The 70,282-nt window shown below is 38.5% G+C and overlaps 2 protein-coding genes across 9 annotated transcripts; one reads left to right on the top strand and one right to left on the bottom strand.

Annotated features, from left to right (window-relative positions):
• Nucleotides 1–9,985: 9,985 nt before the first annotated feature.
• LOC143882342 (transcription factor EMB1444-like) lies at nucleotides 9,986–39,433 on the top strand. Of its 7 annotated transcripts, none has more exons than XM_077385887.1 (11): nucleotides 9,987–10,989; nucleotides 12,547–12,729; nucleotides 16,960–17,044; nucleotides 17,206–17,229; nucleotides 17,319–17,378; nucleotides 32,497–32,616; nucleotides 32,701–33,711; nucleotides 33,797–33,898; nucleotides 36,873–37,013; nucleotides 37,116–37,241; nucleotides 39,045–39,433. In XM_077385887.1, exons 1-11 carry the CDS (start codon nucleotides 10,883–10,885, stop codon nucleotides 39,123–39,125), a joined length of 2,040 nt encoding a protein of 679 aa, XP_077242002.1. In that variant the 5' UTR covers nucleotides 9,987–10,882; the 3' UTR covers nucleotides 39,126–39,433. The 7 variants fall into 7 exon arrangements, 6 of the variants coding, with proteins under 6 accessions (XP_077242002.1, XP_077242001.1, XP_077242000.1 ...); XM_077385886.1 differs by having other exon boundaries at nucleotides 17,188–17,229; XM_077385885.1 differs by having other exon boundaries at nucleotides 17,155–17,229.
• Nucleotides 39,434–40,791: 1,358 nt separating this feature from the next.
• LOC143882341 (1-aminocyclopropane-1-carboxylate oxidase homolog 1-like) lies at nucleotides 40,792–45,634 on the bottom strand. 2 transcript variants are annotated; one of them, XM_077385884.1, is made up of 4 exons: nucleotides 45,012–45,634; nucleotides 42,391–42,712; nucleotides 41,207–41,488; nucleotides 40,792–41,062 (listed from the first exon to the last, which is right to left on the bottom strand). In XM_077385884.1, the coding sequence occupies exons 1-3, from the start codon at nucleotides 45,542–45,544 to the stop codon at nucleotides 41,243–41,245; spliced, it is 1,101 nt and encodes a 366-aa protein (XP_077241999.1). In that variant the 5' UTR covers nucleotides 45,545–45,634; the 3' UTR covers nucleotides 40,792–41,062; nucleotides 41,207–41,242. The 2 variants fall into 2 exon arrangements, with proteins under 2 accessions (XP_077241999.1, XP_077241998.1); XM_077385883.1 differs by having other exon boundaries at nucleotides 40,792–41,488.
• Between the last annotated feature and the right edge of the window lie 24,648 nt (nucleotides 45,635–70,282).

Raw genomic sequence — 70,282 nt, 5'->3', positions numbered from 1 at the left:
ATAGTACAACCATTATTTGAAAATATTGATATCTACAAGAGGATCACGTCCATTTGCATATAGTATTGTATGCGAATAATTTTTACAAGCGTCCAAAGAAGAAGCCTTTAGTCTTCTTTCTTTGGAAACGAAAAAAGGAAGGTGCAACCGTTGCTCTGTTTAGGTTGAGAAAAAGAGAGAAAATTCCACCAAAAATTTTCAGATAGTATAGTGAGGCCCATTTCTTATGATGATCCAAACCGTTCATTTGATGGAGCATAACTAAAATAGGTTGTAGTACCAGGTAATTCGTCTCCATAGGATGATCCTAACCCTCCAATATGTACAGGTTTCTAGATGCAGTCCGTCTACAGATTAGAGGGTATCATCCTGTGGAGGTGATTTTGGGGTGCACCCTATTTAAGTTGAGGCCCATCAAATGAACAGTTTGGATCATCCTAAGAAGTAGGCCCCACTATAATTTTTGAAAAATACTGGACTTTAAACATGCATTCCTGCCTGTAGGCCTCCATGTAAGCACACATGTATGGAAGCTGTTGCGACTGAAATTTGGACCGGCTCTCCGAAGAGGTCCCACGCTGAGGTCAACTCCTGCAGACAACTTGTGTGCACAGAAAACACGTTGGAAATGACCAGAGCCAAACTTCAGCAGAGACCCTCTGATGATTAAGTCAGAAGATGCAACAAATACAAGTTGTGCTCTCTGAGGGCTTAGTGGATTGAAACTGTGAATGTGAAGTTTGTTCCTTGGAGTTTGGTCCCTCTTTTATAGAATAAAATTCTTAGCCCCTTTAGGAAGGTTGCCTTTCTAGTACTCTCCTAATTGGGCCAGTTTCTTGGAATTCCAATTTCCATGTTTATCCTTGCAGAGGAGGCTAGGGTTTTAGGGTTTCTAAAAGTGTGATGAAATTACCCTTTACCGTCGGCACCTTTAGGTATATGCATCTTACGTGTCAGCTCCCCATTGGATGGCCGATTTTACCCCAACATACCCCCCCCCAAAACAAAACACTCTTGGGTCGGTCCGTGCAAAGGAAGTAATCTTCTACCTGGTTCCTCCAAGTTCGCCTACTGGGATGTGAGCAGCTGATGAGGCAAACGCTGAGGCTGGCTAAAGTAGGTTGGAAATGATGACTTGTGTCTGGGCCATCTTGGTTGACATCGGTCCTTGTAGCCTAGACTAGTGAACCGGGGCTGTATTGTCACCTCGACTCGTCTAACTCGATCTCCAGGGTACTTTCCTTGGCAGGCTGACACACATTGGCATTGGGACCGTTCACATCGGTCCTTGAATGAACACCTTGGTTTTTTAATTCAATTCTTGATTCAAATGGTACCTTGGCCTTGTGAGGTTGATTTTGGATTTATGTCATGCCCCAAACCCCACCCTAGGTGTAGGACATGACATCGTCGTATACCTGCAAAGCAAGCTCTACAAGTATACAAGGCTAACAAAATAATATCAGATCCAAGCATAAAATAAGCTAAACTTAAAGAAATTTTAGCAAAGTCTTTTACAGGGTTCACATAATACTCACTGTCTAACTGATCAAATCAAACTAAAAGATCTCCAAGGTTAAGCCTCGACTTCCTCGTTCGCCTCACGATGATCTAAATATGAAAATGTTATAAATCACAGTCAGCTGAAAAGCTCAGTACATAATAAAGCACTACTCTAACTGTAGGTCTAAGCATGCCAAGGCTCAATAAGGGTCAAATAGATAGGTCAGAACTGAATACTGAAGTCTCAAACAAAAGAGTGGGTATAATGATAATCCAAAGAGCATATCCAACCAGTATACTGAACGGAGGTGCAGTTGAAACTAAATAGTATCAAACAGTAATCAAAGCTAGTATCAAAATAGAAGTCAAAGTCAAAATCAAAACAAACCAAAGCCAAAAAGGGTGTCCAGAATATCAGAACCATAGTCAATGCCAAAGGGTGTTCGGAACTCAAAGTACAGAATGCAAACTCCACTTCAAGATCATCGGCGTAGTCCAAAAAGCAAGTTATTTTCACCCCGACTGCCCACGGGTCCAAAAAGCGTGTTATTGCTTACACCGACCGCCCACGGTGTCGGAACTAGTTCCTCAAAGTTCAGATATAAGTAGACAGGGCTAGCGTTATATCCCACTGACGGGCCAGAAGTTCCAGTGTACTACCCCCACGGTGGCTCTAGAAATTGCCAATTGTATTACCCCCATATGGTAGGGTCCAAAAATAACCCAAGCCTCCACCAAAGTGTCCAAAAACAGAAGGTGAATCCAAAGTTTATAACAAATAGTTCCAAAGGTCCAGATTTATCGAAATTCCAGAGTCCAGAATAGATATTTTGTTCAGGTGTCATATCAAAGGTTCGTAACTAACTGGAATAACCAAAGCGATGGTAGTGACAAATGCAATATGAGTCCAAAAGGATGGTATCAAAGAGTTCATAAGGATGAGTGTCAAAGCTCAGCAAAAGGGTTCCATAAGGGTTTCAAAAGTTCACTTTATAGTTAATCTCAACAATATCGTGGCAAAGGCAAAAATCAAAGTAATCCATACGGTACAAAGCCAAAGAGTCCATATCGAAACAATATCATAATGAAACTGAAATCAAATGGTATATAGGATAATAAGAATAGCATGCTAGACCCAAGTGATAACTGAAATCGTATAGGTACAAATCGGAGGTTCACTAACAATAACATATGTAATCAAAGAGAATGGGTTAACAGTTCATCCAAAGTAGTACGTTATTACGTACCTCGTTGAAGCGTGTCTTCCTCTAATTCGCCATAAGAATTTATTTCCTTGAACCGATGACTCTGACGCCCAATATGGATGCCGATGATCGGATCGCCTTCTGATTTCACTCTTTGTTTTTATCTTTACTCTTTTCTCTCTTTGTTTCTTCTGTCACCCGCTTGGGTAATCACAATCGGCTTTGAGTTATTGACAATGAAAATAAAGGGCGGGTGACAGCCCGATTATAACGCGATCACTTTGGACTTTTATGAAAACTTCCAGATCTTGTAAGGTTTCTTGTGTGATGTCTTTGTCTGGTAACAATGGATAAAATAACAACGCAAGTACTAATGATCCACATATCCAAGCTTGATCTAAGAGGTAATTCTCAATGTCAACCAAGCACTCACGGCACAACACGGGAACCATTTTCTTTTAGCAAAACCCTTGTTCACAGACCCCTCGTATCAACATGCCTTATTGGAGATGGAGGATACCTCCTCATTTCTTCTTTGTCTAATATATTTACTGACCAAGTATGATGTTACGAACCCAAATTAGTTCGTAACGGAATTGATCTTCTTAGAGGGAAGATCGGCCTCTTGATCAACTTCAAGGGAAGGATCAATCCTCCTTTGTGCACAAAGACACGATTTCTCAAATAAGTTTCTTCATTGATTTTTCATTAATAATATGTGCTTATATAAAGTACTCAAAGATAAACATAGAAATATCTTATTATAAGAATAGAAATAACTAATTAAAGGCTATCTAATCTTATTCTCGAAAATAGCCTACTAATTTATTCCACTGCAAGTGGGTCCCCGTTTAGGCACGTTACATTCCACCCGCCTTGAAATCAACCTTGTCCTCAAGGTTGGAGATTGTGGACCAAGTGAAAAATCAAATCTTATGTATTTTTCGAAAGTCTTTTTCCGCCTTCCTCCTTTTCTTCTTCTCTTTGCCTTGTGGTATGTCATCATGAATGGTTGAGACAACTCCATTTTCAAATCGATCTCGTTGCGGCAATCGTCAAAGCTCCTTCGTTGTGTTTTTTCGGAATGATTTTGATGTTAACGCAGTGATGGCTGTGGACAAGAATTTTTTCGATGGCGTTTGACAGTTTGAGATGAACGAGAGAGTCTTCGGTGGCAAATTTTCTTTTGTGGCTTTTTCGCCTTTTCTTTTAGCTGATTTTTTCCGCTCTTCTTCTTTTCTCCTCTTTTTTTGTTTCGCCGTTTCTTTTTCATCGTGCAGGACTTCCCGAACGCCACACTGATTTTGTTCAAGCCTTCTGCAAACCGTTGATGTACCTCCATCAATTCCAAAACAAGAGCTTTGATCTTCTGAAAATCTTCGCGCATCGAATATGAAAACGTAGTCATGATGCAAGATCGATCGCTCTGATACCACTTGTTACGAACCCAAATCGGTTCATGATGGAATTGATCTTCTTAGAGGGAAGATCGGCCTCTTGATCCACTTCGAGGGAAGGATCAATCCTCCTTTGTGCACAAAGACACGATTTCTCAAATAAGTTTCTTCATTGATTTTTCATTAATAATATGTGCTTATATAAAGTACTCAAAGATAAACATAGAAATATCTTATTATAAGAATAGAAATAACTAATTAAAGGCTATCTAATCTTATTCTCGAAAATAGCCTACTAATTTATTCCACTGCAAGTGGGTCCCCGTTTAGGCACGTTACATTCCACCCGCCTTGAAATCAACCTTGTCCTCAAGGTTGGAGATTGTGGACCAAGTGAAAAATCAAATCTTATGTATTTTTCGAAAGTCTTTTTCCGCCTTCCTCCTTTTCTTCTTCTCTTTGCCTTGTGGTATGTCATCATGAATGGTTGAGACAACTCCATTTTCAAATCGATCTCGTTGCGGCAATCGTCAAAGCTCCTTCGTTGTGTTTTTTCGGAATGATTTTGATGTTAACGCAGTGATGGCTGTGGACAAGAATTTTTTCGATGGCGTTTGACAGTTTGAGATGAACGAGAGAGTCTTCGGTGGCAAATTTTCTTTTGTGGCTTTTTCGCCTTTTCTTTTAGCTGATTTTTTCCGCTCTTCTTCTTTTCTCCTCTTTTTTTGTTTCGCCGTTTCTTTTTCATCGTGCAGGACTTCCCGAACGCCACACTGATTTTGTTCAAGCCTTCTGCAAACCGTTGATGTACCTCCATCAATTCCAAAACAAGAGCTTTGATCTTCTGAAAATCTTCGCGCATCGAATATGAAAACGTAGTCATGATGCAAGATCGATCGCTCTGATACCACTTGTTACGAACCCAAATCGGTTCATGATGGAATTGATCTTCTTAGAGGGAAGATCGGCCTCTTGATCCACTTCGAGGGAAGGATCAATCCTCCTTTGTGCACAAAGACACGATTTCTCAAATAAGTTTCTTCATTGATTTTCCATTAATAATAACATGTGCTTATATAAAGTACTCAAAGATAAACATAGAAAGATCTTATTATAAGAATAGAAATAACTAATTAAAGACTATCATAATCTAACCTAAATACTAAATATATCAGATCTGGTAGGATCTGTAGGATCCGATCTTATTCTCTCAAATAGCCTACTAATTTATTCCACTACAAGTGGGTCCCGTTTAGGCACGTAAAATATGAAATAATTCAATGAGAAAGCCAGCTTATGGGGATCGATTCCCAGTCCTTCATTCCCGACTTCACAAGCTTCTAGGGGTCCTGGAACCAAGACCTTGGTACCATGACCAAACCCCACAAGTTCTAAAAATCTCCTTCACCATTTTTCCACAAATGCCTTCAAATATCATGCAACAGCAACACAAGGATACCATGTTTTTAACAGGTCTTCTTCAGCCCCTTCCGCATTGCATAGATTCATGGAATAGAGATGACTGATTCTTCTCGAATCCATGCTATGCCTTCAACTTGTTTGGCTGATCCCAACCAAAGAAAGAGATCCGAAACATGATTCGGCCTCTTTGCTTAAAGTTAGGCGCAAAGGCCAATATATGCCAATCCGGTAAAGTATTCACGCCCAAGATTAGTATCTTCCAATGACTCTTAAAGGATATATTCCATTTACTAAAAGATCTCATAAGTCTCTATCCTTCCACAAAAAAAGACATAGCTCCTTTATTCTCAATCTTTTATTTATAAGCCAAATCCCACACGCCTATAATGGAACTAAGAAAAAGAGACGCAAGCCTTGGACGTTCCAAAGTCTGAAGTGCTAGAACAAGTTCGAGAACTTGCTATACAAAGAGTCCTACCACAATTGGACTCCATCCTAAGCTTTTATCCAATGAGTAGATAGCACCCTATTGGGCTTCAAGGGTGTAGATTTAATACACCTAGGATCCTAAGGTAATAGAATTCCTTTGCTAGCCGAACTACCATGCCTCCCTTTTGTTTGGAAACTCATCTTAGCCATTTGGAATCTTATTATTTTTAGTTCCCAATTATATCTACTTGCCCAGTCAAAATGAGTTTCTAAGATTTCTTTCTATTTCCATTGGTCGGACTTCAAACACAAGGATACCCACAATAGGCTAGTAAATTGTTTGGTACTTATCTTCAAGCGTCAATATTCGTTTGTTACTACTTTTGGTAACACCATCCCTACGCGTTTTCTTAAAGCATAAGCTTAAATTTTGGTAATGGCACTCCCTACAAACTCTTTTAAAAGAGAATAAAAATTTATCCCTGTCGAAGTATATGAAAACAAAAATAAAAATAAAAACTCAAAATAAAAATAATTAAGCTCCGTTTTAGTAATAGCACCCATTATAAGCTTCAAAATTTTTATTCCCAATTTTGATCAAGACACCCATTTAAGAATAGGCGGGTTTCTTACATTAGGGGTGCGTATTACAATTTCCTTTCACCTTGGTCCTGCAGACACCTCCTTTTTTTTCAAGTTCGGACTAACAATAGGTTGCCACGATGATGGTTCCAATGATAAGTCCGAAAAGTTTCAACACTCCTAGAATAAGTTGATTGTTTTTATTTTGTAGATGTAAAAGTGGAAGAATACCCAATACTTTGTGGCGTAGATATACATTCAAACCTACGCCAGGGCTTGTCAAAACCAGAACCCTGAGATCAAACCCATACAAGCAAAAAGCCCAGAGCTTGACCAGTTTCAAAGGCTTTGCCTAAGTTTACAATTTTACATATTCAATTTCTCTTACTAGCCATTTGGAGAAAATCAATACAAATGCTCAATAACACAGTCTATTCAACAATAAATCAATTTTTCAGTCGATCACTTGAAGAATTGGTCAATCCCTTAAATGCAATTACACTTCAATATATGTCCAACCACACGCCATCTACCCGGTGCCCCCAAACATTCCAATACAATTGGTGGGCAATGCCCCTCTCTTCAATCCAGCTAACCAAAAAATCTATCTCCAAACACTCCAAGCTAAAAGGGAGGAATGCTTGCCCATTGAAGATACATTGACTGATTCAGAAATTCAGTATCATTATTACCTAACTGTAGGTGTAAGATACATTGACTGATTAAAAAATACAGCTTAATTCCACTTTTATACCTTGACATACAAAATTTAGAACAGAACAAGTCGTTACCCATGCTTCACCATTTTCATCATAACTTTCAAAATGCTATGAATTTATGATCGAGGCTTATTTTGTTAGAAAGTAGACTTATGAAGCTTCAATTTGGATACACATTTAACTATATTTAGTTCAGAAATGACTTAGATATGACTGGTATAACCCAGAAATCTGCCATGATTTGGCATCTTAAACAGAGAAGTTTCACCATTTTTGTCATAACTTTAAAAAAACTGTAAATTTCTGATTGAGGATTATTTTCTTAGAAATTAAACTTCTAGGAGCTTCGATCTGGATACAAATTTAGCTAGAGTTGGTTCAGAATTGACCCAGATATGGCCATTCAAAGACAACCCAAAAATCAGCTCTAATTTAAAATCTTGAACAGAGAGGTTTCACCATTTTCATTCTAATTTCTGATTGGGGATTATTTCTTAGAAATAAGACTTGTAGCCCGACTCAAGAAAGCCTGAGTTTCCGGTGCATGCTGTGTGGACGCATGTATGCAATTTTCTCTATGTACGCATTTTTTTGAATGGCATTTCTCTATATATACCCATTGATCCTCATTTTCTTTCCTTCTTGATTAATGTGTTTCTACATTGCGAAATCATATCCGCACTCCATCTTTTAATAAAGACACCCTTAATTAAGCACTTCTCTGATTGGCAATTCATAGCTTTTGGAAAATTTTATCATCCTTTAATTTCTAATTAAAACGGTATAAAAATAAAGCAATGAGTGCCATTACTAAAACAAGGGAGCGTGAATATCATTCCTCTTTCACATTATGCACATATGCACGTATGCATGTACACATGTGCATAAGCAGGAAAATGGGGTTTCAACTAATCCCCGTTCATGCAACCAAACAACAAATATGCAGATCCCCGAATCTCTGCTGTTCCCGAATATCTTATTCCCAAACCAAACAGCCCTTAATTATAACTGGCTTATCTGTACATGTGTTCCAGTGTGAATGCAAACACACACTTTTTAGTAGATTATCCATTCAATTAATGGCCACTAGAGACTCTCAATTCCATCTAGACATCCCATTTTGCTGCTAAATTTCAAATGGTTATGTCTTCTTCCACAGCCATCTATTTTGACTTTTGTAGTAAGAGAGATGCTTCAAATCCATCCTACACTCATTACCAAGGAGACTAAGGAGGCACTAATTAGATTATATGTAGTGAAAAGCAGAGCTACAAAATCTACCTTTGATGATTTTGGTCACACTTTTTCAAGCCTTTTGCTAGTGAGGGCTTGAGAGCTTCACATGGCTTACCAGCCCTGAGAGAGAGAGAGAGAGAGAGAGAGAGAGAGAGAGAGAGAGAGAGAGAGAGAGAGAGAGAGAGAGAGAGAGAGAGATTAACCCATTAAGGAAAAAAGGGGAAACATGGCCACACATTCACTTTCTTGTGCTTAGCAGCCTTTGCAAAATCCTTACCTCATATGCATTGATACATTGGATTTATTAACAGTACATGGGAAAGAGAAGGAAACATTACAATCATAGTCCTTTGTCTCTTTGTACTCATGATTCTCTTCATTTGGTTGGTTCATAGAGCAAAATACCTATCATTTGTATCATTAGATAAGATTTAGTTAACATATAATCAAGTTGGTTGTATTGATCAATTAACATCATGATTAGCGTCTTTGTTATTAAATTAGCACATGTCTTCTCATTAATTAGACCTATTAGGGTTTCAAAATCGATTACTTTGGGCCATCGATCATGGGATCATTGATATTGTTTTTTTTTTCTTTTTACACATTTATTTTGTCCTCTTCTTAATTATGATAAATGAATTCAACTGTGATCTACCTCAATTCCTCTTGCCAGAAAAAAACCTAAGAAAATGATTAGTAGTCAATGACGCACAATCTATTAAGATCGCACCATTAACACAAATCATGGGTTACAAAGGCAAATGTTCTGCGGGTGACGAACATGTCATCAGAGCACGTGTCCGGACCCACGTCACGAAGTTACATCTCTGACTCTATCCGATGCCAATTGGAACTATAGATATGAATTGAGGGCTCAACCGAGCTGACTAATCAATCATCAAATCGTTTAAAATGCCATCCCAAGGGCATCGATTGGTCGTTAGGGTTCAACAAATTGAAAATGGTGGGGCATAGGGCTAGAGACACCCTAGAGGCAATGGTGATTGAGGTGTGGGGACTTTGGGGACCTTGGGGACCAAGATCATTACTAAATAGCCATCATAGGGGTGGATTTCTAGGTTGAAAATGGGATGTAAGATATGATGAGAGGAAAGAGGCAATGCCTTTCATAAACATGATGATGTTGGCCATGATCTTCATGCCAACAAACTTAGGTTGGTAGAGATAACCTCTCTTATCAGCATTCATATGCTCCTAATTCATAAAAAATAAGAAACCCAAGTCTTTTCTAGTATTACTATTTATACATAAGAAACCATGCTTCCCTCTCTCATATGAAGTAAAATCCTACTCTTTTCTAAGCCTACTACTATGCATAAGAACTAAGAAGCCATGCCTCTGTCATAAGTCTTGAGTCAATATATTAGGGGTATTTTAGTCATTTTATTAACAGTTTATGTACGATCAAGGGCAATGTAGTAATTATAGATATGCATATGTGCGAATATAGTATAAAGAGAAGGATTCAGTTGTTTTTTGAATGGGGGCGGTAAAAACCAGGAAAAAACAAAAGGGGAAAGATATCGGTATAGAAGCTCCATTTCTACTTAGGGTTTTGAGCTTTCTGAGCAAAAAAATGGCTTTCAGAGCAGTTCAAAGCCCTGAATTTCTTGAAGATTCAGTGCTTTTCCTTCGTCAAGAAAGGGATCCAAGGCAGCAAAAATGGTGCCGCTCGAAAAGAGCTTGAAAGCAACTTCTTTTTGAGCTAAGAAACCCTAGATCTCGTCAAAAAGTTCTAGAATTATTAATCTTTCTCTATACTTATTCGATTCTTCTTTAAAATAGAGCTGATTCTGATTCTGAAGTTTAATCTAGAAGCTGCAGAGTCTCTTTCATTTTTAATATGCGATTTTTTCTAAGTTTAGTTGGATTAATCCACTTAATTTGGAATAGCATTAGTCTTATTTGAAGGTCGTGATCTGAGAACTTGTAAAGATCCTCCAATTTTCGCGGAATTAAGTTTCTTCATCGTTTTCTTTGATTTCTAGTACAAGCTCGTTGATTTTTGCATTCCTTTAATCTGTTTCGAGCAATTTGAAGTGAGAGACTGAAGGATTTTTATGGATTTTTGTTACATGGTTGAATATTTTGGAAATTTAAGGCTAATTGTTCATGTGAAGTAAGGAGATATTCTGACCAGTGTAGCTAAAGATAGTAGAATTTATTGAAATTAGGGTTTGTAATAGTAAGAGGGAGAGGGAGATGGATCGTTTGGTGCTTCCTACTGTTGGACCGCCAATAAAACCACGAGCTGGTTTGCGAAGGAAGCAGGCAGGAAGAGGGTCTTATAGAGGAAGCTAGGGAAAGGAATTTGGTAGTAGGGGTGGTTTACCTTGGGGGAGATTTATAGAGTGCTGGGGTTTTGATGGGTGAGGAGATGGCTGATCGCTTGCAACGGATTCTCCAGAGCCTCTGTTATAAGACAGAATGGAAATACGCCGTCTTTTGGAAACTTAAACACAGGGCTCGCATGTAAATTTCTTTTCGTTTCTTTATTTTTTTCCATACTACTCTTGGTTAACTTGTTTTAGCTTCCTTTTGTACTCTTCTGTGTGCAATTTAAAAACCTTGATTAACATGTTTTGTTTCATGTATTTATTTAGTAGACATGCTTATGTTTCCAATGAGAAACAACCAATTACTCCAAAAGCTTAAGCTGTTACTCCCCCTCATGTGTGGATCCTCTCTTTTGGGTTGGCCGTACACACATGGATTTTTAATATCAAGGATTTGTTAGGTTTTGAACCCAGGACCTGACATGAGGCAATTGCTCTGATACCATGTGAAAACAACCAACTACTCCAAAAGCTTAAGCTGTTAAAGCTGGTGTTATTTAATCATTTATGCTTTTAACATCCAGGATCCATTCCACTGTTAGTCATGTACCTGAGACAACTTGTCAGTCCTGTTAGATTCATGCCTGGTTTATGTTTTGGTAGCCAACTTTGCAATTTTGAATGGTTGAATTAATGCTGGTGACTCTTTTCAATCTTAGAATTAATTGTCTATGCCTACTAGTAAATGCCAAGGTGGCCTTATATTTGGTTTTAGACGTGTTAATTTTGGATTACTGCTATAGTTGCGAAGTGAAACTGTTCTGATTTTCCCTCACAAGTTTTTCTGCATTTATTGGACATGCTTATGTTTCCAAAACCCATTCCACTTTGTCAGTCATGTACCAGAGACAACTTGTCAGTCTTGTTAGATTCAAGCCTGGTCATGTTTTGGTAGAAATATTAGCAATTTTGGGTGGTTGAATTAATGCTAGTGAATCTTTTCCATCTTAGCTTAATTGTCTATGCAGTCTAGTACCTGGCAAGGTGGCCTTATATTTCATTTTAGGCGTTCTAATTTTGGATTACTGCTATAATTGGGAACTGGGAAGTGAAGATATTCTGATTTCCCCTCACAAGATTTTCTACAAATCTTGATCTTTTCCTATGAGGTGTTTTAGCCATATGGTCCTCTTCATCATCTTCATTTTGTCATGCTTATTTCTGCTGGGGCTTCTATTCACCTCTTGTAGCTTTCTTTTCTGCTTCTTGACTTTGTACTGTATTATGTTTATGTTTTACTTCTTTCCAAATCAATATACTCAGAGTTATAAAAAAAAAAAAAAGGAAGAAAAATTCTTAATTTTTATTAAGAATAGTTTATTGATTTTATCTGACTACGTGCATGCTATGTTGAAGTATAAATGATTAAATAACACCAACTCTATCAGATTAAGCTTTTGGAGTAATTGGTTGTTTCACATGCTAGAAATTTAGAACCATCCCGAGGCCATTTCTTTTAAGATATAATTGAATGATCCTGCATCAATTTCTCTTGAGTTGTTAATGAACTATCAACGTGTCAGATCTTCTTTCTTGATAAGGAAACATATTTAAACAAACCCTCCATTCAAATGTCTACTAATTCCATTTTGGGTATATTTTTATGCTACTGCTTAGTGCAGCTTTGTTTATTTGTTTCCTTTGTTTCTTTTGAATGATAATTTGTTTCCTTTGTTTTGTGGCCTCATTTCAGGATATTGACATGGGAGGATGCCTATTATGTTGGCCATGGAGCATATGATCCTTCTAAGAATACTGGGGAAATCATCGTCTCTAATGATGCCCTCAAGAGATTGCAAGATGGTTGTTGTATGGGGGACCCACTCGGATTGGCCGTGGCAAAGATGTCATATCTTGTGTATTCTCTTGGTGAAGGGTATGTCTACTATTAAATGACTTTTATAGTTCTCCAGTAACTATAATGCGATATTCAATTTATTCTTTGTGGGTGATGAGCCTGATCATGGATTATTAGCTATTCCATGATGCAGATAGTAGGCCAATAAGTGGCATATTTGCCCATTAGGATTTATTTCCATGTTATTTAATTTCTAGGATTCTTATTTACATGTTATTTAGTTTCTACGATTTTATTTTCATGTTATTTAGATTTAGGGCTTTTATTTACTTTCCATGGAATTTTATTTTAGTTACCTATAAATAGGCCTCATGTATTAGATATTTTAACTTGGGATGAATAAAGATTGATTGGCTTCTTCCCTCTACAGGTTTCTTCTCCTTCCTCTATTCCTCTTCTCTTCTCCCCTAATTTCTTCTTTTTCTTCCCCTATCTTCTTCTATTCTCTTCTTCCCCTATTCTTCTTCTATTCTTTTCTCTCTTCTCTTCTTCTTCTCTTCTTCTCCCCTTTCTTCTATTTCTCTTCCCTGCTCCTACATCAAATTTGGTATCAGAGCATAGATCCAAGTTGTCCTAGTTGTTCCATCCGTCCAACGCTTCCCCAACAATAATACAATTGTGTTGCAGATTTCCGGGCATCTTCCAACCGATTTTACATCACCTTCACCCGTGACCCAAAACATCAGTCCTAAACCAGCCCTACTTTGCAGGTTTCTAGGTGAAACCCAATTCCAAAGCCCAATCCTCTTTTATGGCTGAACGACCCCAAATCAGTCCCTTGAAAATCAGCACTACTACCAAGAATTTGTGGGCTGTTTTCTGACCAAACCCATCCCCTTTTATAACAGCCCCTTAGAACCTTGAAACCCTCTCCATCTTTTACCTTGAAAACTAGTCGTGCCGCTGCCATCATCCCGGATAGATCCTCGCCGCTGCCTGATCCGCCATCTTTTCTGGCGAGTTGGTTGTGAGCAGGAAGAAAGTCACGATAGTTTCCATTTAAAGAGTTCATTCCCAAAAAGGCAACTTGCCTATTCTAAACAAGTAGTTTTCTACTCAAAGGCAACTTGCCTTGGTTTCTTTTGATAGCTTTCCAAGTTTATATGGTTACTTACTGTGTAAGTCAAGTGACTTACACAATAAGCTTCTTATACCAACCCCTTTCTTTCTCCCTTGGGCACCCGTTCTATTACTAAACTTAAATATAAAGAGAAGCCCCACCTCTTTTACCCTTGGGCACCCCCCATTTTAATTCAGTCATGTGCCAGTTCTCTTGTCACAAGAACTTTCACGATCCTGATGTACAGGGTGAGTGGGAAAAAAGAAAAAAAAAAGAGAAAAAGAAGGAAAAAAAGACAAAAAAAGTATATATTTTTTTCTTTTCTCTTTCCCTATTCTCTTTATCTCTCTACACTTTCTCTCTCCATTTTGTCCCTACCCCATCTCTATTTTCTCTCTCTTCAGCCGGGTAATTTTCGCTCGAAATTTGCCTTTGCCGTTAACACGAAAGTTGTTCGTGACAACTTTCAGAGTCTATCTAGTCTATTAGTAGCAGCCCACAGTTAGCGCAACCACTACTTCGAGTAACTTTTGGCATCATCCGTCCGTTTTGGTCCGATCGCAGATTCGAGCCATCCAAGAGTCCGATCTGACATCCGTGAAAAGCACTGTGTTACATTTGACATGACAGATAGATCAGACGGTTAATTTCATTTTTCGACACCGATCCCAATGGCTCCACCTGTTCCATATTTTGATGGATACGAGGATCGATATTTTTCTGAACCACGGTTCCATATTTCTATGGTGATGATGACTACGACTATCCCTATGGAGATTTCGAGGATGCGTTTCTAGAATGTGTCAAGGCACTTAATGCATATCATAAGTACTATGGTTATGATCATCAAATAACCATTCGTTGTGTCAAGGATATAGTATGTAGAGACGCCAGGTCGAAATGACGATTCTTCGTGCTAGAGCGCAGTGATTTAGGCAAGCCACCATTCTGCCTATGGGAAGAAGTTCGTTATGAATTTATTAAAACTTATGGATATCATTATCAACAATGATTGAAACATGAGCGAGCAACGTATAAACAAAGATTGATGCGTGAAGAAGCCGCTCGACGTACACAAGAAGCCGAAATTAAAGCAGCCACTATATACCAAGAGCGTCGCACGCCTGAGTCGGATTTGTAGAGCCGCTTCACTACTTCCCCTGTACTACTTGTTGATGATATTATTGAGGAACAAGATGCTAGTGTTGATGAGTTCATTATAGTTGAGTCCTTAGTTATGTCAGATACTGAGTCCATGATGACAGATACTAAGTCAGAGATGTCTGATATAGAGCAAGAGAGTCCAGTGATTGATGAGGCCGACGTCGACGAGCATGACGATTCAGAGATTTCCCCAGCACCAGTTGTCGAGCATCTAGAGAGACAGCTTGACACTTCCACAGTTGAGACAGTTATTTTGGTAGAGCCATGTGATGCTGATTCTTTGACAGAGTCGACCGAGGACCGTCATGTGTAAGAGCTTGATCAGGAGGTCTTAGCATTTGCAGAGATGGGTTCAACTGGGCCAGATGAGACTACAAAAGAGCGTATTATTGACAAGTTTTGTCGAGGCTTGCTAGAGATTGACCTTATAGAGCATGGATTGATGCTTCCCTTGACCATCACTCCAGCCCAGGAGGAGTACATTGCTATCTTTCCAGCTAGCTTATTTCTTCAGAGCAGTTTGTGTTCTTCTGATTTTACACGGTTGATTTCTTCCCTCTTGTTCTGCCGGCATTTCAGATGTTTCTCACGGTTATCACGTGCATTATACATGAGAGAGTTTGATGTGTTACTACTTTTATTGCTCGAGTTGTTCATCTGCATATTTGATCCAAGTGGACTAGAACTCGAGGTTGAGTTCTTTTCATGCGGGGGAGAATGATGCAGATAGTAGGCCAATAAGTGGCATATTTGCTCATTAGGATTTATTTCTATCTTTTTTAATTTCTAGGATTCTTATTTAGATGTTATTTAATTTCTAGGATTTTATTTTCCATGTTATTTAGATTTAGGGCTTTTATTTACTTTCCATGGAATTTTATTTCAATTGCCTATAAATATGCCTCATGAATTAGAGATTTTAACTTTGGATGAATAAAGATTGATTGGCGTCTCCCCTCTACAGGTTTCTTTTCCTTCCTTTATTCCTCTTCTCTTCTCTCCTAATTTCTTCTTCTTCTTCCCCTATTCTTCTTCTACTCTTCTCTCTCTTCTGCCGATTTCACAGATCCAGGAGGGGTATGTTGCTATATTCCCAGTCAGTCTTCTTCTCCGGAGGAGTTCGTGTTCTTATGATTCTACGTTGGCGATTTCTTCCCTAACACTTCACCAGCATTTCAGAAGCTTCGCACGGTTATCACGAGCCTTAGACATCAGGGCTGCCTTCGACCGATTACTCCTACTGCTTCAGTTGATCGGTTACATATTTGATCCACGTGGACTAGAACTCAAGGGCGAATTCTTTTCAAGTGGGGAGAATGATGCAGATAGTAGGTTAATAAGTAGCATATTTGCCCATTAGAGATTTATTTTCCATGTTATTTAGTTTCTAGGATTTTATTTTCGTGTTTTTAGTTTTTAGGGCTTTTATTTATTTTCCGTGGAGTTTTATTTCAATTGCTTATATATAGGCCTCATGTATTAGGAATCATAACTTTTGGATGAATAAAGTTAATTTGCTTCTCCCCTCTACAAGTTTCTTCTCCTTCCTCTATTTCTCTTCTCTTCTCCCCTAATTTCTTCTTCTTCTTCCCCTATTCTTCTTCTATTCTCTTCTTCCCCTACTCTTCTTCTATTCTTTTCCTTCTATTCTTATTCTTCTCCTTTTCTCCCCTTTCTTCTATTTCTCTTCCCGGTTCTACATCATTCCCATTTGCAGTTTCTTAGGTACCATTATTAATAAATAATAATATAACCTTCTAATGTTGCTTGGTATTTCCATATTTTAGGTTTCGACATGATTCATATTTGCACTTGTACACACCTTATAAGTTGCAATAACACATCTTCAAATTTCTTTTACTTCGGATTTGCATGTCTTTGGGCACTGTCATGCACATGCAAATCCTACATAGGAATAATATTCAAGGAACAAACCATCGAATACTGCTATGAATACGATATTAGTTTGATGGGATGTTGGTAATGAACATACAGAACTTCTGTGTAAATTCTTTCTTGAGCAGGATTATTGGGCAAGTGGCATTTACTGGAAAGCATCAGTGGATTTTTGCAGATAAACCTGCATCTAGTTCCTTATCATCATATAAGGTGAGGGACTGTTACTTGGTTGAATATCATTTTAAGCTTCACATGTATTCTTGGTCATCAACTCATCATTAGCCGATATTTTTTTTATCATTTTTTTTTCATCAATAAAGAATTGCTACTCTTTTGATTTACGTGAGTCTCAGTACTCCGATGGATGGCAGGCTCAATTTTCAGCTGGGATCAAGGTGTGCTTTCTCTGTTTATTTATTGTTTGAAAAGATAATTTATGGTTGTACTGAGAGCTTCCATTTATAAATATACTTTCTTTCTGTAGACCATCGCTATAGTAGCTGTTGTTCCGCATGGAGTTGTACAACTTGGTTCTTTATCTACTGTAAGTAAAACAGTATCCAAACAGCAGAGTTGGTAATTGCTTATCACTGCCACTTTTGACTTGCTGCTTGTAGAGTTTGATGTGCCTTGACAATTCAAAAAGTTTAAACTTTTCTAGCTTTTAGGGACTTGTTTTTCCCTTGAGTGTTTTCTTTTCTTTGATATGAAGAACGTCCAATTATTCATGCATCACTGCTCTTCGTATCTGAAGCTGAGGGGCCACAGGAGTTGCAAGTGGCATCCAAAATCTCCCACTCCATCTCCTACTATGCATTTTATTAGGTGTGCAGCTCGGGTCGGGTTGGATCGGGTTGAGGGTGGGCAACCCTATCCCAACCCAAGATGGCATTCCCTCAACCCTAACCCAACCCAACCCAACCCAACCCGAGCCTTGGGTCGAGGATGGTCAACCCTAACCCAACCAGCCACTAAGTCTCTCAACCCCAGCCCAACCCATCTAACCTGAAATTGGGTCTGGTTGGGTTCTGGTTCATCCAGGGAACATAAAAATACAAGAGAAAAACATAACCCAAAAAAAAATCAAGATAATATTAGAGGACGGAGGTCGTGTTCGGGCTGTTAAGGCCTCAACTGTAATCACACCCGAAATTAAATCTGGTTGGCTTTTCCCAACCCTAACCCAACCCAACCCGAGGAAATGCCAACCCAAGCCAAGCCAAAATTGGGTTGAAGCTGTCGGGTTCGGGTTGAGCCTGACCCAAGTTGCACCCCTACATTTTATAGAACTCTTACATAGGAATCTCTACACAACATTAACTACACATAGGAATATCTACTCAACATTAACTACTACAATTCTCTACACCACAAGAACCACAACTTACTAGACTTAGTTAATGAAATACAACTCACTAGGCACTAGTTAATGAAGAACAACTTACTGAACCTCTTAATGAAATGCAACTTTCTGAACCTCTTAATGGAATACACCTTACTGTGACTAATAAATGAGGTAGTTGTAGAAAAAGTCTTCCAAGCATTCATTCAAGATAACCATGGGAACTCCACCCAAGCCACCTAGTCGTGACATGGTTGGCATGTTGGCACTGCATCATCTCCAGGTGGAAAAGATCGTCAATGACTTCGTCTCTGGGGGCGTTACTTAAGAAAACCTGGGGGGGGGGGGGGGGGGGGGGGCGCTCATTAGCTCCCTTGTAAGCATTAATTGAGATCTCTCCTTCTGTAGAAGATGGGTGGGCAATAGGACCCTGGAACCTCTGAAGTAAATGGGGATGAAGATCCCACCACATCTTTTTTTTTCTTTTGCAACAAATCCCACCACATCTCTTCGGTGTATCCCTTTTTCTCCTTGGTGAGTGCATCTCAACTTCTCTCAAAATGCTGACATGACATCGTTATATGCTCCTCTATTAGAGTTGCTACACCGTTTCAAATCGGATACTAGGGAGATCGCTCAGAGTGAGATGCTACTACTCTAGGAGGCTTTGCATTGGCTCTCTTGTTTGGCTCCCGTTTGATGTAGTTATACACTATCTCCAGCTATGGAAGATAATCTTTTCCTAAGACTTGAACCCTCTGAAGCTCAAGATCATGGTTCAGTCCAGTCAGGAACTCGAATATTCCTCTTTCCTCTGTCTGTCATACATTTCGTAAATAATCGGAGCATTGAGTTGGTAATGATCCAACTCTTCTCATTTGCTCATGAGTCTTGTAATATTCCCTAACTGCCATCCCCTCGAACAAGATTTTCTATTTCCTAGTATAGCTGATACTGTAGAGCAATACTGCTTATAAGAATGTGCTTGCTATTATATCACACAGTACTCAAGTTTTGTGAAGAAATAGCAGACCGCTAATGATACTTAGTTGCATGGAATGTTACATGATCGCAAGTTTTCTTAATCTCACTCTCATACTTGGGATCATCAACCTTTGGTTCTTTTATTCTTCTATTTTCCAAATAGTTCGATCAGTCCTACGATCGTGATCTAGAATCCAAGATGGTGTATCTGACCACTTGGGTCTGACGGGGACTCGATATGGTAGTAGAACTGCCAATGATATACTTCAGCCATTATCTAGCCCTAGGCCCCCACAAGAAAGATGCACAAAATTTCTGGTAGGAGCTGAAGGTGGAGAAGGGATCTCATCAACCTTCAGGGAGGTCATTTCCTGAGAAGAGGATTCGACAGGATCCATAACAACAACCAACAACAATTGGCAACCACAACGATAATGGTGAGGACAACGAACAGCAAGTAACCTCCAACACACGGGAAATCAACAACTACCAACACAATATCAATCCACCATTAATAAGAATGTCATGAATCATCCGACAACCACCAACAAGGATTCACCACCTCCAGCCAAGAACTACTAATAACAACCACCACCAACAACAAAGATCATTCACCAAACCGAGGATACCGGCACCACTACCAATGAAGTACCATAAACACAAGGGCACCGCCAAATAACAAATAACATCACCAAACAACCAAGAATCATCAATCGCAGAACAAATGACCACCAACGAGCCGTCAACAATTACCAACAACTCCACCACCGACAATAACTAACAATAATTACCAACAACTCCACCACCGCCAACAACCAACAATCATCACCACCGACAACAACCGACAATCACCACCACCAACCAACCACCAACAATCACTTTCGAAGACTTCAAAAGGCGGTTCTGGGACAAACAAAGGGTCTAGTAAACCCAATAAACATATGAGAAGGAAAGAAGGACCAGCAACCAATGTCCCGGAACCAAAAAGGGATAAAAGGGAAGAGGAAATGAGTTTAGAACATAAATAAAGAGTGGATTAGGGACTGACTTGAAAGGAACACGAAATTAAGAGATGATTTCAACACAAGATTAAAAGAAAATTGATTTGAAAGAGGGGTCTCTGGTTAGGGTTGAAAGAAAATCACATTTAGGAACTTTAGGGTTAGGGTTTTAATTCCAAAAAAAGGGATTGGAATAGGAAAATAGTGAAAAGGGTTGGGCGAAATTGATTGGGAGGGCTATTGAGAGGGGTGGCTAGGGTTGGAGGAGGGATGAAAGGGGTGGCTAGGTTAGAATGAGAGAAATGCAAAAAGGAAGGTTGCGGCTAGGTTTAGGGTTGAGGGGGGCGCGTAGGGCTAGGACAATGGTTAGGTTTGTGTGGAGGAAGAAGATTAGGGAGATAAGAATAGGTGTAGGGTTTATTGAAAAACCCAAAGGGTTAGGGTTAGGTTTGGTTCGGCTAGGGTTGAGAGATCCAAGAAAAGATAAAATAGAGGAAAGAAGAACACTACGAGGTACCTTAAGGAGGGAGGATCACTTCCACCTTTGGCTCTGATACCATGTTATTTTCTTACATGATGATGATGAAATAGAGAAGAGAAGAGAAGATGAGAGAAGAGAAGGAGTGGAGAAGTGCGTGAAAGAGAATTGTCTGCTCTCTCCCACAATTATACACACACACACACATACATAAATATATATTACAACGATAGAAATACCCTTAATGCCATGAATACGTCCAACAGATGCTTTAAATATTGATTGGGTGTAAGAAAAAAAAATCATATCTTTGCTTGATTGACACCTTTTTTGCTTGATTTGTTTGCTCGATCATGTAAGTAAAAACAAGTAGTAGAAGGAAACAAAGGGAAGACCAGAAATAAGAGAGGAAGGAAAACAAATCGTGGAAGTGAATCTATTCCAGTGTGATAGCTCCTTTCTTTTATGCACTTAACATATAAGATATATATTACAAAAACCCAAAGGGTTAGGGTTAGGTTTGGTTCAGCTAGGGTTGATAAATCCAAGAAAAGATAAAAAAGAGGAAAGAAGAACACACTACGAGGTACCTTAAGGAGGGAGGATCACTTCCACCTTTGTCTCCGATACCATGTTATTTTCTTACATGATGATGATGAAATAGAGAAGAGAAGGGATGGAGAAGTGCGTGAAAGAGAATTGTCTGCTCTCTCCCACAATATTATATATATATATATATATATATATATATATATATATATATAGAGAGAGAGAGAGAGAGAGAGAGAGAGAGAGAGAGAGAGAGAGAGAGTTCCTACACACATGTGTAGATAAGTTATCTACACACTAGCTTAAAATACAGTGGGGGCCACATTATTTGGGTGATCCAAACCATTCATTTTTAAGGCCCTCACATAGATAGGGTGTCCACAAAAAATCAGATCCATAGGATCATCCTAACCATTCGAACTGTGGAGGCAAAAAATGGACTAATTTGTGAAGGTTTAAAGACATCCATTTTACCTCCACAAATCGTAGGGTTGGGATGATCCTATGGATCTGATTTTTTGTAGATAGCCTATCTATGTGAGGGCCTTTAAAATGGATGGCTTGGATCACCCAAACAATGTGGGCCCCCACTTTATTTTAAGCTAGTGTGTAGAGAACTCTCTACACGTATGTGTAGGAACCGTTTTCTCATATATATATATATATATATATATATATATATATATTACAATGATAGAAATATATATATATATATAAAGATATATATTACAATGATAGAAATACCCTTAATGCCATGAATACGTCCAACAGATGCTTTAAATATTGATTGGGTGTGAGAAAAAAAAAATCATATTTGACCGGTTTGCTTGATCGACACCTTTTTTGCTTGACTTTTTTGCTCGACCGTGCAAGTGAGAACAAGTAGTAGAAGGAAAGAAAGGGAAGACCAGAAATAAGAGAGGAAGGAAAAAAAATCGTGGAAGTGAATCTATTCCCGTGTGCTAGCTCCTTTCTTTTATTCACTTAACATATAAGATATAAATTACAAAAATGCCCCATCACTTAATAAGTAAACCAAGGTTTTAAATTTTGGTTTCGGTTTCCACAGAAACGGAAATGTCCCCGTTTCGGTTGGAAATTTCTTTGGAAATCATGTAAAATCACATAAACATATGGAAACTATTCAACGTATTCTGACCTCCATTGGAGAAGAGATGAATAAGAGAAGAGGTGGAAGAGAAATAGAGAAAAGATAGATCTATCTCTCCCTTTCATAATATGTATTGTATATTCATGAGACTAGGGTTACATGCGATAAGACAAGAATGCCCCTCATCGGGTACTCTAATTATACCGCTCCTCCAACGCTCCCCCTCGGAGTGCATATATCATACAACCCCATCTTGTTACAAATGTTAGTCAACTTCAACATTCTAAGAGATTTAGTAAACACATCAGCTAACTGATCTCCTGATCCAGCCCAATCTTTACTGTACATATCTCCCCACTCTGTATCTTCCGACTAATAAAATGGCAATCTACCTCAATGTGTTTAGTCCGCTCATGAAAAACTAGGTTTGAGGCAATGTGAACACTAGCTTTATTATCACACTACAAGTCTAGAGACGAAGAGGGAATACCAATTTCAGACATAAATGACTTTAACCAGGTCTACTCTCCATAGATATGTGCCATTGCTCAATACTCAGCCTCTGCACCAGATCTAGCCACTACATCCTGCTTCTTGCTTCGCAATGACACTAAGTTTTCCCCAACAAATGTGCAATATCCTGTAGTTGATCGTCTATCTTCAGAAGACCTTGCCCAGTCTGCATCGGTGAATCCTTCAAGGTTCAAGCGGTCATGTCTCTTAAAGAACAATCCTTTATCGGGAGCCTTCTTCAAGTGTCAAACAATTTGGGTAACTGCAGCCCAATGAGGTGTACGTGGTGAGCTCATAAACTGACTCATAACTCCCACTGCAAAGGAAATGTCTTGACTAGTCCCTGTCAAGTAGATAATTTTACCAACTAGCCTCATGTATCCACCTGGATCCTCTGACAAATCCCCTTGATCAGGATAAAGCTTCATATTAGGATCCACAAGCACTTCAGCTGGCTTCACTCCCAAAAAACAAGTCTCTTCTAGTATGTCCAGCACCTATTTCCTCTGAGACAAGGACAGTCCTCCTTGTGAATAAGCTACCTCAACTCCAAGAAAGTATCTAAGGCGGCCAAGATCCTCAGTGCAAATTTTTTTTTCCTGAAGGAATGCCTTTAGTCTTTGAATACCTTCCCTATCACTTCCGGTGATGATAGTATCATCTACTTAGAGAATCAAGAAAATACACCCATCACCTGAATGAGAGCTAAACACTGAGTGATCAACTACATACTGCCTCATGCCAAATCTCAGAACAGCTTCACTAAATCTCCCAAACCACGCTTTTGGAGATTATTTTAGCCCATAGATGGCTTTACGCATACCGATATCTAATTCTCCCCTGAGCGACATACCCTGGAGGTTGCTTCATGTAAACTTCTTCGTCGAGATCACCATGTAGGAAGACATCTTTGACATCAAGCTGATAAAGTGGCCAACTCTTATTCACAGTTAATAGGATCATAATTCGCACAGAAGGAATCTTGGCAACTGGGGAAAATGTCTCAGTATAGTCGACTCCAAAAGTTTGGGTGTAACCCTTTGCTACCAATCATGCCTTTAACCTTTCAACTGTTCCATCTGGCACGTACTTGACTGTATACACCCAACGACAACCAACTGTTTGTGCACCAGGGGGTAATGAAACCAGATCCCATGTATGATTAGAATGTAGGGCATCTATCCCTATATCTATGGCAGCATGCCAACTTGGATGAGCAAGAGCCTCTCCAGTAGACCTCGGTAAAGTAACAGAAGATAACAAAGACAAAAATCCACGATAAATAGAAGAAAGCCGATCATACGAAAAAAATGAAAAATCGGGTGAGCAACCGTACAGGAACGTGTACATGAAGCTACCGGAGAATCAACAGAAATGAAGGTAGATGGAACATCATTTACCTGGGAAGGACGTATGGATCTTCCCGGCTGAGAGGTTGATGGTTCGGGTGAAGGAGGGTGGACGGTCTGTTTAAGCCCACAGGTATCAACCTGCAGTGGAGAGGATGTAGGATCCATGGAAATAGGGGGAATAGAAAGAGGTAAGCGAGTGGCATCGGCAACACCATCTGCAGATGAAGAGAAGTACAGGGTGGACTCAAAGGTGACATCCGTAGAAACATACAGCTTGCGTAAACGAGGATTGTAACATTTATAACCTTTCTGAGTATGAGAATAGCCTAGAAATACACACTTTTTTTGCACGGGGATCCAATTTGTCCAAACCAGGAGACATGCTATGAACAAAACAGACACAGCCAAACACACGAGGAAGCAAAGGAAACAGATCGCTAGAAGCATGTAAAGCACATAATGGGGAATGATTGCCCTAAGACAGACGACGAAAGACAATTAGCCAAAAACCAAGTAGTTAGACAATTAGCCCAAAAACAGAGAATGGGGAGTGATTGCTCAAGACAGAGGACAGAAGACAATTAGCCCAAAAACAAGCAGTTAGAACGTCACCTCACCAAAAAACTTTAGGAACCCTCATTTGAAACTTATGAGTTCGATTCATATCTAAATGTTAGCGAAGTTTCCTCTCGGCTACACCATTTTATTGGAAGGTGTAGGCACAAGATGATTGATGCAAAATACCATGATTATCCAAGAATTCCTGAAGTCCATTACAAAAAAAGAAATACTCACGTGCATTATTAGTGCGCAAACACTTAAGATTAGAATGATATAATGATTATAAATTTCAGCATAAAACTTATGAAATGCAGTAAACACTTCAGAGCGATCTTTTATTAAAAATAGCCATGCCATTCTACAGAAATCATCAACGAAAACAATGAAATATTTGAAACCAAACAACGGCATAGGCCCTTCAAGGTAGCCATTCTTCTTGTTTGCCCGATATCCTTTGAAGACCGAAGATACATCATAGGCCTGCAACCTTAGGCTCCATACTATTCCATAAGAGTGTCTCAGTCACAGCGTCCTCCTGTTGCCACTTAGCATAAGACTTGTCGTCAACATGTGGGGGATCCTTTTCGATATAGTCAAACTTGCCACGGGCGAGAAGCAATGTTCAACTGCCATCCATCACGGCGGATGGTTTGAGCCATCCAGTTTTGATGGATGTCATCTGAATATTCTGAAACTCCGTAGTAGTTGGGGCAAGAGAACTATTAGAAGCATTAGGAGCATCCATAAGCAAACAAACCACAAACAAAGGCAAACACAAACCTCAACGATGAAATTGGTGGCAACAAAGGAGGGTGGGGCGGCTAGGGTTGGGATGGGTTTGGGGTTTTTTGAGTGGTGGTGGTGGTTGTTTGGGGAAAGGGGTGGGCTGCACTGTTAAGATTAGGTTTAGGGTAAAAAAGGAAAAAAAAGAAAAGAAGATGAAAGGAGAAAAGAAGGCGGCACACTATTCCGGAATCAGAATCCTTGGCTATGATACCATGTTCAACGTGTTTTGAGCTCCATTGGAGAAGAGAGAGAGAGAGAAGAGAGGAAGAAGAGAAGAGGTGGATTAGAAAGGGAGAAAATAGAGATCAATCACTCTCCCTATCATAATAAGTATTTTATACTCATGAGACTAGGGTTACATGAGATAAGACAAGAATGCCCCTAATCTGGTACTCAAATTACACCGCTCCTCCACCGGAAACATAGCGGGATACCATATCAGTATGCATTACCTAATTACATTTATATAAATTGCATATGAAATGTGGTGCATGTATTATGTGTAAATATGTATATAGATGATGTGAAATTTGGTATGTACTGAATTATCGGACATTTTAAAAAATGCATGCCTCTAGATGTTCGATATTTTTAAAACATTACGGATGATTGTCTTGCTTATATGATGGTTTGTAAGTGCGTATTTGTGCCTATTTTAGCATTTCTTGCAGTTTCATCTTTAATTTCTAAGATTTTCATTCATGCATTTCTTTTGTTTCAGTTTCGGCTTCATTGGGGATGGAGAAAGAAACATTTCAGGTGTCGATTTCCATGGAAATTTAAAATCGATGTAAACAATAGAGAAAACATAAAATAATAACACTACATATTCCTACTCGTGCATAGTGAAAAAAGAACCTATAAATGCCCTTACATGAGTTGCCTTAGAAGATTGTGACGTGCAGGAGCCCTGGCTCTAGGTGAGCTAGGCGCCAGACAAGGCTAGATACCTCATTCAAGCCTGCTTAAGGGTGTGCCTACGTGAGACCAAGGTTTTAAATTTCGACCGAAATCCGAAAATTTCGGACCGAAATTTCGGGTTTCAGTCAACCCTGAAATCGAAATTGGGTAAACTTGAAACGGTACAAAATTTCGATTCCCTGAAATTTCGAATTTTGATCTTTAATTAATATTTTCCGTTCGAGATCTTGTACGAGATAAAATATTATTTGATTTGATTTTGTTAGATTTCGACTGAAATTTCGGTTTCGGTGAGGGACGAAACGCATTCCGAAACTGAAATTTGAAACCTTGCGTGAGACCCTTCCTAAACGACTTGGGCGCCTCAGAGGGACCCCGTTCAGATCACTATTTGTATTTGAGTCCAACTTGCACTACATCTTCAAACTCAGTTTTTCTAACTAAAACTTGAAGATTTCAATTTTGGTCATGTTTTTAAATTTCGGATGCTACCGAAATGAAATCCACTTGGCTTTGGAAAAATGCAAGATTCCGCCTGAAATTTAGAGATTTCGTCCAAAACAAGTAACTTTTCAGATAAAAAAAGTGAAGAAACTGCCAAAATGTGGACAGTTCGATAGAAACCGTAGCAAAAATCTACTCCACATACAAAAAAGATAAGAACGGGATTCCTTAAAGTTATTTCTTAAAAATGATAAAGATAAAATGAAAAATCAGCGTTGAAGAATCTTACATGTACTTCGTCTGTGATTCTGTACCCAAATGTTTTCGTAATTTTACAAGTTTTTGGTCGAAATTTCGTACTAAAGCGGAAATATTTTTGTTTCGGTGATGATTGAAGGCGGCTCAGTGCACGAGGCTCCTGCCATTAAGGGGTCTGGGGAGGGCTAGATGTACGCAGCCTTACCCCTGCTTTGCAGAGAGGCTGTTTCCGTGACTCGAACCCGTGACCACCAGTTCACAATGGAGCAACCTTACCGTTACTGAAATTTAAAACCTTGGTTTTGGTCTGTGTTAGAAATGGAGTTAGGGTTAGAGAGGAAGAAGAAGAGTAGAGAAGATGAAGAGTCTCCACTAAGGAGCTCCCTCATGTAAATGATGTAAATATAGGCCCAACTAAGGAAACATGTGTACAATGACTATAATACCCTCTAACTCACAAGTAATGCCAAAACTACCCTTACACATTATTCACCACTCCCCCTCAAGCTGGATTGTACAAAGAAAACTACAATAAACAACTAAAAGAACCATACAACAAAAAGATACAACAAAAAGGATAATCATCTCATACACACAGCTAGCTTGGTACAACACGCCTCCTCAAGTTGGTGTGGTGAATACACAATGAAAAGTAGTAATGGCCATAGTGAACACAGCATCAAGATCAACAACCATAAAAAAGGAGCAGCTCTCGCCTAATAAATCTGCGGACCACAAAGGATCAAACAGAGGCACGTCGGCAGGGAAATAACAACAATCCATCGAGCAAAATAAACACCAAAGGCACGCACATGCGCAACAACGAAGTACCACGAGCAGAGACACCAGCTAAACAGCACAACGCTAATAGAAGAACAACCATCAGAAAGGTGATCGGAGCCAACCAACGATGGGGGACACCGTTGTCTTGAGAAAGATAGCCAATCAAAGATGGGAGGCACCATCGCTTGGAGAGAGATAACCAACCAACGATGGGGGACCCACTGCTTGGAGAGACAAGGTCGACGGGGGGACATTGTCGCGTGGAGAGATAACCAACCAACGTGGGGGACATTGTCGTCTGGAGACATGCCCGGCGACATCACGTTGCTTGAAGAGATAACCAACCAATGACAGGGGACACCATCGTCTGGAGAGATATGGTCGACGGGGGACATCGTCGCCTAGAGAGATATGACCGACCAACGATGGGGGACACTGTAGTCTGGAGAGATAAGATCGACGACGGACAACACGTCGCCTGAAGAGATAAGGCCAAAAGCCACTATAGCGACCGAGCATATAGCCAGACAATGAGAGGTGGATTGCAACGTAAACATCGATGAGTGTGTAAAACTACGCAAGGAAACTACACATACGTGTAGAAGCACCAACAAAAAGGATGCGGAAGAAACTAACTAAGAAACGAATCACCAACAACACAAAGAACTAATTAATCAACCAAGAATGGTGAAGAACATCAACTAGAAAAGACAACAAGACTGAATAGGAAGAACAACCACCAGCACGAACCACCAAACAAAGGCTAACAAGGTGGCGATACTACATCATGTGGAAGGAGACTACAACAACATGATAACAAAAGACAACTCAAGCCAACACTAAGACAACACGCCATCCATGGAACTACATGGGGTCTTCAACAATCCCCACAAGTTGAGGCCGAGGGCCTTCAACTTGCAGTGAAAAGAACACAACCAAGGCACAACACCTCTCTTAGACATGTGATCAAACACTTGGTGTGCGCCTTAAAGAACAACACAAAGGCATATAAGCCAAAAAAAATATAGAAAAGGGAAAATAAAGGCTTAGGGTGGAGTTTTGGGAATGGAAATGATTTTGGGGAGTAGATCTAAATAAAGACAAAGGCCATAGAAGCCAAAAAAAAAAATAGAAAAGAGAAAATAAAGGGTGAGGATGGAGATTTGAAAATGAAAAAGGGCTTTGGGGTTGAGATTGGGGGAGAATGTGGAGGTTTGAGGCAAACCGAGAAAGAAGAATATGAGATTTGTTTCTTTTTCTTTTTATTTTTATTTTTGTGTTTTTGGGAGCATGCCAAAAGAGAAAGCGAGGATTTGGGAGTACGTCAAAGGAAGGAAAAAGAGTGCAGGGTTTATGTTTGCGCAAATGCGCTAATGCGAGAGAGAAGGGGTTTTGCGAGAGGGACAAATAGAGTGATTTCCGAGAGAGCGAGATATGAAGAGAGATTTGAGGGACGAGAGAGAGATTTTCGAGAGTGAAATATGGCAAAGTTGGGTTTTATGGAAAATAAAAAAAAGGAGGTTGGACTGAGAGATTTTAGGGTCTCCTTTTTTACGGGGGGAGAGAGAGAGAGAGAGAGAGAGAGAGAGAGAGAGAGAGAGAGAGAGAATCTAGGGAGAGATTTTAGGGATTTTGAAAACAAAAAAGGAAAACCCTTGCGCAAAATACCGTGGGGGGAGAGATGCGCAAGATTTGGTTTTGCGCAAACCCAACTGAAAAAAAGGAAAAAGAAGAGGCTGTGATAGAGAGAGATTGGCGCGTGAGAGTGAGAGAGAAAATGTCGTGGATGGAGGGAGATGGCTCTTCTTTGTTCCTTCTTCCTTTTTGATGATAAGACCTAAAGCTTTGATACCATGTTAGAAATGGGGTTAGGGTTAGACAGGAAGAAGAAGAGTAGTAGAGAAGATGAAGAGTCTCCACTTAGGAGCTCCCTCATGTAAATGTACATATAGGCCCAACTAGGGCAACATGTGTACAGTACAATACCCTCTAACTTACAAGTAATGCCTAAACTACCCTTACACATTATTCAACCGTGTGTATAGTCAAACCTCGTCGAGTTAATGAAAATTTGATGAGTTTTTGCAATACTGAATCGAGTTTTTTCTTGGATTTTAAATATCAACTTACAGCCTTACAGGTACTACTGGACTTGAGTCTTGATTGAGTCAATTAAAATTCATAATTCTTTTACGAAGTCTAGGAGATAGAATGCATTCGGGAACTAGCGTATCATAATGATTTTCAATCTACATGTCATGATCTTTTCTCATAGAATAAGCAATGATAATAATCTAGCCAAGGTTTTGAATTTCAGTTTCGGTTTCGGTCGCTACGGAAATGGAAACGTTGGATTCGGTTTGAAATTTCGTTGTAAATCTTGTAAAATCAAGAAAACATAATGAAACATATGCAAAACGTAAAAATTGAAGATAAACTTTGGGAGAAATGCTAGAATAAGCACAAATACACACTTAGAAAATCTTGCAAAGCATTTTAAAATTCCAAAATTACCCTTTGCCCCCGTCCCCCTTTCTTAAATTTCCTTATTTTCATAAAGGGGGGAAAATGACTTTAATGCAATTGTTTTACCCTTTCAGTCAAAACACAATTCAGCAGTCCCTTCCCAATATCGCAATTGGTCCCTTTCAAAACATGTTTGAAGAAACTCCTAGTTTTAGGGATTTTTTCAAAATCCGTTTCTTTGTGTTTTCTCAGCTCATGGAGATTTTTTAGGGATTTTTAGAGATTTCGTAGATTTTGGTATGCTTTTCTCTCTATCTCCATTTCAATCTCTGAATCTTCATCTCAATCTCTCTCAATCTCACCGTGTCTTGGTCTTTCTCCCTCTCTCGGTCTCTCGGATCTCTATCTCAAGTTCACACAGAAGTTTTCAAGTGATTTTTCCTTCTTTTCCTTGCCTAAGGTACTCTCTCTCTCTCTCTCTCACACACACAGATTTTCTCTAGACATTACCAAGGCTGTTCTGATGTGGATCCAATATAAATGTGATTTCATATAGTTTGATGGTATCAACTCCTCTAAACTCAGAGCCACAGGAATACAGGATTCATGGTCAAAGCATATTTAGTAGATGGGTTCACTACTGTGGTCTGAACTGCAATCTTGGAAGCAAGCAAATTCTGGGGCATGTTGAGAGTGAACTGGGACTGTGTGGACTCCCCAAACATTGTGTATCCCATTTTAGCAACTCCAGCATACATTACGGTGCACACATTTAGATTTGTGCCATAAGAAACAAGACAAAGTTCACGGTACTCAAGTGATGAAGGGAATCCATTATAAACTTTGAACATTTTCCATCAAAGCTCATCTACAAATGGATTGAATATTGGTGAAATAAACAATTGTGTAATTTCAACAAAATTGCTAAGCCAATAGATCACTTACTCTTCCGTAAAAGAAGCAAAACCATTGTGGGTATACATCATAGATGACAGTGAATGGAACTGGAAACCATTGATTAGATATTCCACAACTCACAATGACCAAAATAAACCGAGAGATATTGCCACTCACAATCGGTTCTCAAAGTCTAAAACAAACAGGGCCTGAGAGAGACAAACATTGAGATAAGTAGCTGGACTTTGACCATTTGCAATGATGAAAAGATTTCAATTTCATAACTACAATTTTTAAATAGCCTTCTGTGTTTTAATCTGTATTTATTGGAATTGGACACTTTGTAATTTCTTCAATTGCAATCATCAGTGAATGAGCTGCAGGTTAGTTAAAATCCACAATAAAATTTAAGGTTCTGGGCTGAGTTCCTATAATTGTTTTTTTTAAAAAAGAAAATTCCTTACCCCCACACCCCAGAGTAAATTCCTGGCTCCGTCCCTATGTCTATATATGTATGTATACATATGTATAATGTATACATACATGTGTGTGTGTGTGTGTGAGGAATGCAGACTCACAGGTACCCTTGGAAAAAATGGGTGAACGGGGCCTTATTGGTCAACGGCCATTTAGGATGACGCAGAAAATCACGATCGTAACTGTCATAAATGCCTATTGACCAATGGGGGCTCCCTTTGACCCCTTTTTCTGCAAGGGTACCTGTGAATCTAGCATTCCTCTCTCTCTCTCTCTCTCTCTCTCTCTCTCTCTAGACACACACACACACACACACACACACACACACGAAGTCCTATAGTAGTTGGGCTTTTGGTATTTGTGGAGCAGAAATGCCCTACAATAGGAATCAAACATCCATGATTCTATTTATTTATTTAATTTTTCTCTTGATCATACGTAATTATCGTGACTAGTGGGGTAGGATTGACCTGCTATAAAGGACCCACTTTTTGAATTTCTGAATGCTTGATTGAGTTTCAAACTTAAGGCAACGGCAAAAACACGTCATACTGCTGCCATGGAATTTTTATGTATGCAGTATTTGCCTCACACCAATTCCTTTACTTCCTGTGTTCTTATCCAGTAAAACATGATTTTATGAATGTGAACTTCCATATGTTGCATCTGTGGAATTATTTTAAGTGATTTGTTGGACATCATTTAAAGCTAATTTCATGTTTCATTTTTTCCCTTTAAGGTCGTGGAGGATTTGAAGCTAGTGAGTCATGTTAAAGATGTATTTGGTTTGCTTCAAAATTCCTCAGCATCATTTCTTTCTGATTATATGAACTATACAATGAGGAATATCATAAATCCGGTAGGTCATATCGCTTGTTTTGGGGATCTCTATTTGGAAAGTCATATTGTTACGAGCCACTGATATAGCTTTCCTTTAAAACAGTCAGAATTATTGGTGGAAAGGTCATCTTTGGAAGTTTCAAATGGTTTCTCATGCACAGAAGGTCAGGTGATGAGCAATCCAGACATTTCTCCTTACTTATTACACTCTTCAGGAAAATACAATGATCTCTCTCAGGATATTATTCCACTACGTGATTTCCATCCAAGGAAGGTAGTTCCTGTGGCTGAACATTTGACATCTGAATCACCAACAACTGGAAATGGTGGAAATGTTAACCATTTGGGCAATACAAATTTGAAAGAGGTAGGGCTGCCAGTTGAGATGCCTAAAGTTGACCATTCTTTGTTGCCTTTGGTCCGTGACTTGCCAACTTGGGATACAAACAACTATGATAGTTTCTTCTTTGTCGAAGATGAGGGGCTGAACTCGCGTAAGCCATTGGATACGCGGCTAAAAAATCATTTAGAGAAGAAACCAAAGTCTCTCACCAATGTAAGTTGTATCGACATTGTGAGGGCTCCCTTAAAGTTCCCTGCTGGTTGCGAGCTACAGGAAGCCCTTGGATCGGCATTTAAGAAAGATGAGGGTGTTCATGTTTGGAGTGAGGCAGGGATGAGAGAGATTGATGGCCTTTATGAGCCTCATGATGGCGTGGTTAGTATCTTGTCAACACCTTCATGTGGGTCAGAACACCTTCTAGAGTCCGTGGTGGCTAATGTTTGCCCTGTTGCTAGTAATTTTGCAAGTGAGAATTCGTTCTGTAAATCTTCCATGTCATTATCCACAGCTATAAATAGACCACAGTCTCCTAACCATATCGAGCATGGTAGCAGTGGAGTAGGTGGACAAATTCAGTCATTTTCTTTCTTGGCTGAAAAGGATAATACTCCAAGCATATGTAGTGGGTTATCAGAGACACAAACAGAGCCAGCTAAACTTAACAGAAGGAGGGCTAAACCTGGTGAAAGTTATAGACCTAGGCCAAGAGACAGACAGCTGATCCAAGATCGTGTTAAGGAGTTGCGAGAGATCGTGCCCAATGGGTCTAAGGTAACTCTTTTCTTAAATAATATTTAAAGGTGCCCTTTTTTTTTTCTTACCTGTGCTGCTCTGAAAATCCGATGTGATTGTGCAGTGCAGTATTGATGCGTTGTTGGAGCGTACAATCAAGCACATGCTCTTTCTACAAAGTGTCACTAGCCATGCTGACAAGCTAAAGCGATTTGCGGAATCAAAGGTATACCTTCCCATGGTTTTAAATTTTGGCAGAAATACTGAAATTTCCGATTCCGTCCGGGACTGAAATTTAAAAAATTTGGCCCAAATAATAAGGTTTTCATTGAAATTTCCACCAAAATCAAAATTGCCACCGAAATTTTGTTTTCGGCTGAGGCCGAAACCGAAACCGAAACCGAAATTTCAATCCTTGTACCTTCCTAATCATTACCTTACTGGCTGGCTCTATCACTCACACATGGGCTTGACATGGAATGGATCAACATTTAGATTTTGAATTATAGTAGATCTTCCAACTTATTCAAAGAAATGTTGCTGGTACATGGAGAGGATCTTCCAACTTATTCAAAGAAATGTTGCTGGTACATGGAGAGTGGTGGGAGGGAATACAATCTAGTAAACAGATGAAGTGTGACAGAACCACCCAGGAAATAGCTGTAATGTTCTGCATTTGTGGTGCAGTTTTTGTTCCTTGTGGGAAAGGTTCCAATTACACTTTTGTCATGCTAGGTGGTGTTTATCAATTAAATCACAGGTATAGTTATTTGTGAGACTGTTCTTTTGGACAAGCCCAAAAAGTATTGATGAAATTACTAAAATATTTGAATTTTGTTAGTGTAGGGTTCGCAACAAATTTCACATGCATGAAAAAGAGAATCACACACATAAAATGTATTGAGATCAAATTTCCCTCTTTGCGAGAAGAGGTTTTATTAATTTTGGTGGGGATCGTACACTTCCGGCTCTATCGGCTGTTAATTACATTTCTTGAAGAAAGAAAACACCTCTGATTATCCATCAAGAGGTTCCTTATCTAAATATAACTTTTGATTATCATCCCAAAAAATAAGCTTTATGGAAACTCTTGGTGAATGCGAGTTTCCTTTAGTACTGGAGAGAGTGAATTTGACTCTATGATGATTTTTGTTTCTGAGTTATTTTCGACTTTTTTGGTAAAATATTCTCACAGAAGAGAGAAACCTTTGAGTCGTCTCAGATGATTTTATTTAGAATCTTTTGTAAGAGAGTTCTCCGCAAGAACTCTCTTGAGTCATTTCATCTTTCTCCTTGATCTCGGCAGAGAAAAGTCTTCTTTTCCTTTTTAGCCTTCTGGAAGAGACTTAATAGGTTTTCTTTATTATTTTTCTCCCGGATCCTGGCAGAGAAAGGTCTTTTTTTCATATTTTTCCCGGATCTCGGAAGAGAAAGGTCCTCTGGCATCTTTCTCTCGTACACCGGAATAGAAAGGTTTTCTGGCATCTTTCTCCCGTGGACAAGAAGAGAAATGTGTTCTGTCATCTTTCTCCCATACACCAGAAGAGAAATGTCTTCTTTCATCTTTCTCTTGTACACCAGAAGAGAAATGTCTTCTGACATCTTTCTCCCGTAGACCGGAAGAGAAAGGTCTTCTGGCATCTTTCTCCTGTACACCGGAAGAGAAATGTCTTCTTTCATCTTTCTCCCGTACACCCGAAGAGAAATGTCTTCTGGCATCTCTCTCCCGTACACCGGAAGAGAAATGTCTTCTTTCATCTTTCTCCTGTACATCAGAAGAGAAGGGTCTTCTGGCATCTTTTTCCTGTACACCGGAAGAGAGAGATCTTCTTTCTTTTGAGTCTCTTGAAAGAGATTCAAAAGTACTTCTCTCCTTTTTAGATGAAGTCTGCAAAAATGGAAAGAGAACTGTTAGTTATGGAAATATTTACATTTTCTTTCTTTCTCTCTTTACTTCGTTTGCTCTTCCTTTCTGTAACCTTTTTTTTTCTTTCCCAGATTAGATCTCTATTTATAGAACTCTCTTGAAGTGGTTCGTAACTGCCACCTCACCCCTTATCTTTTAACTTCACGATCTCCACTTCCCATTTTGTGGGGAGTTACGTAATTTCTTTTTTTTTTAATAAAAAAGTGGATGACTCACTTCTTCCTTTGCGAGAGTTACTTTATTCCTAAAATTTAGGGATTTCTCTTCCCTTAGTCTTAGGCTCCTTTTTTTTGTTCTCTTTATTAAAGTACTTTAAGTTTATATTTATCTTTTTTCACTTTAGGGAATAACGTAATGTGCAGCCACCCCTTTTCTTTCCCTTCTCATTTTACAAAGAGATTTTACTATTATACACTTTTTTATAAAATTTCGAGTCCACCATGTAGTTAGCATCTTTTTTGAAGAAACACATTTACTTCAGAAAGGGGATGTTTATAAATTATTCAGGGATATGTAGCTGTAAACTATGGAGATTAGGATAGGATCTTCTTGTCATCCTCATTTCTGCGTAGTTTATAATTTCAACGGCATGTGTCATTTTATTGAGAAAGTATGTTTGTTTCAGAAATTTCTTCAGTAAATTAGTGAATATAGATGTAATTTGTGTGTACAACAGAGAGAATGAGTTCACTCTACGGCTAAAGAACCAACTATTCTTTACTTTTTGATAAAGGTGACTTTATTGATAGAAAATAAACGTAGCTGATGGGTGGAGGGACAAGGTGTCCCCTCTATGGAAAGAAAGTTACCAACTATTCTTTACTTGAGTAAATGCATGTGGATTTGAAAGAAAAGGTAATTGCTAACGAGATATGAATTTTTTCCTCCCTTCCTCTTGTCATAATTGACACTAAGGCTCCGTTCCTTCCGACGTAAAAATGGACGTAAAATTTGTTTTATGTTTATGGCCGACCCCAACTAGTTTGGGACAAAGGCTTTGTTGAGTTGAGTTGAGTTGAGTGTTCATTTTTACAACATAAAACAAATTATACGTCCATTTTTAAGTCGAAAGGAATGGAGCCTAAAAGGTCCTCCAGAATAATCTGAGTCAACTTATAATTTTCTTCCACTGTAGCTGGATACTTTTTAGCTTTATCTCAGCTGAATTACCCCCGGAATTTATCGCGAAGATCAACTCCCTGTGTTGCTTTTTATTTCATTTGGGATGTCTCATGTGTAAGAAAAGAATTCCTTATATTTTTCAAATCTCCAGCTACATGCTAAGGGAATCCATTTCCCGGGAACTTGGAGTAATGAGCGGAATGCAAGCTGGGCTCTAGAGGTCGGAAGCCAGTCCAAAGCTTGTCCGATAATATTAGAGAATCAGAACATGAATGGGCAAATGCTTGTTGAGGTCTGTAACAAGGGAAACAGAAATAACTGCAGGATTTATTTACATATATTTTAATTTCTTTCCTTTTTTTCCTTATGATGCTATTCTTGTCCAATGGTGTAGATGTTGTGTGAGGAATGCGGCCTTTTCCTTGAGATAGCCGAGGTCCTTAGAGGCTTGGGTTTGACTATCTTAAAAGGGGTAACGGAATCCCGTGCTGATGAGACATGGGCATGTTTTGTAGTTGAGGTACAATTCTAAACACAAATGAATGAATTATAATATGATTCTTATGTCTATTTAGTTCATATAAATTACATGTTCAAGAGTTATGATATTTGTTTCATTTTTCTATTTATATTCATACTGTGTCCTAAGTTTTCATCTGCATTCTAACCGGTGATTTTTATTTTCTGCAATGTACATGAGCGAATTGTGAGACAGTCACTTGATCTCTTGAAGCCTAGAAACAGAGGTGTAAAATGGGAGTATCTGATACAATAAAGATGTTACATCTATGTTATAAGTTTATAATGAAGCCTGGAAATAGAGGTGTAAAATGGGAGTATCTGATACAATAAAGATATTACATCTATATTATAAGTTTATGATGAATAGAAGTGGTTGCATGGTAGGAACAAAGGTTTTAAATTTTGGTTTCGGTCGGCATAGAAATGGAAACATTTCGGTTCGGTGGAAATCTTGTAATATCACAGAAACGTATGGAAACATATGCAAATGATGAAATTTTAAGATGAAACATTGGGAAATGCTAGAATAAACACAAATACATATTTAGAAACCATCACATAAGCAAGAAAGACATCCATAATTGCTTAATTACATCTAGCACCTAGTGATATGCATTTTAGCACATGTTTCGAATGATAAAGTAAATAAAGTAGTACAATGTAATGAAGTATAAGAAAGCACAATGACTAGTCTCTCCTCCAAGGACCCCAACTCGGTATCAATACCACAGAGTTATGGGGTATTATTGGTCCCATACCGTTTTGACATCCAATGCATAAGAGAGAATTATTTTGCTGTGCAGTTCAATGATGTTAAATATTTTCCATTTTATTTAATTTTAAACTGCAAAAAGAATTGTGTCCTAGTTAGTCTATATTTTAAGTTCATTATGTGGAAGAAATTAGAGGGCGAGCCTTGGCGCAACGGTAAGGTTGGTCCATTGTGACCTGGTGGTCACGGGTTCGAGTCACGGAAACAGCCTCTCTGCAAAGCAAGAGTAAGGCTGCGTACATCTAGCCCTCCCCAGACCCCGCAATGGCGGGAGCCTTGTGCACTGGGCCGTCCTTTTATGTGGAAGAAATTAAATTTAAACCCATTGGATCTAAACTAAACCCAAATGACTTAAATTTAAGAATCCTAGACATTTTCACCGTATAAAAAGATACCATATATGAATTCAAAGGCCAGTAAAGTGGAAGTATGCAAACCATTTAATTGCTTATACTGTTCAGTCCCAAAATGCCCTCACTCATTAGATCACAGATCTTCTACCTCACCTACACTATTAATTGCATCCAGTTAATTAGATTACAATTTTACAGCCTTGAGTAAATATTTATAGTTTTATACTATTGATTCTCAAACTACTCTCACCCATCAGATGACAAATCTTCTTCCCTAGTTCCATAATCCCTTCTGTTCATTATTTTTGCAATTTTGTAACCCTGTTTAAGTATTTATAATTTACATTTAATTTTGGGTCCAATAATCACTTTTGGACTCTCAATTGGTTTGCGCCTAAACAAGTTGAAATATTCATAATCCAAAACTGATTCTTGGACTCAAATTTATGTTTAATTTTGGGTCCAATAATCAGTTTTGGACTCAATCGATTCTCAAAATCCAAAACAAACTGGGCCTAAACAAGTTGAAATATTCATGAACATTACAATTCTATTGGATATTTTGCATCAATGGAATCTATTGAAAATTGCAATATAAATGTGTTTGTTTATATAATAATGAACTAAATCTATTATTGCCTATGCATTCTGAAATGGGGTGACCTGTTTAATGTAGGGGATGGGAAACAGAGGCTTGCAGAGAATCGATATCTTATGGCCACTTATGCGCTTGTTGCAACCCAAGGCAATTATCTGATGGTTACCAGTTAATCAACATGGGGTGATCACCACATATTTTCTCTCGTAGATGCTTTGAGTCGGCTTTTAGTTTACGACTATGATAAGGCATTTCAAGCTTATTACACCCTACTTTTGAATATTTTCTATTGATTGTTTGCTCACCAAACTTCTTTGTTTCTCCATTTGAATATGGATACAATTTTACTTTGGTTGTGCTTGTTTATGCCTTGTTCATTTAAGAGATTGTTTGAGCATAAGAAATTTCCAATGACTGTTTTGAGGGAATGCTATATTTTCTATAATGTTAATTGTCTATCTTTGCTATCCAAGGACCTTGGTGGGGTGCTTACTCTTGGCTATATTTTCTGTATTAACATGTTTTGGTGGTTCATTGAGGAAAGGAACTATTTTTGTGTTATGGTCCTAATTGGGGACCTGCCTTGTTATGGGACTCGGTGAGACCCAGCCGGTTATGGGATAGTTTTAAAGGGCTTAGCCTAATAAGGGTGCAACTCGGTTCGGGTTGGGTGGGGTTGAGGCCAACCCGAACCCGACCTGAGGAACCATTTACTCAATGTGAACCCGATCCGACCCGAGTTCCAACTCGACCCGACCTGAGGAACCCTTTTGTCCAACCTGAACCCAACACGACTCGAGTTCTACCCGATCCAACCTAAGTTTTTAAGCTTACTAAAATAAAAAAAAATAAAAAAAAATGTCGGGTTTCACTTGGGTCGGGTTGCCCGAGCCCCCAACCCGAACCCAACCCGACTTTTTTTCGGGTTGACCTCGACCCTAGTTGCACCCCTAATCCTAATGCGTTGCATCAGCTCTTGGGCTTTTGGTGTTTTGGATAGGTACCAAACATTTGTTATCAGAGCACTACAATGTCATGTTTTCTAGTCATGGAAGGGTCGACATATGGAGACGACTACTTGGAAAGGACTAGATGGTAAAATAGGCAGAGTGAAAACTGTCAAAGTGAAAGTTACCAAGAGTGGGATGCCATAGGAGGGGCGACCTGTGGAAAAGGGCTATCAAAGTAGTCAAATGAGGGCTAAGTAGCGCAAAAGTATTCATAAAGGATAAGCATCGGTGTTCAGTATCAGCCAAAGAAAGATAAAAAAAGAGGAGCTCTTTCATCCACAGCAGTTGATCCTAGCCCATATGTTGCTGCTCGTGAGGAGGTTTCTGTTGGGGTCATGAATTGGAGATGGAAAAAACAAGATTTGTTTTCTCTGTTCTTTAGCCCCACCGTACTCTCCTCACTCACTGCCTTCTCAACTGGCTTTCTCACTATACCTCTCTACACCTTTTTTATCCTTGGGTAAATAAATATTCCATGAATTGTATTTTCATGGTTGCTACACATGCCCTTATTTAATTCGTATGCCACTGTTTCGATAAAAAAGGCTTTGAAAGGAAAATATTTCTAAAATTTCGTACGTTTATTACTTGCTAAAACAGGTAACTTTAACCAACCCTAATCAATTTTTACTTAGATGAACCTTCAATTTATGATAAGAGGAAATCCTTCTAAATCAACCATAATCATATCATTTCCCTCTAAATTGTGGAAAGAAAAATTTAGCCAGGAATTTTTTTTCCATGAGAAATGTTTTTCTTTCCTTCCAGAAAAAGCTTGATATGCTCATACCAACCTCTAATATATACAGAAAATATGCAAACAATAAACAACTCAAGAGACCCAATTCCAAATTATAGGAAATTGATATACATATTGAATAATTACAACTTCTAAAATTATTTAAAAATCCATATTGCAACTTCCCATATATTATCTTTACAACTTTAACCAACCCTAATCAATTTTTACTTAGATGGACCTTCAATTTATGAGAATATATCCCTTCTGTATCAACCATAATCATATCATTTCCCTCTAAATTGCGTAGAGAAAAATTTAGCAAAGAATTTTTTTCCATCAGAAATGTTTTTCTTGCCTTCCAAAAAAGCTGGCTATGCTCATACCAGCCTCTAATATGTACTGAATTTATGCAAACATTAAACAACTCAAGAGACCCAACTCCAAATTATAGGAAATTGACATACATATTGAATAAAAACAACTAAAATTATTGCAACTTACCATATATATTATCTTTGCTACCATCACAACTTATAATAGTCTAAGGCTGGCTTTCCATCCAATCCTTCCGCAAAAAAATATGCTCGAATATCTTGTACCAGTGCTTCTCTATATAGGGGCGGATTCTCATCACATAACAACTCCTTTATGGGTCCATAGGGCTTTTCTTCAGAACTACCAACGAAAAAGGAGGCCACCGAAACCCTAGGGCCAACATGGCTTGCTAAAACCCTATGTTTCACGCTTTTAAGCTTGTCATTGGTGATAAGCTACACAAAATCCATGGCCAAAAAAAGAAAAAACATTAATTAATTAAGTTGTTATTATAACCTGAAAAACAATAACAATGTCATATACACCACTCAAGGATGCATGCTACTTTTCATCTTCTTAGCATTTCTCTTGTAAATTCATGAAAATGATTTCATGACACTCTTCTTAGCAATTCTCTAGTTTTAGGATTGTCTCAAATAACCACTATAATGTTGCCATGTGTGCCAATGGTCTGATGGTTATTGATCAGGATTTGGATACGACAGCTGGATCGAACCATGTCTATTGGATTCATATCCTAAGGTTCGAACTTATTTCAGATCATCTGGGTAGCCACAAAATTCGATAGATCGTCTTAGGTCCGAAAAGAGGGAGCCAAGGTACGAAAATACACTAACCCCTAACTCTTTTTTTTGGACCATTAACCCTAAGCACTAACTTTGTGCAATGTAGGGAGGACCTAGGGCACTCTGATGGATAATGGCCTAGACTCAACAAGTGAGATTGGAAAAAAAGTTCTTCAAAAAGGATCCGACTGATTAGGAATCTAAGTGAATCTTAGCCAAAACATAGGTGGATTCAATCAGAAGTGGAACCATTGACACCCTCATAGAGTTGTGTTTACCATTTTCCTAAAAATCAGTAAGTACTAAAAAATTGTGGTACTTTTAATTTAAAAAAAGTTACTAATATCATGTTGAACATGAGGCACAAAACTGAAGGTTGTTAGAGACCTCCAAGAAATGGGCGTGTCGTACTAGCGGCTCTCAACTCACTAACCCTGTGAGCTCCGTTCTTGCAAGAGTGGAAGTGTAATCTTTTTACTTTTTATATACTACTTTCCCTACTTATGGATAATCATTTTCTACCAATGGGGAAGATGCGCAAGGAAACATACCTGTAAAATATCTCCAATGTTAACAACTAGAGCTCCGCGAAGAGGAGGTACATTGACCCAACACTGTTGATGAAGAACTTGGAGGCCACCGATATGGTCTTGGAGAAGAATGTTGAGGAAAGCCGAGTCGGTATGTTTGCTGGTTCCCAAAGTCAGTTCAGGCTCAGGGCATGTCGGATAGTAATGGCTCACCATGACCAGCGATTCTTGGCATTCAATGCGTTTAAGGTAGTCCGGGCCGAGCCCGATAGACTCTGATAGTAACTCAAAGACAGTATCTCCTAGTCTTTTGATATGCTTTGCATAGTTGATTATTATTTCCCTACAAATTGAGGACATTCCTTGATGGAAGGTTAAGAAGTAAAAACTCAAACCTTGGGTGTAGCTACAAAGTTCATATTACGAAATGATATGGCAAGGCAAATGTCGAAAAAAAATCTGGAAATGTTTAGGAAGAGTTCAAGAAAGATTAAGAAACTGAAAAGGCACATATTTTATTTTATCTAAGATTAAATAACGCATTCTCCAATCACTTAAGCTTTTGAAGTAAGTGGTTCAAAAATCCTTGATATTAAAAATTCACATGTAATGGCCAACCCAAAAGAGGAATTGCATGTGCCGCGTGTGAGCCAACCCTAAAAAGAGGGGCCACACGTGACGGGGAGTGAAGTATAAAAGATTAAATACCTCCATCTCCAACAGCTTAAGCTTTTGGAGTAATTGGTTATTTCAAATCTACATATACATGTACTATAGAATGTTTCTTAATAAGACAACGAAAATATAAAATGATGCTAACTTCTTGTGTTGGCTAGATTAGAATGTGAGTTTGGTTTCACTAGAATGATTTTTTTTTAAAGAAAACTTACTAATAATATGCGAGAATTATTTATGAAATCCGAATTTGATTTGGAGAAATCACATATAATTCGAAAAAATGGTGAAATTTTCAGATTTTTATGCTTTAAAAGTTTAAAATAACAAATTCAAGAGTTTTTCAAGAATTTTGAATTATTCATAGAATTGTGTAACTACCACTGTAGGGCATATGTAGAAAGTAAAATTGTGTCTTGCTAAACTTGAGAGAGTGAGAGAGAGAGAGAGAGAGAGAGAGAGAGAGAGATTACCACATGCTCACGCAGAAGGCTTGGAAGAAGAAAAGAGCATAATTGATTAGGTGGCCTAAAGTCTAAAGTTGTTGGCTTAGGAAAAGTTATGGAAGTGAGATATTCGCCTACTTTTCTTCCTTGAGATTTTAAAAATATCGCATTATTTTCATTTTTATCATTTTCGGCTAAGAAAATCTAGTGATTGTTTTACAAAATTATTTTTTATATTTTTTTCTTAAATTAAATATTTTTATATAGGAAAGTGTATATTCGCCCCCTTAATTTTCTTCCCCGGGTCATTCGGTGTATTTTTGACGGTTGAGAAAATCGGTCCGGAAAATCCAATATTATTGTGCATAAATAAACAGAAAAGTAAAATTAAACGAAAGCCAAAGATGAATTCAGAGGTTTTACGTGGTTCGGCTAAGATGCCCACACCTAAGGGGGAGAACCCGATCTTCAACTATGAGAAAAACAAAATACAAAGATTACAATGGATTAACTCAAACCCACAACCCTTTCCTTGCTTCACTCAACCAAGCCCGTACATAAGAGAAACCCGATAAGAAAAACCATGACAAGAGGAACCCGAGAAAGAACAACCCAAGAAAAAACCATGTTCTTCTTTCTCTCTCCTTCTTTTTCTTTCTTTTCCCTATCTCTTTCACCTCACGCCCAACCTCTTTGCCGCCACACTCTTGGTCGTGTAAAGAAGAGGCTTCTGTATCCCTGGATTTTCCTAAAACCTAAAAACCCAAAGTTTCCATTTTGCCTCCCGTCCTAAACAGGAAACTAGTGACTTTCCCAACACTGACAACTCCTTTTATACCAGAAAGGGGTGGCCCAGAGGAAAAAGGGGTAAAACATATCATTTCCCTTTTATATATTTTTAAATATTTTTTTCCAATTTTTTTTCTTGATAAAATCCTTTTTTAAAAGTTACCAAAGATATACACATGCCCAGAAAACTTATGAGACAAATATTTGTGACTACTAATTTTCCGGTGCATACACTCATCACGGTCAGACATTCATGTTAAAAGAAAGTGATTATGAGTTGGGCATACAACTTGCGTGGAAGACCTTCCTCACAAGATGATGATGCTTGGAAATACAACCTATTTGATCACCACACAACCATAATTAATCAAAAACTGAAATGGGATTTTTACACTAACCACTTGGTGTATATCCCACGCACTACACCATCTTTTCATTTCATCTGCTTCATGATATTTTTGTAGCAAATTCGAAAAAATTCAGGCCATGTTTGGCAGCCATAAAACTTTTTTTTTTCCCATGGAATGTTAGTTTGTCAAGTGCCAAGAGAGGGGTAAGGAGAAGTGGCTAAAAACAGGGAAAAATAAATCCTATATGGAGTGGATTTCCCCCCTTTTTTCAGCCTTTTTCTTGTCCTCTCATCATCCACCCTCCCTTACCATTGGTAAGCTAATATTCATTAAAAAAAATTTCATGGTTGCCAAACATTACCTCAATGAAAAAAAAAAATACCTGCAAAGTGGAGGCAATTCTTCAGGGTCTAGTCCATTAAAAACACACAAGAGAGAATCCCTCCAATTCGCAGCTCGTGATCGGAAAAGATCAAAATTCGTGGAAAATTTCACTCTTCTCTTGGGATCACGTGAATAGAATTCCATCTTCACCTCGTTTGGTTGCTCATTAAAACTACGAATTCCTTCAATCATCTCATCAAGTACTTGAATTGGAATTCCATGATTTACCATTTGGAAGAAACCCCATGTCTCCGATGCCGTCCTTATTTCATCAATGATATCTGACCGTCGATCGCCTTTGATGCCTTCAAGATCTATGATCGGAACCTGATGGTGGGTGTTACTTGAATCTGAGGCTTTGGGTCGGTTTTCTAATGGGTGGATGAAGAATCTAGGTATTTTGATCAGGCCAGAATCTACGAGTCCTTTCACACCGATTTTTGAGTCGTCAAATTCTTGGACCGCTTTCGTCCGATCGTAATCTGACCCAATTCCGGCAATGAGTTCTTCGGCGGCACCGGCAATAGTCATCTTGGCTTGAGGTTGAGATCAGTGACGTTGAGATCAGTAAGGGATAGAGTTTTTCAAACTCTCCCAAGACACTTGTGATATATATTGCAAGTAATGACATCCACATAAGTGCAAGCATTACATGCATAAGAAGCTTAATCTTTTTGTCTTTATTCCCTTTTCCACACCTACTTTTTGTATCCCATTCCAAAAGTTGAACAAAAAGCAAAAAGCCAAAAACAAAGGCGCTGATATTCCCCCGCGACGGCTGGCTAACGTTTTCCCACCATTTGACCCCTCTCTCTCTCTCTCTCTCTCTCCACACACACACACACAACAAGAACAGTTGGTGGGCCAACAGAAACCGTCGGTGGAATGGTGGGCCCATCTTTGAACAATGTAGGCCCCGCCCATACCCCACCATAGGATAATCCAAACCGTCCATTTGATGGGCCATAAACGTAAATAGGTTGCGTCCCAAAATATTATTTCCATAGGTTGATACTAGCCCTCCGATCTAAATAGAAACTACATCTTATGCAACCTCTATAGATTGTAGGGTTGTGATCATCCAACGGAAATTTTTTTTGGGGCACAACCTATTTACATTGTGTCCCATCAAATGGACGGCTCGGATCATCCTATGGTCTGGACAGTACACTTCATTTTCAAAAATATGGGTGGGGACTAAATTGGTACGAACCACACCATAGGATGATCCAAACCATGGACGGCTTGGATCATCCTATGTTGCGGACGGTACGCTTCAATTTGAAAAATATCGGTGGGGCCTACGATTGGGCCTTAATGTTAGTGTACAACCAACTCCATAGGATTATCCAAACCATGGACGGCTTGGATCATCCTATGTTGTGGACGGGGCTTAATGTTACTGTACGACCACTAGACCTGGCAAACGGGCGGGTCGGGCCGGATTTGACCCGGCCCGTACGGGTCCGGGTCAAACGGGCCGGGTCAAAGTGACCCGGAAAATATTACGGGTCATTGACATTGGACCCGCACCCGGCCCGCGGGTCACCCGGATTTTTTACGTATTTTTTAAGAGTTTTTTTTATTTATTTAGGGATTTGCTAGCCACCTTCTCCTGGGCTATTTTTCGGCTTGTAGCCTCTCCTTTGCTGCAAAGATTGTGTGAAGTACGGTCTGGGCAAAGGTTGCTAGCCAGAAGAGAAGTAATCATTACGGATTTTGCAAGATTCTCAGAATTAACTAAGTTTGAAATGAAATATTACCGTAAAAAGGACACAAGTAGAAAAATTACCTAAAAAATACCAAAATGATGTAGTAAAATATGACAATTACCAAGAAAAAAACACGCTTTTAACTTTTCTACGGGCACCCGCGGGTCCACCCGACCCGGCCCACTTTTGACGGGCCGGGTGGACCCGCGGGTCAATTTCAAACGGGTCATCAATCGGTGACCCGGACCCGTAATTTAAGGGGCGGGCCGGGTGGACCCGCGGGTCCGGGTCACTTTTTGCCAGGTCTAACGACCACAGGATGATCCAAACCATTCATTTGATGGGCCAACCCTTTTGGGGGCACAACCCATTTACGTTATGGCCCATCAAATGGACGGCTTGGATCATCCTATGGTCTGGTTGTGCACTTCATTTTAAAAAATATGGGTGGGGCCTAAATTGGGCCTTAATGTTACTGTACAAATCACACCATAGGATGATCCAAACCATGGACGGCTTGGATCATCCTATGTTGTGGACGGTACGCTTCAATTTGAAAAAATATAGGTGTGGCCTATGATTGGGCCATAATGTTACTGTACGACCAACTCCATAGGATTATCCAAACCATGGACGGCTTGGATCGTCCTATGTTGTGGACGGGCCTTAATGTTACTTTACGACCAACTCCATAGAATGATCCAAACCATTCATTTGATGGGCCACAATGTAAATAGGTTGTGCCCCAAAAATCATTTCCATAAGATGATCACAACCCTACAATCTATAGAGGTTGCATAAGATGTAATTTCTATTTAGATCGGAGGGCTAGGATCAGCCCATGGAAATGATATTTTGGGATGCAACCTATTTATGTTTATGGCCCATCAAATGGACGGTTTGGATTATCCTATGGTGTGGGATGGGCGGGGCCTACATTGTTCAAAGATGGACCCACCATTCCACCAACGGTTTCTGTTGGGCCCACCAACTGTTCCTGTTGTGTGTGTGTGTCTAGAGAGAGAGAGAGAGAGAGCGCCCGACCGACCGGTCAAATGGTGGGAAAGTGACATATACGTTAAATCCTAACGTTTAACGTTAGCCAGCCACCGGGGGGGAATATGGAGATGGTCTTTTGCAAGGGCGTCCTTCACTTTTATCTTTCCACAAAAAAATTCAAGAATCACTGTTTACAAACCATGGAGATGGTCTTTTGCAACGGCGTCCTTCACTTTTATCATTCCACAAAAAAATTCAAGAAAAAACAAACAAGTTGCCAAGCAGCTTTCATGTAACTACCAAAATTTCTAAGCATTTAAGATCTGTATAGATGACTCTCATAGCTATTGCTCAAAATACCCTTTTTTATGACTCTGAAATATGCAAAATTAAAAAAAAAAAATAGATGCAGTTGGGTAATGTGGACCCATTATATGGGACCACCCTTGAAGCAGTATTTTTACAAGGTCACCCCTGTTTTTGGTAGGTTAGTTGGATTGAACCTCCGACCTCAGGGCTGAAGAACGTAGCCTTTACCAATTAAGCTAGAGGCTCAATCCTACAAGGGCTCCCTTGTAGCTGTATTTTTTTACACTTTTTGGATGGAATGTTGATAGCATTAAATCATTAGTAGACCCCTAAAAGCCAATTAAAGTGTAAAATAAATTGATTTAAAGCCATTATCAAAATGTGGTCGGATAGATATGAGTTGTCTGTATATATTTGGAACATCATCCTCTTTTCTTCCCTAATCCGCCCGCTCTAGTGTGTTTCTGACTACCATTTTGCACCTCAAGCAGGTGGCCAAAGGAACATAAAAGGGCAAATATATATTTTCCCATTATATCATTAGAAAAATATGAGTGGAAGAAGTACAATTGAGGCCCGCTTCTTTAATGATCCTAACCATTTATCACCACATCATAGGTGAGCTCTCATCCAATGATTTCTAAGATTCAATTTGTGGAGGCTTTCTTGATGAATATATTCAATTGTTTTTTGTATCCCGTCTCTTTAGTGTTCCCAATAGGAGATTTAAATCGTCCAGTTGAGATGAATTTTGTTGCATAGCGAATTTTTGGAGGCTTTCTTGATGAATATGGACAATTGATTTTTGTCTCATGTCTCTTTAGTGGTCCCAATGGGAGGATAAAATCGTCCAATTGAGATGAATTTGTTGCATAGCCAATCAATGGCATGGCCCAACAGATAAATGGTTTTGATTATTGAACAATCGAGCCCCATTATTAAAAATATTATGCAAAAATGATAAGCCAAGTATTAGAAGGGTTGTTTAACCTCTGGACAAAATCGCTATGCGCAGCGGAATAAAATCGCATAGTATAATAATTAATTTTCAATTCTGCCCTTAGCCCAGAATTTCTAGGAACTGGATTATATTTTGGAGATAAAATAAACAGATAAGAACATACCTTTGTAGAAATTACCACGAAGAAGATCGTCTGCTTAATCTACTCCTCGAATCGTCACGAATGAGCTCTTCTTCGCGAACGCCACAAGTTGATTCGATGGGATCCTTTGTTCTTTACACAAAGGGATAGAATAACTCTTGTTTTATTTAGGGATCTGATTTAAATCAGATCTAATGGATGGGATTATCTTAATTGTAGATGGAGCTTTAATGGTGAAGAACTTGAAGTAATGGAGAGAGAGATGGACAAACGTTTTTACTTTTGGGAGGTTTTCCAAAAGCAATATTCTTCTTCTAAAAACCTAACGTCCACCCTTGCTTATACATTTGAAGTTTGTATTTGTTTTGCCTTCTTGAAATCCTAAAAGATCTCACATAAGATTTATCCAAAGTTGTGTGCAACTTTTCTAACTTTTAAAAATGCAACATTTTCAACTTTTAAAAATACAAAGTCCAACAATTATTGGACTTTTTTGGATGCCCAAGTTTAGGGCTCCACACGGTTCGGACCGGTTCGGTTTAGGGAGTTTATTTGAACCAAACCAATCACATCGGTTTGGAGAAAATCCAAACCATAACCAAACCGATCGGGAATATAACTGAACCAAACCAAACCGATTTTGACCTGTTCGGTTCGGTTCGGTTCACGGTTTATCCGGTACAAATCCAAATAAAGTAGTTAAATACATTTATCTATAAAAAAAAAGGTTTATCTATCCAAATCGACCATCAACGGTGTGCAACGAGACCGGCAAGCTCTCTAAGTAAGCTCTCTCTGCCTTTCCTCTCTCTCTCTCTCTCAACAAAAAATGAAGAGACCTCTCCCTCTCTAACTCTAATCGAGGCCTTGTAAAGGGGATGATATATTCGCCCCCAGCTGCCCCCTTCCCTTTTTTCTTCTCTTGGACAGCCCCTCTAAGTATTTAGGACTATTCTTTTTACACTTCTAAGGCGTGGTCTAAGGGGAAGGTGTGAATGTATTCGAATACAGGGAATTGATATAGACACACCTCCCTTGTTTAAATCACCCCTCTTCTCTTTGCAAATGAAATAACACATCTTAGATTTGATAATGACACAAAATCAGTTCATCTTTTCCTCCATTTATCGGTTCGGTTCGGTTAATTTTCGGTTTAAAAATCTAAAACCGTGAACCAAACCGATGGGATCGGTTCGGTAAAATTCTAAACCGTGAACGAACCAATGCCGAGAAAAACCAAACCGAACCAAACCAAAAGGCCCGGTTCGGTTCGGTTTATCGGTTTGGTCAGTTTTTTGTGCAGCCCTACCTAAGTTGGGCGTGTGATTTGTTTAAACACAAATTTGTTTGCATATAAAACTCCATAAAAATCTTCTAAAAGATCTCCCATAATACCTTCAAGTGTTGGAACGAATTCTAAGGAAAAAAGTTTCCTTATGTAACTGTGGACCCCGATCCTGAGGACGCAGTGAGGGAACGAGTCCCCCCGTCGGTCCTTTGGGATCTCCACATGAAGGAGAGCTCTACCAAGGAACTCTTGAAATGGTGCCACCCCCGTAGCATAGCACGAGTGGTGATAAAAATGTGATACCTCTTGATCCGGAGCTAGGGCTCGAAACCAAGACGTACCTAAAATAACTCGGAGTCGCCATCCATGGATAGGGCATGGAACCCCAAAAACAAATCTTCTGTGCAATGGATAACCAGAAATATATGTGGGTCTGTGCCTGATTACGGATGAGGAAGGTCCGAAGAGCATCTCAATCCGCCCGAGTGCGAGCACTTGGTTTCTTATGCCATTTATTTATTAACTTTGAAGAGTCTTGGGCGAAAATCAAGTGAAATAGGAACAAATATCCCCGAGAAAAAAGTCTACCTAAAGCATGCATGACCCGGGGATAGAAATAACAAGCGCACACAAAATAATAAAAGATAAGTATCACCTAAGCATAGCTAAGTTATGAGTGACATGCCTAATGAGTGTCTAAGTTCTGGTGGACAAACACATGCATGCTACAGCTAAAGGTATAAGGTCTGTACAAAAAAGTAAGAAAACACAACAAAACATACAACATTACTCGATACTACACATAATATAATACAACAAACCCTAAAACTCTAAATGTTTTCGCCTGATTCTTTGGATGGTCTGGTATTCATCCAAAGCCGCCTACGTATCCCCGCCTACACGAGAATCAAGGCAACGTAGTTCTTCGCTCCTATTCTAAACTATGATGCCTAAGACATCTTGACCACTAAACTAGACTCGACCTAAAAGACCCGACTGGTTTTTAAATTTTTTGTAACATTAATTAGGTTAAAATGGATTGTGAATTTTAGGATTTCCTATATCCCTAACTAAATGCGAGTTAGCCTTAAACTAATGCAGGTGGTTCCTATATCCTATGTGCAACTAGGCTATATGTCCTAAGAAAAACAATGGGCGGACTAGAGCATCCTAAATCTAGTCATCAGTCGGCGAAGAGTATCGCCAACTTAAACTCCTAGGTAGGACACACTCCTAACTCTAACACAAACGCAAAACACTAAAACAAATACAAACAAAGGACACAACACAAACAAGGACAAACTCCTAACCTTAAAGCTCCATCTAGGACAAAAATCCTAATTATGGAGGAAGAGATTTTCGAAAACATATTTCATGAAGGATTTTTGTATTTTTAAAAAAGGTTAAAATGATTTATTTACAAAGTTTGAGGGTTTGAAAAGATTTATTTACAAAATTTGACTGAACTTGGGATCTTCATCCCTTTGACTGAACTACGTACCTAGTGGGAGAGGATCAAGCCAACGTAGTTTGGAAACATACTTTCCTAATACGCTCCTAACACTTTTGATGATTTTGAAGTTTTTTCTGATTTTCAAATGTTTCGATGTTTTTGAATTTGCAATTTCTAATGTTTTTGTAATTTTAACATATTTCAATATTTTTGAATTTTTTTTTAAAAATATTTCAAATGTTTTTGGTGTTTTTAAATGTTTCAAAACCCGTTAAAAATGGAACAAACCAAACAGCATACTAGGGCCAAACCCTAGGGCTCAAAGGGAAACCCTAAACAAGTAAACTAGCGTCAAGTGAAATGATCCCAAAATGAGTAAATTAATATCCCCAAACAAGTAAACAAGTGTCCGAAGGTAAATGAAAATGGATAAGATCCCAAGCAAGCAAACAAACAAACATCTCACTATGAAAGCTAAGATCCCAAATAGGTAAACTTTAACAAGACCGAGCTAGTCTCTAAAAGAGATAAGGAAACAATGTCTAAAGGGGGTACTAATAAGACCAAACATGTCTAACAACTCTATAAGAGTGGAGACAAATAAACCAAAATATGACTACTACAAGAAGAAGAGATAGACTGGGCAAGTCTACTAGACACAGGTGGGCTCCAAGTAACTTTATCATTGCCCTTGCAATGATAAATAAGAATACGGATCTAAAAGACTTAGTTAGTCTTTAACTTAACTGGGGGTTTAACCTGAGACTTGGATAGTCTCTTAAGTGTGACTCACTAATGAGACAAATGATGCCTCCTAAAATGGAAAACTCATGAAATTTGAAAGGTCTAGACATGATTTAGAAGTGATTATAGTAGTTTAAATGTCTAGGTTGACATGTAGGACGGGTTCCATTCATTTAGCATAAAAAAAATGAAAGCATTCTACACAACATGCAATTTTCACAAATAAGGTTCTAAAATGCAAAGTAAATAATGAAAATTGATCAATATATAATTTGTAACTTACTAGCATGCTTATCATATCCCAACACAAGCATTAGAATCAATATAGGCTCAAAACAATATATAAAAAGGTGAAATTTCCACCAAACATGTAATTTTCACCAAAAAGGATAAAAAATGCCAAACAATGGAGATATTTCAATATATGATTTAAAACTTGTTAGCATACTCATCATATCTAACTATAAGCATCAAAAATGATTTTAGCCCAAAATATCCTTAAAAATAATAAAAGGCAAAATCACAACTAAAGATGCAATTTTCACGAAAATGACCCAAAAATGACAAGTAAATTATGGAAAATATTCAAAAGATGATTCATGACTTGCTACCAAGCTCAAAACATCCGAAACAACTACTAAAAATGATTAGAGCTCATGTTATCCATGATTTTCAAGAAATTGCACAGTTATGTCATATAGTGTGAAAAATACAACTTTGCATTGACTTTTGGACCCCTCAAACATCAAAACCATAAAAAACTCTACTAATCAAAATTGTAAATATCAGCATGAGTGACATTCTCTCAGTTGAACAGTTCATTCGGATCCGGCTGGAAGTGATCGAAAAATGGCCGCTTCCGATCCATCGCCATGAAAAGACATATTAGTGTTTCAGCTGAAAGTTCGCGCTCAGTTTTGACACTCAAAACATTATTTCTGAAAACTTTGCTCAACAACAAAGTTTAGGAACAACTTTGTCTTCTACGGCTCTGGCTAGATCCGGCCAGAAGCGCCCCAAAAATAGCCGACAAATAGCAAACACAATTTTTCCAGAAAACTAAAATTTTAAAAGTGGTTTTTGACACACCAAACATTGTTTTTGGAAAAATGAACACACTGATAAAGTTTTAGAAAATCTTGTGGCGAACAACTTTGTCTTCTACGGCTCTGGCCGAATCCAGCTAGATCTTCATATGGGACATATTTTTAAATATATTTTAGTAGATTTTAGCCTTAGGTTGCTAGATCCAACCATTTTAAGCATTTTCCACTTAGACTTTTTATTTTAGGGTAGATTTTCAAAGAAAACTCAAAATCTACTAACCCTTGATGCAAAAAACTAAAATTTCAGCTAAAATTGAGTAGATCTTGAAGCTTTTGATGTGAATTCCAGCAGCCTTGAGCTTCTCCTTTGATTTCCTCCTTTGCTAGCTCTTTTTCTTCTTATTTCTCTCTCTAGAAAGCTCTCTTTCTCTCTCTAAAAAGCTCTCTCCCTCTCTCTCTAGAAAGAGATTAAAATCCTAATCTTTTTTTTAAAAATGAGAGCTCAAATGCTCTATTTATAGATTTTTTCCTTAATTTTTCGCCCCCTTCTTCCTCAGGACACCCCTTCTTAGTATATTATAACTTGCTTGTATAGAGAATATGTGGGTCTAGTAGAAAAAGTTTAATGAAAAATTAAGCAAATGAATTTCGGCCATTTTCATTGTCCAGGGACACCCCTCACTGCAAATTACACACGTTTTATTTCTCCCAGGCAAGCCCCTGGTTGGGATAATACACCCCCCTTCTGTTACACTATACCACACAATGCTACAAACTACACTCGTCTTATTTGCCATTTCATGGCGGATTTTGACGAAATTTTAAAGGGACCTAAATGGGATCCTAACCTACTCTATGGGTGCAATTTGGGACTCTAGTTCATTCATTTGGTAGGAAAATTTATTCAAAAGCAAATTCTTAGGGTTCGGTCAAAATGGGGTGTCTACATCAACTAGTATTCCTTTTAATTTAATTATATTAAGATAATAATTACAATAATAATAATAATAATATCTTCCAATAATACCGTCAAGTGTTGAACGAATTTTATTTTTAGGCCACTTTGATTAACAATCTCCCACTTGCTCTCACCATGAAATTTTGTCTAATAGGGTTAAATTCAAATATTTATTTAATTCTTCTAATTAAATAAATGATTCCCATCCAATGGGAAGGAGGCTCCATCGAATTACAGTATATAACCTATAATACCTCTTTTGGTTAACACTTAACCAATTTGGTATTCCTAATCTATCCCATAGTGTACATACACTATGATATCCGTTCCCTTTGTATCAAATGCCACGAAACAAGTTTGTTTGTGTAATCAAATAAATGCGAGACCCTTATTCGACATCTTTCTCCCTTAGACCGGAGGAGAAAGGTCTTCTGGCATCTTTCTCCCGTACAGCAGAAGAGAAATGTCTTCTTTCATCTTTCTCCCGCACACCGGAAGAGAAATGTCTTCTGGCATCTTTCTCATGTACACCGGAAGAGAAATGTCTTCTTTCATCTTTCTCCCGTACATTAGAAGAGAAAGGTCTTCTGGCATCTTACTCTCGTACATCGGAAGAGAAAGGTCTTGTTTCTTTTGAGTCTCCTGAAAGAGACTCAAAAGTATTTCTCTCATTTTTAGATGAAGTCTGCAAAAATGGAAAGAGAAATGTTAGTTCTGAAAATATTTACCTCTTCTTTCTTTCTCTCTTTACTTCGTTTGCTCTTCCTTTCCGTAACCTTTTTTTTTTCTTTCTTCTGGCTACGTGTCCGTCTCCGATCTCCGCCACGAGCATCGGAGAAAAGCTTGAGCCCGCAGAGTTCGATGAGTGGATCCGAGAGGTCGACGTTAGATCTGATGGTAGGATCCGTTATGATCTCTCTCAATCTGATTGCCTCCTCTGTTTCGCCCAATCTCGAACCAAGGTTTGTTTTAATCCCTTTGTAATTCTTGTAATTTTATTTTCACACAGGCCCTGTTTGGATTGCAAGATAAACATTTCTGACGTATATATATATATATATATATATATATATATATATATATATATATATACAATTGAGATGGAAATAATATGGTTGTGATTAATTTAGAGGATTTCATCTTAAATTAAAGCTCCCTTTAAGTAAAAATTGAATGGGATTGGTTCAAGTTATCTTTTTTTTCATGTGTAAATAGAGTGGGTAATTTTAGAAATATTTTTCTTTTCCAAACTTTTTCACATAATTTTTGCGATTCAAATATAGTTTGTGTTCTTGCTAGTGGAGGTATGCATCTTGGCAGAACCATGTAAAATCTCGGTGTTGGGAATTAGCATTAATAAACCGTTAATCCCAAGGCCTTCCCCCTCCTAATTATGTTAATTTAATTATCTAGGGTAGCTGTGGTGAGGAGAGGGACAAAGGTGTCTGTCCAGTTGGGGAGTTCTGAATAGCCAGCAATAGTAATCGTACTCTGAGGGGAAAACATTGGATCGGATTCCCTTATCATACAAACTGCAGGAGGATCTTCTTCCTTCTTGGCCTGTTCCCAACTGACATTGGTGACATCAAGATGGAAACCAGTGAGATAGACACTGCCTTCCGCTGACTCCCCATGAGGATCTGACAGAATGACGCCAACTTCTAAGTCTTCGTCGCCTCGAACGGTGATAACTCTGTCACCTTTCATGAATTTGAGATTCTGATGTAAAGAAGAGGGTATAGCTCCCACTTTGTGAAGACAAGGTCGTCCTAACAAGAGAGATTGAGAGAAACCGAACTGGTGCTCTGGGACATCGTCATAAGGTTCTTCCTCGTGACACCTATCATTAGTATCGCCTTGACAAAATTGGGTGTCTACACCCGCGCTATTCGCTCTTTGCGGGACGCCATTATTTTGAGCCGGTGAGGGCCCAAAAGTTAATTCTGATACGCGTCTATTTATCATGTCTCCGCCTCCATGATTCGGTCCCGGGCTGGTGATTGCAGCGGACGGTCGGTGATTTACCAGCCTTCTGTTGGGAGGGTTCCTTCCTTCGGGGGATTCGTCCTGCTCCTCCGCTAAAGGCAGGTCCCTCACATCAGTGATTAATGGGGGACCGTTCATGTTTTGAACCATCGGTGAGGGAGGTGGTAAGCATTTCAACACTTCTTGGAGCGCGGTAGAAACACTATGGACTTGTGTTGCCAATTGGTTGAACATTATCATGGTAACTGGAGTCGTATCGTCATTGGCGGGAGCTTCCACAGGAATGGAAGTGCTAGGGATTGTAGCTTGCCCTGGCTCCTAGTCATCACTCCTTCACCTTGCGGATTAACTGTGGCGGATTTTGAGGCTTTTGATATCGAATTCATCATGGTCCCAACGATGGCACCAATCTGATGATGCCAAAATCTGCTTGTACGATCTAGCGGTGGTAGAGATAGTCCTGTAAGAGCAGTACACTCACAGAAAAAGTGTTAGCGGGCCCAGAGTTGTGGCTCCGGACGGCCACTTCGACACTCAAGTCAGAAATCGGTATCACAGGAAAAGTGAAAGGAAAGAGATGACGCCTAGATGCGTTACCAACGAGTGTGAATGAATCCGTTGTGAGTGTGAGGGTCCCTTTTTATATATAGAGAGGGTCCACAACGTAATAAGAAACATACCGTTTTAGAAGTCTTGCCTAATTGGTCGACTTCCCCGGGAGACAAGTTTATATTTATTTTTATAGATATATATCCTATTTCCCTGAATAAGTAAGTTTCTTTTAATTGAGATCTGTTCTGTAGGGAAGGTTGCCGCCTCACTCAAGGATTCCTCCTCGGGGACGGTTTCCCTTTTAGATATGTTACTATGTTTAAGGAGTAGAAAAGGATCAGCGATGACCTCTCTTCTTATCATATATGAGTCGGTTTCTAATGATATGGAGTGCCCCGTGTCATTCATCCACGGAAGGTACCGATTTTACCCCTAACATATTTGTCACGCCCCAAACCCCACCCTGGCGTAGGACGTGGCAACGTTGTACACCTGCAAAGCAAGCTCTACAAGTATACAAGGCTAGCAAAACAATATCAGAACCACTCATAACATAAACTAAACAATACTGTCTTATATAAATTTAGAACAAAGTCTTGCTATTACACAATACTCACTATGCTAGATTTAATAGATTCCAATAGTTGACGATGCAACTGCACTGTCTGTCTGAGACTTCCATGAGGATTCAAAAGCTGAAAATTGTTAAAGCTCAGTCAGCTGAAAATCTCAGTACATAATAACGCACTACAAAAATGGGGTCAAAGCATGCTACATAGAGAGGGTCGATAGGTAAACGAAAATGGCAAAAGCTACACATGAGGTGCATGGTGCAAATACAATATATGAGAGCAACGCTTACGAAGTCATATTTCAAAGTATCACATCAAAGAGGGTCTTAATAAGAGAAGTCACAAAGTCTTAAGAGATCACTGAAAGCAATCAAAAGGCACAAAGTAACCCAAAGGTCATCGGCTTAGCCCAAAAAGCATGTTATTTTATCCGACTTCCCGCGGTTCGAAGCTGGTTTCTGAGTCCATATACCTGTTGACAGGGTCAGCGAATAGCACCCACTGATGGGACCCAAAAGCCAATGTATATTTTTTTGGTGGGTTAAAAAAAGCCAATGTATTACCTTCTTTGGTGCGGGCCCTTAGAGTTCACATATAAACCTAACCCTCCACAAAAGGTATCCACATAAACAAAAGGTCCAAAGATACGTACAAAGTTCCAAAGATTGTGGTTCACGTTGGTTCCACAAGGTTTTTCAAAATAATGGGGTATACAATGATGAAAAGGTTCTTATGTCAGAAAGGGTCACATATTCAATACGAAATTCGTAGGTTGCCAATGAGTACAAAATTCAATAGATCGTATTTCAGTGAAGGATAAGCATGCAACACCCAAATCAAAAGCTAAGGTTATCAGAGGTTTCATATATTCAAAGAGATTATAGAGTTAAGATCAAAAGGCATATCGTTGAGTAGTGAATCATAACACTAAAGTAGTACGAAATTACGTACCTTGATATCGAACTACTTTTCTTTTTATAATCAGCTACAATCAAGAGTATGAATATTCTCCTTAATTTCACTCCTATCAGGCATATATATATCCTTCTACTGACACAAGACATCATTTGGTGCCTCTTCGAAAAAGAATAGGTAAACCGTCCTAGGGTTCTTTTTAGTATTTTAGAATTATCATCATTATAGAGTCTTCAAAAATTTTTGAACCTATTTTTAACAGAAAGTACTCTTTTCTGGCATGTCCGTATAGTACAAGAGCGTCGAAAACAGACTAGAAACGAAGAAGTTATGAATTTTTGAAGTTTCACAATTTCTTTGCCATAATTCCAGATTCGTCCCCGATTTTACCAAAACTTCTATGGACCAAACTGTCTCGTTTTAGCTCCGATTCGCATGTGTCGGATCCGTTGGATTTGTATCGACGAGAGGAATCCAACTAATCTAATTTTATGCTCGAATCGACACATATAATTATTGTAAAAATAATCTAAACATTTTGTTTCGACCCTTCAAGACAAACTTTTCTAAAACACCAAAAGGATCCGATTTTGGGCTCGTTAGGGATTCCATAACAAAGTGAATCCTAAGGAAACCGAGATCAGTCATAAGGCACATATTAAACGAAATAAAACCTTCGCTTTCATCTTTTTAAGATCACATAATCCTTAGTTTAGGGTTTCTAATAACATAAATAAATAAAGAACATAGTTCTTACCTTGATCTTTTCTTTCTTCTTCCAAAACTCGATCTTGTCTTTCTTTCTCATGAAAATTCTCTCTAGAGGCTGTAGAAAACGTCTTTATGGTTTAAATTGGCTCCCAAAAGATGTATTTATAGGCTTTCTTTAAGAAGCCCTAATTTTAGTCTAATTCTCATGAACAAAAACGCTCTTCATTTTTAGAGGGGAATGAATTTTTGAAAGGGGATAATTCGGGTATTTACATTCTACCCTCCTTACAAAAATTTTATCCTCGAAATTTACTCACTAAGCGAGCTTCTTATTCTGAACAATTCTTAAGTTGTGTTGTAACACACAAGGCGAAATAATTCTATACTTGATTTTTCCTATTCACTTCACACACCAGACAATTACTAAGAGGGCCTTACCATAAGGCTGACACATGATATCCTGGGGAGAATATGTAGCCATAGGCTAGGATTCATACGATATCTATTGAGTTTGCTCCATTCAATTTCCTTTAATTCCTTTACTAAGGAAATTGTTTCTAACTTTCAAATGCACAATTTTAACAATGTACTTATAGGTTTCAAACAAAATTTTGTTTTCCTTTCTATGTTCATTATATTCCTGAAGCTAAAATCCAAAATGTGAATTGTTCAATGGTCTATAACCACGATAGAGGTCCCTTATGATTTATCGAATAAAATTTTAAACTAGATTTAATACATACGAGATAAGTCTCTCACTAAACACAGAACAAGGGATAAAACTTAACTGGTCACAATCCAATAGAATTCAGAGGGTTCCAACGGAAGACATAAATCAAATATCAAAGTCCACATAGTCAAAATCTGATAAGATATAAGGGATTCAAACATGCACAACAAGTCGATTATCAGAGTTCACTTAATCACATTTTATTTAAATTCAAAAAGATTTAGGTTCTGAACATAGACCACTTAGACAAATTGTAACACATTCACTAGATTTAGAGGGGTAAAATCTCACTGCTAAGTTCAAAAGTATATTAGGCGGTTTCTTTCGATTACAAATATACAAATTGTTCTCTTCTCTTATTGTATATATATAGCTCTCAACTCAATTCAACTCAACAAAGCCTTTGTCCCAAGCTAGTTGGGGTCGGCATATATATATATATATATATATATATATATATATATATATATATATATATATATATATATATATATATGTTCTTGCTTCCTATTTGTATAGGTCAAAATAATACTTATAGGGTTCGTACAAAATTAGGTTTGGCCTTATACGTTCATTATATTTCCGAAGGTGAGGTCGAAAATGTGAACGACCGATGATCATTAGTATCACATATAATTTAAGACTCGACTACCAATAGCACAAGTTGTTTAGTTTCCTTAAGGGAGCTGAGTTTTAAAATTTTCAAATTTGAGGCTTTGTAGAACAAGTTCAATACCAAATTTCTTTATCCTGAGGTTTCTTTTATCTCAAAATTTTTCATTGACAAGCGAAGACAAAATGGCCACCTAAGGAGTGTAACGATGGCCGTATTATAATGGCTTACTCTAGGGTTCAAATTTGAAATACATATACGTTTCAGATTTACAGAGTACCAAATTTATCTTTTCAATTTGACCAACTAAAGTTGAGTTAAAACTTGGGGCCATATTCAGATTACAATAATACAGATAATATCAGATGAGATTGATAGAACTGAATTGGTTTCCTTAATTTCAAGGGCAAATTTTTCCACAGAATTCATTTAGATGCCACACTATTGGTATTTGATTTGACTCGATTAAAGAGGCTTATCTGAAGGCAATCAAAACTTTACCACGCATGGTAGGAAATGTAGAGAAAGACACATAATTCTTGATGTTTCTCTAAATTGGATAACAATTAACCATATCTTGGCGAGGATGTGCTCAAGATAGGGCAAATCAATCAGATTCCCAATCAAAGAGGATTATAAGATGAATAAGGTATCTATTTATGATTCGAAGTAATCATAGGGCAAAATCATACGGTGCCTGTCACAGAGAAAATCAGATTCCTAACTCATTCTCATTCTCATTCTCATTCTCTAGCTTTGTCTCAGAACACTTGATCCAACATATCTTCTCACACCAATACGTTGAATCACAAATTCAACTAAGGGCTTATAGTGCACACAAACTCACTACACCGTCATATTCTAGCGTGGTTAACTTATATGCTAAACCAAATGCCCTTAGTCCAAATGAGCTGACTATATGGACCTATCCCAAATATAGTTAATTCTCATGTCGAACTAAGCACTCCAGATGCATACAAGCTCATCATATTGTCCCATAACAACACAACCAACTCACATGCGAAACCAAAGCATCTAAATGCTTATGAGAGACTATGCTATCTCACACAAGTACAACTAATCCACATGTTGAACCAAGCGTCCCTGGTGCATACGAACCCGTTGTACCATCTCATCTCGTTCCAACACGACTAACCCACATGCTGAACCAAGCGTCCTCGGTGCACATGAGTCTATCATGTGGTCTCTAAATAGCACAACTAACTCGTGTGCAAACTAGGCTTCCCCGATGCACACAACTCCATCATGCCATCCTCTGAGTTTTTCATCATTGATGCTAATATCCTCAACATAAATGATAATTTTCTTAAAATCCAGATCTTCAACTTTTACCAAAATCATAGTAGATGGTTAGTTGATTCTCCCATAGTCGAATAAACATTTCACATTTTCTACACTCAGATTATTATTGGATTCAAATTAGGACTTATTAGCCCTCAATGTCACAAACCGGTTCATCAAAATCCATAAATTCATAGCCTAGTTCTTAATAGCTTACCTGGTCATTAGTCTAAGTCTCATAGTGTACAGAATCAAATCTAGTGTTTCACTTGTTTCCAGTGTTATCATCTTTATTCACGACAAGTAGTTAATAGTTCTCAAGATCATAAGATGGGTTCTTCAAATCCCCGAATTCTTAGGTTAACATGTAACAGTCTATATAGTCACAAGCCTAAGGTCACACAATGTATTTGAGCCTAGAATTCCACTAGTTCTTAGTACTATAATCTAGATTCTAACAATGCGCTAGGTCATTCCTCAGATTCCTTTGGTTGACAAGTCAACGATTATATTCTTAGTTCAAGAAGGTCACAAATCATTATCTCAAAATCAGCTAAGAACTTACATGGTTCTAATATCCAAACGTTACATTCAATTTTCACTTCTTAAATTTCTAATACCTAGGACCTAAAGCCTAGGCTCTGATACCACTTTTCTGTCACGCCCCAAACCCCACCCTGGGCGTAAGACGTGGCAACGCCGTACACCTGCAAAGCAAACTCTACAAGTATACAGGGCTAGCAAAACAATATCAGAACCACTCATAACATAAACTAAACAATACTGTCTTAAATAAATTTAGAACAAAGTCTTACTATTACACAATACTCACTATGCTAGATTTAAGAGACTCCAATAGCTGACGATGCAACTGCACTCTCTTGAGATTTCCATGAGAATTCAAAAGCTGAAAAATTGTTAAACCACAGTCAACTGAAAAGCTCAGTACATAATGATACACTACAAAAGTGGGGTCAAAGCACGCTATATAGAGATGGTCGATAGGTAAACGAAAATGGCAAAAGCTACACATGAGGTGTATGGTACAAATACAATATCAGAGAGTAAAGCTTACGAAGTCATATTTCAAAGTATCACATCAAAGAGGGTCTCAATAAGAGAAGTCACAAAGTCTTAAGAGATCACTAAAAGCAATCAAAAGGTACAAAGTCACCCAAAGGTCATCGACTTAGCCCAAAAAGCATGTTATTTTGTCCGACTGCACGCTGTTCGAAACTAGTTTCTGAGTTCATATACCTGTCGACAGGGTCAGCGAATAGCACCCAGTGACGGGACCCAAAAGCCATCATATTACCCCCATTGGTGCGGGCCCTTATAGTTTACATATAAACATAAGCCTCCACAAAAGGTGTCCACATATACAAAAGGTCCAAAGATACTTACAAAGTTCCAAAGATTGTGGTTCACGTTGGTTCCACAAGGTTTTCCAAAATAATGGGGTATGCAATGATCAAAAGGTTCTTATGTCAGAATGGGTCACATATTCAATACGAAATTCATAGGTTGCCATTGAGTACAAAATTCAATAGATAGTATTTCAATGAAAGATAAGCATGCAAGACCCAAATCAAAGGCTAAGGTTCTCAGATGTTTCATATATTCAAAGAGATTATAGAGTTAAGATCAAAAGGCATATCATTGAGTAGTGAATCATAACACTAAAGTAGTACAAAATTACGTACATTGATATTGAACTACTTTCTTTTTCATAATTACCTACAATTAAGAGTATGAATATTCTCATGAGTTTCATCATTAATTTCACTCCTATCAGGCATATATATCCTCCTACTGACACAAGACATTATTTGGTGACTCTTCGGAAAAGAATCGGTAAACCGTCCTAGGGTTCTTTTTAGTATTTTGGAATTATCATGATTATATAGTCTCCAAAAATTTTTGAACTATTTTCAAAAGAAAGTACTTGTTTCCAGCTTGTCCGTAGAGTACAAGAGCGTCGAAAACGGAAAAGAAACGAAGAAGTTATGAATTTTTGAAGTTTCACATTTTTTTTGCGATAATTTCAGATTCTTCCCCGATTTTACCAAAACTTCTACAGACTGAACTTTCTTGTTTTAGCTCCGATTCACAAGTGTTCAGATCCGTTGGATTCGTATCGATGAGAGGAATCCAACTAATATAGTTTTATGCTCGAATCGACACATATAATTATTGTAAACATTTTGTTTCGACCCTTCAAGACAAACATTAAAAAAATATCAAAACGATCCGATCTTGGGCTCATTAGGGATTCCATAACAAAGCGAATCCTAAAGAAACCGAGATTAGTCCTAAGTCCATATACCCGATTTATAGTGGTTTGGTCTATCACAAGACCTACTCCACTCTTCCAAGTTTACCTCCTTGGAATCTCCACTATAATCAGATGAAGCCGTGCACCCGACTCCTCCAACTCCAAAGGGAACAAACCTCTTCTACACGAAGCCTTGCGAGGGGACACATCCTCTTACATGATTCTCCTTTGTTAACGGGCCGAATCAGAGACCCTCATCTTCACAACTTTTAATGGGTCGAAGACAAGACCCTCATCTTCACAACTCTTAATGGGCCGAAGAGAAGACCCTCTGTAGACACCCCCATTTTGCTAGACTTTAAAAAAGTAAAAGATTTGGTAGTTTGTCAAGTTTCGAGTCCGTATTCCACCTAGGATTAGGCATCTGTGCATTTTAAGGTAGATTTCGCTTCATTGAAGGAATTCTAAAGTTGATTCGCGATCCTAAAGTTTCTAGGGTGTTCCAATGGTATCTAGAAGATGAAAATTCAAGTTTCCAACCAACTGAAAAAACCTGTTATTTTTAGAATTTTTGGAGTTTCCTTCATTTTTACCCATTTTTACACTACAGGGGTATTTTGGTCATTCCCGATGTGTCTCGTCTGACCCCCGAGTTATATTTGAGAAATCTGGAGTGATCTTACAAATTTTGAAAAAGCTGCTATTTTTAGAAACTCATGGGGCATCCACATTTTCATCATCTTATGGATATTTCAATCATTTCTCATATATCCAAAACCATCTTGAGGATACGGCTGATGGATTATGAGTAATTTCGTAAGATTTGGGAAACCTGCTAAATTTAGATCTCTCAAGATTTTCTCTTAGTCTTGCACTTCGGGGGTATTTTAGACATTTCCAATATATCATATTTGGTCCTTAAGTTGTGTCTAAGAAATCTTGAGTCCGTTCATAAATTTTCAAAAATCTGCTATTTTTGGAATTTCTCAGGGTTTTCCCTAGTCTCGTCAAATTCTAGCACATCGGGGTAATTTGGTCTTTTCCTGTGTAATTCTTTTGATCCCCGAAATATGTCTGAGAGATTATGAATGATTTCCTGAATTTTGAAAAACCTGCCAAATTTAGAATTCTCAGGGGTTTCGCTTAATTTGGAAATTCTAAGTGTTGAGGGCATTTTGGGTATTTTCAGGGGATACCAAATGATCCTGTTTAATATTACTCACCGAAAGAACCCAATTTCAAAATTTTTTATTTTTGAAGTTTGACCAGAAAGACTTTCCATTTTTAATTTTTCCCTTTAGGGGTGAACCAATCTGAGGGTATTTTGGTCACATTTGGATGTCTAACAGTCAAATAGGGGCATTTTGGTCCGAAAAGTTATTTTCCAAAAAAGATGGTCCGATCATGTGTGAGAGATGCACCATAAATGTCAAATGGGTTGGATCCATATATAGAATGTTGAATTTAGAAAGATTTTATTGATTTAAGGAAAAACCCGAAACCCGTGTGAAATGGCCCATTGGGCTAAAGCCCGCAAAGATGGAGCTCATGTGAGTTCACCCATATGGGTCGACCACCATGGTGGGCGCCTCACATGGCTGAACCACATGAGTTGAGCACCCAACCTTAATGATGTCACAATGGTGACATCATATTTGTTAAAAGAAAAATAAAAAGAATAAAAAAAGAAAAGAAGGAAAGAAGGAAAAGAGAAATGATTGCTTAAAAAGGTTTTCTTCCAAAGAAGCAATGTGGAATGATAATAGCATGTCTTGATTGACAAGAAATTAAGATTGGAATCAAATCCAATTCGGAAACAAGAAAGAAAGAAAGTAATAGGGAAAAATTGGAAACAAGCAAAAAATGAGAGCTCTCACATTGGAAACTACTATTTCTCTCTTAACCCTAGCTTTTTTGTATAAAAATCAAGCAAACAATCGTGACAAGGATCCAAAAAAATCCAAATTCGTCATTTTCTCTCTCCCAAAAAAAAAAGAGAAAAAAACCTCCTCTCTCTTGAAGTGTGTTTATCTCTCTCTCAAGTGTTCTTCACAAAAGAAATTCTTCAATTCCTTCTTCTTCTCCAAGGCATCACATAATCAAGGATTATTGGAGTATTCTTTAGATCGTTTTTAGCGTATAAAAGGGTTGGACAAAGTGTATATCTTGGATCACCAACCCTAGAGACAAGGATCGCAATCAACGGTAAGGATTCCTCATCTTTGTGAAGTAGAAAAAACATGCTAGGGTTTAATTTTGATGGATGAAATCAACGAGTTTTCTTTTGTTTTTATTCAATATGGATTTAAATTAGATTATCAAAGCAAGTGTTTGAAAACACGGTTCTTTTTAAAAACTGATATTTTCTAGGTTTTATATAAAATACAAAACTACTGGAAACTTACTTTCCAACCGTGGTTCGGCTGTTTTATTTTTCATTCTATTTTTCAAAGAATAACCCCGAAAAGGGTTATTTCTTGATGAATGGAGCCAAAAGTGTATCAAATCATGTCCAAATTTAGTGAAAATTTTGTTTCCAGTAGTTTTACAAGGTTTTTAGATCACCTAAAAATTTTCATATTTTTTGGAGTTTATTTAATCGGATTATTAATTATTTTAAATTTCGGCTAATTTTATTAAATACCAAATCATTTTAAAAATTGATGAAACTTTTCAGAATTAAAGCCTATTAATAAATGGAAGTTTCTATTGAAAAATATTTTAAAACAAATATGGTTTTTATTGTTTTCTAATCGCTTCCCTGTTTTACGTGCCATAATTCTTTTTCTTATTAAATTAATATATTTTCAAAAATTTTCTTCACAAACCATTAACTTTGGTTACTGGAATGTTAGAAAAATATTTTCAATTAATTTTGCAAAGATTTGATAAGGTTTTACAATTTATTTTAATAAACGGGTTTTAGCGCCTAGGAAACAAATTGATCTCTTATATTTAAAAACCAATTTTATGGAGGAGATTTAATTTTTAAGTTTTGAAATTTTGATAAAAAAATTTATAATCTATTATATATCTAATGGAAGTTTTTATTTGATTTTAGGATACCATTAGGTTTGCTTTTTAAGTAATTCTTTGGTTTCATCTGATTTTTGTGTGAATTTAAATGGGCATCAAATCTTATTAAAAATCCATGAAAGTCATACAGTAGTCTAAGATCATGATTATATTTATACTGTAAGAGTTTAAGTTGATTTGAAATTGATATACTATAGGTTACTGTGTTAATCTATAATCTGATTTGAATTTTAAAAAATCGGAAATTGATATCTAATCTTAATACTAATTCATGCAAATTTTTTAGTAAGATTTAATCATCTATGTCTTTATTCTGTAAAAGTTTGGAGTAATTTAAAATTGATATGATATAGGTTACTGTCTTAATCTATAATCTGATTTGAATTTTGAAAAATCGGAAATTGATATCAAATCTTAATGATAATTCATGACTTTTTTGCAGTTAGCCACAATCATCCATATCTTGGTACTGAAAAAGTTTCAACTAAGTTGAAGTTTGATTGCTTAGGGTTACTGTCTAATCCTAGCAATCTGGTCTTAATGATATTAAATCACAATTTAATAGCAAATCAATACAAAAGTCAGTAAAAATCTCCAAAAAACCTTAAATTTTCATCATAAATTCAATCCCTAACTTTTTTGAAACAGAAACCTTAGGGTTCATAGATTGCCTTTGTGAATTGGCTATGTTGTGACAATTTAACTGCCGAGATCGTAATCATAATCGTATACTAATTGCGATCGATCCAGCGTAATTGGAGTGCGTAAATTATAGTATGTTATTGGCTCCGAGGTCCACTGTCTACTGAAATCCTGAGAAACATGCCAGGCAATAAGATACTATAACTTACGTGTTAAATTATACAAGGGTTGAGAGCACGATTCCCTTTCATGGTTGCAATTCGAGGCCGAAACTTGCGAACCATAGAGCCTTTAGTATTACTTAGATGTTTAGGAATCAAAAATTCTCAAAAATCGAAAATCATTAGGTTCAACAAATCGAATTAACTCGATCCGTGTCTTAGGAGCCGTTGGATTACGGTCTCCTATCGTAGGAACATTTAGGGCCCCTTAGGAACACTTACGTCATGTTGTGTCCTAAGTTTTAGGGAGTCTGTAGACACCCCATTTTGACCTGACCCAAATTTCCCAAAAATTGAATAAATCCCGAAATCTGAGTCTCGGAGCCAAATTCGAAGTCCCTAAGAATCAAAGTCAGTCTCAAGTTCCCGAAGTGTCTGAAACCGATTTCCGAAAAGTCCAAGAACCAAATGCGAAGAAAACCCGAATGATTACTTACCCATTGTGCCCATTCTTGGGTGCGAAATTCCCAGGAGGTTGTTCCCATTCCCAAGAGCACCCTTGCAAAATTATAATTAATTCGGGCAAAAATTTGAAGAAAGGACAAGCAGAGTTTGTGCCTTTGTCAAATATGGGTGTGTGGATATCAACTTCCATTTTTTTTGTGTCATGAGAGAATGAGAAAAGGGCAAAATGAGTGTGTCAATATCAACCCCTTGTTTATGGGTGTGCAATTACCAGGTGAGGGTGTGCCCATTAAATATAATTGTGTTTTCCTAATTAGGTAGATAGTGGGGTCTACTAATATGCAAGTGAAATGGCCCACCGAATTATTTTATGGTCAAAGAGGAAAACATCATCATTTTCTTTCAATTTAAAATGGGCATGCAATGGCATCCGATGCCATTTGGAATGATGGTTTTTTGATTTTTAGCAAATATTAAGAGGCAATGGGGGGACAAGAGGGGGACAACAACTCATGATTTCCTCTCCTCATGATGAGTCTCCCCTGCTCAAGAGAAGGGTCTGATCTCTCTCGCCACGGGGGAACAGCAGAAAAAAAAAGAGGGAAGAGAGGGAGTCGCTGGCCACCCAACCGGATTCCGGCCACCACCTCCGGCAAGGCGACTCCCCGGCGGCCATCACCACCAAACCCACCCCCAAATCCATTTCCCGGCCACCCAACCGGATTCCGGCCACCACCACTGCCTCCACCATCCCTACCAGTCACCCTCTCTGCCGCCAGATCCCTCCCCGCCGGCATCGCCACCATCCTCACCACCACCGGGCCGCCACCTCCATTAAACCCCCTCCTCTTCACCACCACTGCCAGCCGAACCCATCTTCACCCTCTCTTACACCCACCTCCACTAACCACCAACATCAGCCACCCTCATCTCCACTTCCAACCCTTCCATCGCATCTTCTCCACCCATTCCACGGCCACCATTGACCACCACCATCCTCTCTGTCACCTCCACCACCACCTCCACCACCACCTCCAGCCACCATCCTCAACCTCAAACCCGAAACCCAAAACCCATCTTCCACCTCCATAGCCGCCGCACCACCACCAGCCACCACCCTCAACCTCCAACCCGAAACCCAAAACCCATTTTCACCCTAACACCACCCTTCGAAAATCCCCTCCCATTCTTCACCTCCACCACCCTCAACCCCAAAACCGAAACCCCTTTGTCTATACCTCAAAAAAACCGAAACCCAAATCTACCTTCCCCGTTCCCTCACCTCTGCAGATCCGAAACCCACACCCCCACTCACCTCCACCGAACCACCACCACCACCACCCATTCGAAAACCCTCTCCCACCCTCATCTCCTCCAATCCCCACCTCCAAAATCGCAACCCATTTCCACCCCAATCACATTTCGAAAACCCAAACCCATAATCCTTAAACCCCTTCTCCTTTTCAAAAAAAAAAAAGAATAGAGAGAGAGAGAGAGAGAGAGAGAGAGAGAGAGAGAGAGAGAGAGAGAGAGAGAGAGACAGAGAAACAGAGAGAGAGAGGGAGGGAACTCGAGCTCCACCGCGCCACCACCAACCGCCGTGCCACCTCCGGCCGGCCGATCTTCCCCTTCACCACCGCTACCTCCCATTTTTCAAAAAAAAAAAGGAAAAAAACAGAGAAAGAGAGAGAGGGAGA

Source organism: Tasmannia lanceolata, unplaced genomic scaffold (assembly GCF_043159265.1).
Source record: "Tasmannia lanceolata isolate RefF3 unplaced genomic scaffold, GAP_Taslan_0.1 ptg000007l, whole genome shotgun sequence".
Taxonomy (NCBI): Eukaryota; Viridiplantae; Streptophyta; class Magnoliopsida; order Canellales; family Winteraceae; genus Tasmannia; species Tasmannia lanceolata.
Note: the sequence above shows the minus strand (reverse complement) of the source record. Positions and strands in the feature narration are given on the sequence as shown.

Bases quoted from the DNA above. Each gene is read 5' to 3' on its own strand.
- LOC143882342 (XM_077385885.1), top strand. From the start codon at position 10,883: ATGGGTGAGGAGATGGCTGATCGCTTGCAACGGATTCTCCAGAGCCTC. The intron at 17,379-32,496 runs GTAAGTAAAACA...TTTCCCTTTAAG, and splicing joins AACTTGGTTCTTTATCTACT to GTCGTGGAGGATTTGAAGCT. The intron at 33,712-33,796 runs GTAACTCTTTTC...GTGATTGTGCAG, and splicing joins TCGTGCCCAATGGGTCTAAG to TGCAGTATTGATGCGTTGTT.
- LOC143882341 (XM_077385883.1), bottom strand. From the start codon at position 45,544: ATGACTATTGCCGGTGCCGCCGAAGAACTCATTGCCGGAATTGGGTCA. The intron at 42,713-45,011 runs GTATTTTTTTTT...CTCAATTTGTAG, and splicing joins GAATTGCCTCCACTTTGCAG to GGAAATAATAATCAACTATG. The intron at 41,489-42,390 runs GTATGTTTCCTT...GATTTTGTGTAG, and splicing joins ACATTGGAGATATTTTACAG to CTTATCACCAATGACAAGCT.